The sequence below is a fragment of the Ovis aries genome, chromosome X (genome assembly GCF_016772045.2).
Source record: "Ovis aries strain OAR_USU_Benz2616 breed Rambouillet chromosome X, ARS-UI_Ramb_v3.0, whole genome shotgun sequence".
NCBI classification, from domain to species: Eukaryota; Metazoa; Chordata; class Mammalia; order Artiodactyla; family Bovidae; genus Ovis; species Ovis aries.
In genome coordinates, this window is record NC_056080.1 from 79,352,938 (window position 1) to 79,425,026 (window position 72,089).

The 72,089-nt window shown below is 44.3% G+C and overlaps 3 protein-coding genes across 3 annotated transcripts; 2 read left to right on the forward strand and 1 right to left on the reverse strand.

Moving 5' to 3' along the window:
- The first annotated feature begins 732 nt into the window (after nt 1-732).
- LOC101118592 (histone-lysine N-methyltransferase PRDM7-like) lies at nt 733-31,947 on the forward strand. Its single transcript, XM_042242333.1, is given in 9 exon segments — nt 733-813; nt 10,039-10,162; nt 10,469-10,576; nt 15,846-15,895; nt 28,060-28,216; nt 29,041-29,142; nt 29,356-29,627; nt 30,493-30,560; nt 31,683-31,947. Coding segments are annotated over 9 exon segments (1,227 nt in total).
- On the reverse strand, nt 13,107-14,025 carry LOC101107072 (large ribosomal subunit protein eL6-like). The gene has a single exon (XM_042241820.2). It carries the CDS (start codon nt 14,003-14,005, stop codon nt 13,142-13,144), a length of 864 nt encoding a protein of 287 aa, XP_042097754.1. The 5' UTR covers nt 14,006-14,025; the 3' UTR covers nt 13,107-13,141.
- A 28,459-nt stretch (nt 31,948-60,406) lies between the features above and the next one.
- On the forward strand, nt 60,407-61,533 carry LOC121818327 (EKC/KEOPS complex subunit LAGE3-like). The gene is made up of 3 exons (XM_042242253.2): nt 60,407-60,708; nt 61,038-61,166; nt 61,345-61,533. Exons 1-3 carry the CDS (start codon nt 60,440-60,442, stop codon nt 61,466-61,468), a joined length of 522 nt encoding a protein of 173 aa, XP_042098187.1. The 5' UTR covers nt 60,407-60,439; the 3' UTR covers nt 61,469-61,533.
- The last annotated feature ends 10,556 nt before the right edge of the window (nt 61,534-72,089 follow it).

Genomic DNA, 72,089 nt, shown 5'->3' on the forward strand with positions numbered 1-72,089 from the left:
AAGTCCTAGTGGGTCCTGAGGAGACCAGAGTCCTGTCAGTGGCTACCCACAGCCACTGGAAGTGCTCCAGCAGAGTGGGGAGTTCCCCTAGGGGTGAGGGGAGTGTCAGGGACACGGGCCGTGCATTATCATGGACAGGCATGATTAAGCAGGTATGCAGGGGGCAGGAAAAGGGCGAGGGAAAAAAGCTCCAGCTCTGGGTATTGTAGGCCCCCACTTTCTGAGACTGTGTGACCTAGGTGATACAGTCTTTGCAAGGAACAAGCTGAGTTACAGAGGCAGTAGGAGCAGGAGGTGATGTAAAATTTTAACATTTCCTCTTCAGGTTCAGGAATACGGAGGCCTTCCAGGTTCCCAGTTCCTTGGGCCCCAGTGACTGTCAGCTCCTCCTCCAGGGCGCATGGCCAACTCCAACACTAAGTCCGCTTTATACCCAAGGCCCTGGCCCAAGCCTAACCCCTCCATCAGGCCCTGATGAAGCTCCCTGCTCCCACAGTACATCTCATATCACACTGCAAAGTGGTCTTTTTGAAGTCTGAACAAGACCATGCCCCTCTACTCCCTGTGATTCACCTCACCTGATGAAGCCAGGCCTTCATACATTCCAGGGACTGCAAGGAACTCATTCTCTCCAGACTCCACCTGTGTGGCCGCTGTCTACGCCCATCTATATGGGCCTGTGGTGATCTCCTAAAATGAGGGTTATTTTATACAGAGAGAATGGAGTGAATGATGGTCAACAAAGATGTGTCCTCCCAGAACAAGGCCATATATGGGCAAAGGTTCTTTGTAGATGTAGTTAAGGATCTCAATGTAAGCTCATGTAGGGTGAGGATGACTTTCAATCCAACTGACAGAGTCCTTTGAAGAGATGAAAGAGGACACAGAGGGGAAGCCTCTTAAAGGCAGAGGCAGAGATGGGAGGGAGGGGGCCAGAAGCCCAGGGTTGCAGTGAAAAAGAAAAAAGAGAAATGATTTTCTTTCCTTTCCTGAGAGCAAAGAAGATAAAGAGAAGAGTGAGCAGGCCTGATCCCTCCTAGATTTTCCTTACTGCTCCTAATCTGTACTCTTTAACTAAGTTTGCTTTTCTGCCCCCTAACTCTACTTGACCTACACCTTGCACCTATTCTCCTTTAACCTCATGCTACTTACACCCTGGTGCTTGCCTTTCCCACCCTTGTAGTTTTCCAACCCTTGTAGACCGCCCCTTGTAGGTTTCTTTCTTTTTGCATTTCAGAAAGAAAGCAGCAGTGCAATGAACCAGAGACAAACAGACTTAGTTACTGGGCTACCTGATACCAGCTCTGCTTTTTGTGGAGTTTTATTGCTGTTGTTATTTCATAATTCTGTTTATTTATTTAATGTCTAATTTTGGCTGTACTGGGTCTTTGTTGCTGCACAGACTTTCCTCTAGTTGAGGAGACTGTGGGCTTCTCCTTTTTGCAGTGTGAGGGATTCTCATTCAACTATTGAGCTTGTGGTCGAAGCCTCGGAGCCACAACTGCTGAGCCTATGTGCTGCAACTACAGAAGCCCAGACACCCTGGAGCCTGTGCTCCACAAAGAGAGAAGACACCACCACAAGAAGCCCTCACACCACAAGGAAGAGTAGCCCCCCCTCTCTGAAAATAGAGAAAACCCGGGCACAGCAACAAAGACAGTGCAGCCAAAAATAGATAAATGAAATAAACAAGATAAATCAACACTTTAAAAAATGAAAGTAAAATAAATATTCAACAATGACCTACTGTATAGCACAGGCAACTACACAGAACACTTTGTAAAAACCTATAAGGGAAAAAATGTCAGGGTAGAAGGATGTGCACTCATCTTGTCCTGCGAGAACTCCAAAATTGCAACTTGATGGCTGCTAAACAACCATCAACAAGATAACGTTAGATCCCACCAAAAAAGATACCCCACATGCAAGGGCAAAGGAGAAGCCCCAACATGATGGTAGGAGGGGCAAAATCGCATTTATAATCAAACCCCATGCCCGCCAGATACACCTGGAAGACTCAAGCAAAACCTTGTGCACATCAGGACCCAGAGGCACCACAGAGACTGACCAGACCTGCCTTTGAATGTTTGAGTGAGATGGGTCTGCAGTGGCCTGTTGCACGGAAAGGGGCTCTGGCTGAAGCAGACCTGGGGCACTTAGCATGTGGCATAAGCTCTCTTGGAGGATGTTGCCATTAGCTCCACCACAGAGCCACCAAGCAGACGACCCACAAACTGCAGAACAATTATACCAAAGAAATTCTTGCACTGTTAAGAAAGTTCTAGGACCTACAACAGATTTCCCAACCTGGGGATCTAGCAAAGGGACTGAGAACCTCCAGGGAATTAGACTTTGGAAGCCAGAGGGATTAGATTACAGAACTTGCACAGGACTGGGGAAACAGACTCTTGGAGAGCACAAACAAAACCTTGTGTGCAGCAGGAGCCAGGAGAAAGGAGGAGTGTCCCCACATGAGACTCAGAATTCCCTATGAGAATCCAGGAGTCTCTGGTGGAAACGTGGGTCAACACTTTGGCCTCAGGCCAAACAATAGGGAGGGAACACAGCCTCCCCCATCTACAGAAAATTGGATTAAAGATTACTGAGGATGGCCCCACCAATCAGATCAAGGCTCAGTTTCCCCCACAGTTATTGTCTCCCATCAGGAAGCTTCCATAATTCTCCTATCCTTATTCATAAGAGGGCAGACAAAATGAAAATCACAATCATAGAAAACTAACCAAACTGATCCCATGGACTACAACCTTATCTAACTCAATGAAACTATGAGCCATGCCGTGTATGGCCATCCAAGATGAATGGGTCATGGTGGAGTGTTCTGACAAAACGTGGTCCACGGGAGAAGGGAATGGAAACCACTTCAGTATTCTTGCCTTGAGAACCCCATTAATGGTATGAAAAGGCAAAAAGATGTGACACTGAGAGATGAACTCCCCAGGTCGGTAGGTGCCCAATATGCTACTGGAGAATAGTGGAGAAATAACTCTGGAAAGAATGAAGAGACAGAGCAAAAGTGAAAACAGTGCCCAGTTATGGATGTGACTGGTGATGAAAGTAAAGTCTGATGCAAGAAAGAACAGTATTCCATAGCAACCTATAATGTTAGTTCTATGATCATGGTAAATTGGATGTGGTCAAATAGGAAATGGCAAGAGTGAACATTGACATTTTATGAATCAGTGAACTAAAATGGACTGGAATGGGCGAATTTAACTCAGATGATCATTGCATCTACTACTGTGAGCAAGAATCCCTTAGAAGAGATGCAGTAGCCCTCATAGTCAACAAGAGTAAAAAATGCAGTACTTGCATGCAATCTCAAGAAGGACAGAATGATTTCTGTTTGTCTCCAAGGCAAACCATTCAACATCACAGTAATCCAAGTCTATGCCCCAACCACTAATTCCAAAGAAGCTGAAGCTGAATGGTTCTATGAGGACCTACAAGAAATTCTAAAACTAATACCAAAAGAAATGTGCTTTTCATTATAGGGGACTGCAAAGCAAAAGTACGAAGTCAATCAGACTATACTACAAAGCTACAGTCATCAAGATAGTGTGGCACTGGCAAAAGGACAGAAATATAGATCAACAGAACAAAATAGAGAGCCCAGAGAAGAATCCCTGCACCTATGGACAACTTATCTGTGACAAAGGAGGCAAAAATAGACAATGGAGAAAAGACAATCTCTTTAACAAGTGGTGCTGAGAAAACTGGTCAACTGCCTGTAAATGAATGAAACCAGAACACTTTCTAAGACCACACACAAAAGTAAACTCAAAATGGAAGTGGGAGGGGGGTTCAGGATTGAGAACTCATGTACACCCGTGGCTGATTCATGTCAATGTATGGGAAAACCAATACAGTATTGTAAAGCAAAATAAAGTAAAAATAAAAATTAAAAAAAAAGAATTAAAGACATAATATCTTCTAAAAAAATAAATAAATAAAGATCTACATGTAAGACCAGAAACTGTAAAACTCCCAGAAGAAAACATAGGCAGAATACTCTCCGACATAAATCACAGCAAGATCCTCTATGGCCCACCTCCCAGAGTAATGGATATAAAAGTAAAAATTAACAAACAGGACCTAATTAAATGTAAAAGTTTTTGCACAACGAAGGAAACAATGAGCAAGGTGAAAAGACAGCCTTCATAATGGGAGAAAATAATAGCAACCAAAACAACTGACAAAGAATCAATCTCCGAAATATACAAGCAGCTCATGGAGCTCAATACCAGAAAAATAAATGACCCAATCAAAAAATGGGCCGAAGAACTAAACAGACATTTCTCCAAAGAAGACATACAGATGGCTAACAAACACATGAAAAGATGCTCAACATCACTCACTATCAGAGACATGCAAATCAAAACTACACTGAGGGATCATCTCACCCCAGTCAGAATGGCTCCCATCTGAAAGTCTACAAACAATAAATGCTAGAGATGGTATGGAGAAAAGGGAACCTTCTTACACTGTTGCTGGAAATGCAAACTAGTATAGCCATTATGGAGAATAGCATGGACGTTTCTTTAAAAAAAAACTGGAAATAGAACTGCCATAGAACCAAGAAATCCAGCTGCTGGGCAAACACACCAAGGAAACGAGAATTGAAAGAGATGCCCATACCACAGTGTTCATTGCAGCAATCCTTACAATAGCTAGGGCATGAAAGCAACCTAGATGTCCATAGACAGATGAATGGTTATGAAAGTTGTAGTACATATACACAGTGGAATATCACTCAGCTATTTAAAAGAACACATTTGAGCCAGTTCTAATGAGGTGAAAGAAACTGGAGCCTGCTATTCAGAGTGAAGTAAGTCAGAAAGAAAAACACCAATACAGTATATTAACACATATATATGGAATTTAGAAAGATGGTAACACCAACCCTAAACACAACAGCAAAAGAGACACAGATGTAAAGAACAGACTTTTGGACTCTGTGGGAGCAGGGGAGGGTGGGATGCTAGGACAGAATAGCACTGAAACATGTATATTATCATATTTGAAACAGACGACCAGAAAGGCAAAGGTGTTGTCTGAGGAGGCCTCACAAATAGCTGAGAAAAGAAGACAAGCTAAAGGCAAAAGAGAAAAGAAAAAAGATACACCCATCTGAATGTAGAGTGCCATACAACAGCAAGGAGATATAAGAAAGACCTTTTAGGTGAACAATGTAAAAAGATAGAGGAAAACAACAGAACGGGAAAGAATAGAGATCTGTTTAAGAAAATTAGAGATACCAAGGGAACATTTCATGCAAAGATGGGCACAGTAAAGGAAATAAATGCTATGGGCCATTTCTGAAGCAGTAGATACTAAGAAGAAGTGGCAAGAATACACAGAAGAACTATACAAAAGAGATCTTAATGACCCAGAGAACCACGATGGTGTTATTAGTCATCTAGAGCCAGACATTCAGGAAAGCGATGTCAAATGGTCCTTAGGAAGCATCACTATGAACAAAGCTAGTGGAGGTGATGGAATTCCAACTGAGCTATTTCAAGTCCTAAAAATAAGTGCTGCCCTCAATATGCCAGCAAATTTGGAAACCTCGGCAGTGGCCACAGGACTGGAAAAGGTCAGTTTTCATTCCATTCCCAAAGAAAGGAAATGCCAAAGAATGTTCAAACTATTGCACAATTGTCCTCATCTAACATGTTAGCAAACAAATGCTCAAAATTCTCCAAGTGAGGTTTCAACATATGTGAACCAAGAACTTCTAGATGTTCAAGCTGGATTTAGAAAAGGGAGAGAACCTTAAATCAAATTGCCAACATCCACTAGATCATAGAAAAAGTAAGAGAGTCCAGAAATACATCTACTTCTGATTTATTGACTAGGCCAAAGCCTTTGACTGTGTGGATCACAACAAACTGTTGGAAATTCCCAAAAGATGGGAATACCAGACCACCTTACCTGCCTCCTGAAAAATCTGTATGAAGGTCAAGAAGCAACAGTTAGGACCAGACATGGAAAAACGGACTGGTTCTAAATTAGGAAAAGCATATGTCAAGGTTGTATATTGTCACCATGTTTAATTAGGTGTGGAGTACACCATGCAAAATGCCAGACTGGATGAAGCACAAGCTAGAATCAAGATTGCCAAGAGAAATATCAATAAACTCAGATATGCAGATGACACCACCCTTATGACAGAAAGTGAAGCAGAACAAGAGCCTCTTGATTAAAGTGAGAGAGTCAAAAGGCTGACTTAAAACTCAACATTCAGAAAACAAAGATTATGGCATTCGTTTCCATCACTTCACGGCAAATAGACTGGGAAACAATGGAAACAGTGAGAGACTTTATTTTCTTGGGCTCCAGAATCCCTGGAAATGTGACTGCAGCCATAACATTCAAAGACGCTTGCTCCTTGGAAGAAAAGCTCTAAGCAACCTAGACAGCATATTAAAAAGCAGAGACATTACCTTGTCAACAAAGTTCCATCTAGTCAAAGCTATGGTTTTTCCAATAGTCATGTATGGAAGTAAGAGTTGGACTACAAAGAAAGCTAAGTGCCCAAGAATTGACACTTTGAACTGTGGTGTTGGAGAAGACTCTTGAGAGTCCCTTGGACTGCAAGGAGATCCAACTAGTCCATCCTAAAGGAAATCAGTCTTGAAGATTCATTGGAAGGACAGATATTGAAGCTGAAGCTCCAATACTTTGGCCACCTGATGCAAAGAACTGACTCACTGGCAAAGACCCCAATGCTGGGAGAAATTGAAGGTGGGAGGAGAAGGGGATGGCATAAGATGAGATGGTTGGATTGTATCACCATCTCTATGGACATGAGTTGAGCAAGCTCTGGTAGTTAGTGATGGACAGGGAGCCTGGTGTACTGCAGTCCTTGGGATCACAAAAAGTCACACATGACTGACTGAACTGAACTGATAAGGGAAAAGAATATTAAGAATAGATATCTATATCTACACCAGATTAGCTGGAACATAAATGAAATGAAGTCACTCAGTCATGTCCAACTCTTTGCGACCCTGTGGATTGTAGCCCACCAGGCTCCTCTGTCCATGGGATTCTCCAGGCAAGAATACTGGAGTGGGTTGCCATTTCCTTCTCCAGGGGATCTTCCCGACCCAGGGATCTAACCCAGGTCTCCTGCATTGCAGGCAGACACTTTAAACCTCTGAGCCACCAGGGAAGCTGGAACATAAGGGATGCTGAATGGTGACTGGTTCTGACTCTCAAGACTTCAATCAACTGAAGCTTGGAATCTCACACAGCCCAAGACCCTTAATGAACATGCCTGTAAAGGTAAAGTGTTAGTCACTCACTTGTGTCTGATTCTTTGCAACACCATGGACCACCAGGCTCCTCTGTCCATGGGATTCTCCAGGCAAGAATACTGGAGTGCATTGCCATGCCCTCCTATGGGGATCTTCCCCACCTAGGGACTGAACCTGGGTCTTCTGCTGTGGGCAGATTGTTTACTGTCTGAGCCACCATGGAAGCCTCAACATGCCTGTTCCCATAGATTAAAGCTTCCCACCTTTGCACTTTAGAGAGACAGTGCTTCAGAAAGCTGCGCGGCATTCTCCATAGTACTGCAAGTAATACACTTTTCCTTCCCGTGAGCTTTGGCTGGGTTGTATCTTCTGGCTCAACACCACCATGAGATGAACTCACTTTTCTGGTAACATTTCTCCATCCAGACTCCCAATCACCACTTGATACTAATTCTACAGTCAGTACTCTTGCTTCCAATACATGGAAATCACTTTTTTTTTTTTTCCTGTGAGCAATCTAGCTAAGGGCCAGAAACAGTGTCCCTATTTTATCTTGAGAAGCCAGTAGGTGTCAAGCAAACTCATCTCTGTGGATCCATTGTCCTCCACTTCAATGCCTCGTTTTACAGAAAACACCTGCAAGACTTTGAGTTTTTATTTATACCTGATTTTTGAAGGCTTTTGATACTTACATTAAATATACAGACTACTCGTGCCACTTCTACTTTGAGATTAAAAATCCTCCAAGTTTTTTTCTTTCTTATTCCATGTGTTGCATTTAAATGTTTGACCATATGTTGTTTATCTTGTGTCTCATCAGAATTTAGTTAATTACACAGTTTTCCCCTGAATAATGCAGTACTCACCACATAGAGTTCTTCCCCAAACTAGATTTGACCAGCTATGGCACAGGTGGGCCTAGGAGAAAATCCGGGAGAATGACTACAGTCTGGTGGAGTCGTGATTCCAGTTGAGGGCACTGGAAGGAAACATCCAGCCTGAGGACAATGCGCCCACTTGAGGATCCAGGCCTAAGAGGCCACCCTGAAAACAAGTGCGCCTGCGCACTGGAGGCTTTTTGACAGACACGCCCCTGAGCAGCCATTCCCCCAGCTTTTGGGCGGGGCCTCCTTCACTCTTTGCACCCTCCCGGTGCCTATTGGCTGGACTGCCTCGCTTGCAGCCCTGATTGGTCACTTGTGCCTGGAACCGTACAAGACGGCTGCGCCCCCTTCACTTTGCTTCAGCGCGGGAGGAGTAGCCACTGAGCTGTTATCCCGACAAGCGTTGGAGTCGGAAGTGCCGCAGAACAGCAAGGAGACTGAACGGAACGCACCCTGCGCAACCCTCATAAACCGTCAGAGTGACGGCTTCTAATTCCAGGGTGAGAGGCCCCAAATCCCATCAGCTTTGAGGAACCTGGGTCCTAACCTGAGGAGAGCTCGCAATTGGTCATCTTCAGGGACTCCAAGTCCCTTCACTGGCAGAAACACTGAATACCCTAGTGCTGCAACTCTCAAATACCTAGAGTAACCCCAGTTCCCGTCAGCCTGAGGCACCCTCAAAATACCACTTGCAGAGAGACCAAATTTCCTTAACCTCAGAGACCCTGAATACCTCAGCCTGGAAGCTCTTAAAACTCTTTGTCCTCAAGACCCCACTGTCCTCCCTGTCAGAGACTTAAAGCCCCTTAATAAGAAACCTCCGATTTCCTCAGCTTCAAAGATCCCAAGTTCTCTCACGCTGTGCATTTGACATCAGCTGAAAGATCCCCAGTCCCCTCTGTCTGAGGATCCCAGTTCCTTCAGCCCGTGTCCCAGATCTCCTCAAGCTGAACAACTTTTCCCTTAAACATAGAACCCATGTTGGCCCAGATTTTTCACAGTCCCCAGGGGCAGATCCTCAAAACCCTTCTTAGAGAAATATTCCCTCTCCTGCACTGGAACAGAGCCCTGATTTCAGCCTGAACCCAGGTCAGCAGTTAGGGACTTCCAGGTCTCCTCAAAATTCCCTCTGTCACCCACAGACACATCCCTCCCAGTGCCTTTCCTCAGAGGCGCTGAATTGTAGGGGAACCAAAGAAACCATATCTAGTTCACGTTAGGGTGGCCTGTCATAGCTGGTCAGAATCTGTCCACCCCACCAACACCCTCACTCTGACTTTCCCTACACCTTCCCGCCGTAGACACTCCACCCAAGGAAGACAGACCAGGCTCTGGACAGTGGTCTGGGCTATCTCAGCATCTTCTCCTTCCATAGGCACCTTGGTATTGAGGCATTCCCATGGCCATGAGCTGAAACAGGTCTCCACAGGAGAGAACTGAGGGAGATGCTGGGAGAACAGAGTGGAAGCTCATGGTGAGAGGCAGAGGTAGCAAAGCTGGGCTCTAAGCCAGCTCTATAGGAAGGACACAGCCCCAGTCCCTAAAGGACAACAGACTGCTTGACTGGGCAGTTGAGTGAACTTCTCTGTGAATGTACACAGGATGGGAATGCCTGATCCTGAGACGGTGGTGTGGAGCAGGACAAAACAGGACAGTAGCATCATCAACTGCTCTGTGTCCAGCGAGAGTTAGGAAAATGCTCAGTGCTTTTTCAGTTAAGTAGGACACAGGCAGGAAGGAAAGTCTTTGTCCCTGTCTCACAGAGACCATCCAGTAGCTTCAGGCTAGTCCCTGCACAAAAGGTGGATGAGAAGTCAGCTCTAAGGCCTGACTTATATTAGTAAGTCCCTGATGAAATCTATTATTTTCCTTAGGCCAATGGTGCTTTCAAAAACATTTCCATATACTTCTCCAAGGAAGAATGGGCAGAGATGGGAGAATGGGAAAAAATCTAATATGGGAATGTGAAAAGGAACTGTGAAGCGCTAATTGCTATAGGTAACGGGAAGTGCTACGTGCCTGTGAGCCTGGGAAACATGAAACAGGTCTTCAGCCTCAGTGTTTCCTTGGCTCTCTCTTAGGTGGCTTCATCTGCTCACAGTTCCCTTCTGTGTGGAGACTAACCTGCAGGAAATTTTTATTGTTTTACCAAAGTGGGATTGACCCTGGCAGTGCAGAGCTCACCTCTTGCCTTGTTCTACATGCTCCCAGCCCATCCTACTGATTTCCCTGACTTTGTGACACTTTCCATTGCTTCTGTGCTTTGTGCCTCCTTCTTACAACAAATATTTTGCTTCTTTCCAGGTTTCAGAGCCACTCGACCAGCTTTCATGCATCACCGCAGGCAGGTCATCAAACCCCAGGGAAATGATACTGAGGATTCTGATGAAGAATGGACACCATGGCAGCAAGGTGAGGGGCCAGGAGGATGTAGAGGTGTCTTCCCAAAACCAGCCTGGGCTAAGGTCTCAACTGCATCTCAGCCATTAGCAAAAAAAACATAATTTTCAGCATTCTGAAGTGGTTGTGGCTGAATATTGACATAAGCCTGAATGAAGATGAATGTATAGGTTTTCCAGTGTAATTCTCAAAAGCTTTTTGTTTAAAATTTATGATTCTTTTTTAAAAGAATTATTTTTGCTAAACATTCTTAATGAAAGGCAATTAAAGATACCTTAGGCTATAAATTCACCAAAGAGATTTCTAATATTAATCTCATAATAGTTCAGTTATTGGAGTAAATCTCTTAGAAGAGCAAATGATTAACATATTATGTCAAGATACATTATTTAAGTGTGTATAAAAAACTAACACCACATGATCTTCTTACCCTAAGGTGAAACAAATTCTTTGTTTTGAATCTGGGAAAGGGTTTGAGAGAACTCTATATTCTCCCTGATCTTTCCCACATTTCACTGACCAGAAACAGCCTCAGGTAAATAAAAAATTAAGTACACTCATTATAAAATAAAAGTGAGCAGCTCATTTTCTCTTCTGTTGCTCAGAGAGTTTAGAAGAGGTAATCTGCCTAGACTGGAGAAAACAATTTTGATAGTTCTAGGATTCTCCATCAATGGATTTCTGTTCTCCCATATTTTAAAAAATTATTTATTTAATTTTGGATGCACTGGGTCTTTGCTGCTGTGCAGGGGCTTTCTCTGGTTGCAGTGACTGGCTTCTCGTGGCAGAGCACATGTAGGCTCAGTAGTTTGTGACACACAGGCTTAGTTGCCCCACAGAAAATGGACTCTTCCTGGACCAGCTACTGAACCTGTGTCCTCTGCATGGGCAGGCAAATTCTCATCCACTCTGCCACCAGGGAAGACCATCTATTCCCTTAGGTTATGAAAACTAGTGTAAGAGAAATGAAAACCAAAGGTTTTGACGTGAAGAGAGATTCTTAATAGGGAATACATACCCCATGGTTCACCATACCTCTGCTGCTGCTGCTGCTAAGTCACTTCAGTCATGTCCGACTCTGTGCAACTCCATAGACAGCAGCCCACCAGGCTCCCCAGTCCCTGGGATTCTCCAGGCAAAAACGCTGGAGTGGGTTGCCATTTCCTTCTCCAGTGCATGAAAGTGAAAAGTGAAAGTGAAGTTGCTCAGTCTTGTCCGAATCTTAGTGACCATATGGACTGCAGCCTACCACACTCCTCCATCCTTGGGATTTTTCAGGCAAAAGTACTGGAGTGGGGTGCCATTGCCTTCTCCCACCATACCTCAACACATCTTTATTTACCTTCTCAATTTCTGAGTGTATGGTACACTATTGCTAACTATGTACACATTGCTCTACAGCAAATCTGTAGAACTTTTTCATCTTGCATAACTGAAGCCTTACACACACTGAGCAACAATTCTCCAATTCTTTCTCCTCATAGTTCTTGGCAACCACAATTGTATTTTCTGTTTCCATGGATTTGATTAATTTAGGTACCTCACAGAAGTGGAATCATGCAATATTTGTCTTTTTTTGATTGGTTCATTTCACTTAGCATAATATCATCAAGGCTCATCCCTGAGGTCACATATGCTAAAATTCTTTTTTAAGGCTTCACAACATTCCATTGTGTGCATGGGTATATAATATATATGATATATATAATTTTTATCTGTTTATCCACCAATGAACATTTAGATTGTTTCCACATCTTGCCAACTGGGAATAATGCTGCAATGACCATAGATGTGCACAAGATTTATTCAAGATCTTGCTTTCAAATTTTTATGGAAATACAGCAGTTCTAATTTTCTGAGGAAACTCCATACTGTTTTCTGTAAAGGTTGAAACATTTTACATTTCCAACAATAGTGTATAAGTGTTCCAATTTTTCCATATCCTTACGAAACTTGCTATTGTCCTCTTATTCATATTGGCCATCACAGAAGATATGAGATAATCTCCATTGTGGTTTAATTTGTATTTCCCTATTAGTAATATTGAGCATCTTTTCATATGTTTATTGGCATTTGTGGATGTTCTTTGGAGAAATGTCTATTCAATGCCTTCTCCCACCATGTTCGTCAGCTCAGGCTGCCATAATGAAACAGACTGCGTGGCTTAAACCACAGAAGTTTGTTTTCTTCCAATGCTGGAGCATGGAAGTGTGATATCAGGGTGCCATTGTGGTCAATCAGGTTCTCCTCCTGGCTTATAAGTAGCCTTCATATTGGTGTATGCTTATGAACCCCTTATCAGATACATATTTTACAATATTTTCTACCATCCTGTAGTTTGTCTTTCACTCCGTTCCTTTGTTTCACTCTATTCATCCATTTCACTTTGTGTCCTTTGTTGCACAGAGGTTTTAAGATTAACATAATCTCATTTGTCTATTTTTACCTTGTTACTAATACTTGTGCACTTGGTATCATATCTAAGAAATCATTCCTGATTCATGTCATGAAGCTTCACCCTTGTGTGTTTTTTTTTTTGAAATGACAAGTTATTTAATTAGGTTCTTTGCAAGAAGTTCAGAATACTACTTTGTGAGGATAAATTCCATTTGTGAGAGCAAACACAGAGCGGAGGTAGCCCTGGAGCTGAGGGACAGCTTTGATTCTTCGCAGAATTTGCGAGTCCACAGCTTTCTGGTCAACCTTGCGCTGCTCTGTGATCTTGTATTTCTCTCTCTCTGTGTCGAAGATCTCACCCTCCTGGTGTCTGGGTTTACGCAACTTCTTCTTCTTGAAGTAATTGTCAGTGAGATATTCTGGAATTTTCACACCACTGATATCAATTTTGATGGAGGTGGCAATGACAAATTTCTGGTGTGTTCTATGCAGAGGAACTCGATTGAGGGATAGAGGCCCAGTCACAAGTAGCAAGCCACTGCCCAGCTGCTTCAGGAAAACGACCCTCTTGCCTCTGTGGCGCCCAGTGAGGATGATCAGAATGGTCCCAGGAGTGATGCTGGCACGCAGCTTCCTCACATGCTTACTGAAGGGTTTTTTGCCATGACTCAACAGTTTCCGAGGCACATCTTCTGTAGGGTAATACCTAGGCATTTTGCGAAGTTTGACCACTCGGGTACCACCATTCTTGTCGCCACCAACTGGTTTTGTGACAGTAGCAAGAGCATGAACCTTCTTTTTCTTTTCGACCTTGGATTTAGGTGCTGAATATTTTCTCTTGTACAAGGCCTTTCTGGAGTACATGGCTGATCGGGAATATCTGCCAATTCCTCTGACCAGGACAGGATTTCGTCTGCAGTGGGGCTTCCCCTTCTTAACCTTCTGCACCTTTTCCACCTTTTTAGCCTTCTTGCCAGCATCAGCCTTCTTGGCTTCAGGTTTTTTCTCCTTAGTATCTGGCTTCTCAGCCTTTTCACCCGCCATCGTAAGCCCAAGAGAGAGAAATGAAGTGTCCGGGAGGCCTCTCAGAAGGTTCCGAGGGTGTCTGACCCCTGCAGATGTCGACTTGATACCCTCTCGGCTAGGATGGCGAAGGATTGGGATCTTGAAATCTCCACCCTTGTTTTCTTCTAAGAGTCTTATCAAGTCTTACATTTAGGTCTTTAATCCATTCTGAGTTGATTTTTCTTTGTGATGTAAGATCTTCATTATTTTGCATATGGATATTTTGTTTCTCCAGGGCCATTTGTTACAGGGATTAAACTTTCCCTGTTGTCTTGACACCCTTGATAAAGATCATTAGACCATGTATCCAAGAGTTTATTTCTGGCTGTCTATGCTGTTCCATTTATTGGTACATCTGTCTTTATGCCAGTGGGCTTCCTCAGTGGCTCAGCAGGTGAAGAATCTGCCTTCAGTGCAGGAGACGCAGGAGATATGGGTTCAATCCATGAGTTAAGAAGATCCCCTGGAGAAGGAAATGGCAATCCCCTCCAGTATTCTTGCCTGAGAAATCCCCTGGACAGAGGAGCCTTGTGGGCTACAGTCTAAAAGGTCCCAAAGAGTCAACATGACTGAATGACTAAGCATGCACTTTATGCCAAAACTACACTTTTTGGTTCCTGTACCTTTGTAATATGTTCTGAAATCAGAGGCCTCCAGCTTTTCTGTTCTTTCTAAGATTTTTTTTTGTCTATTTGGGGTCCTCTGAGATTCCATATTAACTGCAGAATGGACTTTCTATATCTGAAAAAAATTCCACTGGGATTTTAATAAGAATTACACTGAATCTTTAAATTGCTTTGGGTAGTATGAACAGCTTAATAATATTAAGTCTCCACATCCAGAAATGTGAGACACCTTTCTATTTACTCTTGTCAGATTCCGTTCAGCAATATTTTGTAATTTTCAATGTATAATTATTTCATCTCCTTAAGGTTACTCCCAATTATTTCATTCTTTTTGATACTATTATAAATAAGATTATTGGGACTTCTCTGGGGGTCCACTTGCTAAGACTCCACACTCCCAATGCAGAGAACTTGAGGTCAGTCCCACATCAGGGAACAAAATCCTACATGCCACAACAAAGACCTGGCACAAATAAATAAATAAAATTTTTTTTTAATTCAAATTAGCTCTTGACTACAGCTTTAAAAATATAAATAAGATTGTTTTCTTATTTTCCTATCTGGAATGTTGATTGTTCATGCATATATTTGAATGTTGATTCTGTACTGTGCAACTTTCTGTGCAGGTTTTTTTTTGTATGTGGAATTTTAAAGATTTTCTAAAATCATGTCCTCTGTGAACAGACATAATTTTACTTCTTTATTTCCAAATGGAAGCCTTTGGTTTCCTTTTCTAATCTAATGCCCTAAGACTTCTAATATTATGTTGAACAGAAATGTTGAGAATGGGCATCCTAGCCTTTTTTCCTTGATCTTAGAAGTTTTCAGCTTTTCACTGATGACTGTGATGTTAGAGATGGACTTTTCATATTTACCTTTATTATACTGCAGTCACTTCCTTCTATTTCTACTTTGTTGAATATTTTTGTCATTAAAGGCTAGTAAATTTATTATATACTTTATGGACCTCAGATGAAGCACAAATGAAGTTTCCTTTTTTTTTAATTTTAAGAAAATTATGTAATGCTCCCAGTGGAAGCATAGGAGTTGATGATACAGAAATCAGTTTCCATTCCTCCTTTGCTATTCCTTGTCCTTGTCACTCTCTGGCTCAGAATTCTGTGTCCTTAATTAAAATACCCAGAGACTGGAAATATTTACCCATCAAAACACTATTTCTCATCATTTTCTAGGTAAACCTTCTAGGAAGGCCTTCAGAGTGGAGCACAGAAAACACCAAAAGGTGAGTATTTCACAAATCCTATTGACAAAAAAATCCTCTTCATGGATCCAGTAACAGGTGAGAATAGGAGAAAACACAGAGATCCTGGAGACTGCTGCCTTCCTGTCCTGAAGCTTTAGCACAATGTCTGATATCATCACCATCTTTATAGTTAGTAAGAACAGCAACAATAGTAGGCTGTTCTATTTGTTATATTATTTTCACAATATTATAGACTTTAAGACTTTTATGTGAATAAATTTACTTAAACCTTAAAACAATCCTACAGTACCTATAAGTAGGTATATAGCTATCACCATTATAGATCAAGAAACTGAGGTAAAAAAAATGTTTGATTATGTATCAATGGTAGTGCAATCTAATCTAAAGCACCTTCTCTAAACCCCTTACAAACTGGTTAAAACTTTCATAAGTCAATAAAGTTTATTCATACATCTAATTCATACATCTTTATATCATTCATCTGAGAGATGTTTTAAAACTCAGTTCTTTTGTGCTGTGCTAGTCAGGGTGGACTCTGGGAGTTGGTGATGGACAGGGAGGCCTGGCATGCTGCAGTTCATGGGGTCACAGAGTCAGACACGACTGAGTGACTGAACTGAACTGAGTGAGGGCTATGCTAAGACATCTGACTAAGGGAAGCTTTAGGACATGTTGGGCAGTTTGTAGAGTGGATGGTCCAAGATGAAGAAGCTTAAGGATATGTTGGGCAGTTTGTAGAGTGGACAGTCCAAGATGAAGAAGGTGACATGATCCCTACCTCAGAGCCTCCCACTCTAATAAGAGGAAGCAACTCGCAGCCATGACAAACCTCAGGTTTATGACTCAAAAACAATAAATAAGAAAATAACTGTAGGATGCAGTCCTAAGATGGTGGAGGAATAGGATGGGGAGACCACTTTCTCCCCCACAAATACATCAAAAGAACATTTGAATGCTGAATAAATTCCACAAAACAACTTCTGAATGCAGGCACCCAGAAAGGCAGCCCATTGTCTTCGAAAGGGGGCAGGAAAAAATATAAAAGATAAAAAGAGAGACAAAAGAGGTAGGGACAGAGATCCATGCTGGGAAGGGAGTCTTAAAAAAGAGAGAAGTTTCCAAACACGAGGAAACACTCTCACTGGCTAGTCTGTGGTGAGCCTTGGAACCTCAGAGGGCAACATAACCGGGAGGAAAAATAAATAAATAGTTAAAACCCACAGATTACGTGCCTAACGGCAACTCTCAGCAGAGAAGCAGTGCAGACACTTGCATCCACCACTAGCAAGCAGGGGCTGGACAGGGAGGCATGGGCTTCATTGCTTAGGGTAAGGACCAGGCCTGAATGCTCCAAGGGCAATCTGAGGGAACTAACTTGTGAGATAGCAAACCAGACTGTGGGATAGCTATCCCGCGAAAAGCCCTAACCTAAGACACCACCAGGCCCGCTCCCAGAACAAAGGACTGAGCAAAGCTAGCTGGCTGCAGACCGGCCCATTCCCCATTGGAAACAGGCAGGCGGGGGCAGCCAGAGCCAGAAAGGGTCAATTGTGGCCCCAGAGAGGCATCCTCTACCAAACTGCAAGCAGGCTTCGTTGCTAACCAAGACTTCTTGGGATTCTGGACAGTCGCCATCTGCCGGGAGGGTCACAGCCAGACATCAGCTCCCCAGAAGAGACACACAGCACACCTGAGAAGGCGTGCCCATTGAACACCCAGAAAACCAAGCAGCTGGGACAGGGGAGATGATAAGTCACAGCCCTCACCTGGGGGCAACCGTGCCTACCAAGCACCTGGTCGCCTGAGCTGCCCAAACCTGGGAAGGGCACAAAACGCAGGCCCAACCAAGTCTGCGCCTCTGTGGAGTACCCAAGAACCTAAACCTGAGTGATTTAGGCCTGGGAAGTACATACATCTTAGAGCCTGCCTCATACAGTTCCGGCAAAGCAACCCAGAGCCTAAGCAGTGTATACAGGGAAAGCACACATGCCATGAGCATGGGCAAACCCAGTGTGGCCAAGCCACTGCAAGCACACACCAGTGATATTTGTTTGCAGTGTTCCTCCCTCCCCACAGCATGACTGAACAAGTGAGCCTTAAAAAGTGATCACCACCGCCCCCTTGTGTCAGGGCGGAAATTAGACACTGAAGAGGCCAGGAAACAGAAGCAGCTAAAACAAACAGAGGGAACCACCTTGGAAGTGACAGGTGCAATAGATTAAAACCCTGTAGTTAGCACCTACTACAAGAGATGGAAATACCAGACCACCTGACCTGCCTCTTAAGAAACCTATATACAGGTCAGGAAGCAACAGTTAACAACTGGACGTAGAACAACAGACTAGTTCCAAATAGGAAAAGGAGTACCTCAAGGCTGTATATTGTCACCCTGCTTATTTAACTTATATGCAGAGTACATCATGAAAAATGTTGGGATGGAAGAAACACAAGCTGGAATCAAGATTGCCGGGAGAAATATCAATAACCTCAGATATGCAGATGACACCACCATTATGGCAGAAAGTGAAGAGGAACTCAAAAGCCTCTTGATGAAAGTGAAAGAGGAGAGTGAAAAAGTTGGCTTAAAGCTCAACATTCAGAAAATGAAGATCATGGCATCTGGTCCCATCACTTCATAGCATATAGATGGGGAAACAGTGGAAACAGTGTCAGACTTTATTCTTGGGGGCTCCAAAATCACTGCAGATGGTGATTGCAGCCATGAAATTAAAAGACGCTTACTCCTTGGAAGGAAAGTTATGAGCAACCTAGATAGCATATTCAAAAGCAGAGACATTACTTTGCCAACAAAGGCCCGTGTAGTCAACACTATGGTTTTTCCAGTGGTCATGTTTGGATGTGAGAGCTGGACTGTGTAGAAAGCTGAGCGCCAAAGAATTTATGCTTTTGAACTGTGGTGTTGGAGAAGACTCTTGAGAGCCCCTTGGACTGCAAGGAGATCCAACCAGTCCATTCTAAAGGAGATCAGTCCTGGGATTTCTTTGGAAGGAATGATACTAAAGCTGAAACTCCAGTACTTTGGCCACCTCATGCAAAGAGTTGACTCATTGGAAAAGACTCTGATGCTGGGAGGGATTGGGGGCAGGAGGAAAAGGGGACGACAGAGGTTGAGATGGCTGGATGGCATCACTGACTCAATGGATGTGAGTCTGAGTGAACTCTGGGAGTTGGTGTTGGACAGGAAGGCCTGGCGTGCTGCAATTCATGGGGATCGCAAAGTCAGACACGACTGAGTGACTGAACTGAACTGAACATAGGAAGGCTCCTATAGATCTTGAGAAGTATAAGCCAGATCAAGGAACTATCTGAAAATGAACGGACCCCACACTGTCCACAACACCAGAGAAAATCCTAGATATATTTTTACTACTGTTTTTAAATTATTTTTTTCATTTTTAAGACCTCTATTGCTCCTTTAATTTTCATTTTTATAACCTACTATTACTTTGCAAAAAGAACTATTTTAAAGCAAATTTTAGATATATATAATTTTTGTGACTTTGTTTTTTTTCTTTAATATTGTATTTTTGAGAATCCAACCTCTACACTAGATTTTTAACCTTTGCTTTTTGGTATTTGTTATTAATTTTGTAACTAAAGAACACAATCTTCAGTACTTATTTTTACTTGGGAGCAAGATTACTGGCTTGACTGCTCTCTCCCCCTCTGGACTCTCCTTTTTCTCCACCAGGTCGCCTCTAATTCCTCCCTCCCCCTTCTCTTCTCTACCCAACTCTGTGAATCTCTGTGTGTATTCTGGGCTGTGGAGAACACTTCAGAAACTGATTACTGGCTAGATCTGTCTCTCTCCTTTTGATTCCCCCTTTTATCCTGCTGGCTACCTATGTCTCCTTCCTTCCTTTTCTCTTATCTGTGTAACACTGTGAACATCGCTGAGGGATCCAGACTGTGGAGAGCACATAAGGAAGAGATTACTGGCTAGTTTGCTCTCTCCCCTTTTGATTCTCCCTCTTCTCCTCCTGGTCACCTGCATCTCCCTCCTCCCTCTTCTCTTCTCCATGTAACTGTGTACCTCTCTGGGTATCCCTCACTGTAGAGAAACTTTTCATCTTTAACCTAGATGTTTTATCATCAGTGTAGTATATATGGAGAAGTATTGAGGCTACTGTAAGCATAAGACTGAAAACCAGAGACAGGAGGCTTAAGTCCAAAGCCTGAAAAAACCAGAGAACTCCTGACTTCAGGGAACATTAATCGATAGGAGCTCATCAAACGCCTCCATACCTACACTGAAACCAAGCACCACCCAAGGGTCAAGAAGTTCCAGAGCAAGACATACCACGCAAATTCTCCAGCAACACAGGAACATAGCCTCAAACGTCAATATACAGGCTGTCCGAAGTCACAACAAACCACTGACATCTCAAAACTCATTACTGGACACTTCATTGCACTCCAGAGAGACGAAATCCAGCTCCACCCACCAGAATACTGACACAAGCTTCCCTAGCCAGGAAACATTGACAAGGCAACCATTCAACCCCACCAACAGCAAGGAACCACCACAATAAAGAGAAATCACAAACTGCCAGAATAGGGAAAGGCCAGCCCAAACACAGCAATATAAACAAGATGAAAAGGCAGAGAAATGCCCAGCAGGTAAAGGAACAGGATACATGCTCACCAAACCAAACAAAAAAGGAAGAGATAGGGAATCTACCTGATAAAGAATTCCAAATAATGATAGTGAAAATGATCCAAAATCTTGAAAATAAAATGGAGTTACAGATAAATAGCCTGGAGGCAAGTTTTGAGAAGATGCAAGAAAGGTTTAACAAAGACCTAGAAGAAATAAAAAAGAGTCAATATATAATGTATAATGCAATAAATGAGACCAAAAACACTCTGGAGGGAACCAACAGTAGAATAACGGAGGAAGAAGATAGGATAAGTGAGGTAGAAGATAGAATGGTAGGAATAAGTGAATCAGAGAGGAAAAAAGAAAAATGAATTAAAAGAAATGAGGACAATCTCAGAGACCTCTGGGACAATGTTAAACGCTCCAGCATTTGAATCATAGACACTCCAGAAGAAGATAAAAAGAAACCTTGAGAAAATATTTGAGGAGATAATAGTTGAAAACTTCCCTAAAATGGGGAAGGAAATAGTAATCAAAGTCCAAGAAACCCAGAGAGTCCCAAACAGGATAAACCCAAGGCAAAACACTCCAAGACACACATTAATCAAATTAACAAAGATCAAACACAAAGAACAAATATTAAAAGCAGAAAGGGAAAAACAACAAATAACACACAAGGGGATTCCCATAAGGATGACAGCTGATCTTTTGATAGAAACTCTTCAGGCCAGGAGAGAATGGCAGGACATACTTAAAGTGATGAAACAAAATAACCTACAGCCCAGATTACTGTACCCAGCAAGGATCTCATTCAAATATGAAGGAGAAATCAAAAGCTTTACAGACAAGCAAAAGCTGAAAGAATTCAGCACCACCAAACCAGCTCTCCAACAAATGCTAAAGGATCTTCTCTAGACAGGAAACACAACAAGGGTGCATAAACTCGAACCCAAAACAATAAAGGAAATGGCAACGGGATCATACTTATCAATAATTACCTTAAATGTAAATGGGTTGAATGCCCCAACCAAAAGACAAAGACTGGCTGAATAGATACAAAAACAAGACCCCTATATACGTTGTCAGCAAGAGACCCATCTCGAAACAAGGGACACATACAGACTGAAAGTGAAGGGCTGGAATAATATATTCCATGCAAATAGAGACCAAAAGAAAGCAGGAGTGGCAATACTCATATCAGATAAAATAAACTTTAAAACAAAGGCTGTGAGAAGAGACAAAGAAGGACACTACATAATGATCAAAGGATCAATCCAAGAAGATATAACAATTATAAATATATATGCACCCAACGTAGGAGCACCACAGTATGTAAGACAAATGCTAACAAGTATGAAAGGGCGAATTAACAATAACAGTGGGAGACTTTAATACCCCACCCACACCTATGGATAGATCAACTAAACAGAAAATTAGCAAGGAAACACAAACTTTAAATGAGACAATGGACCAGTAGGACCTAATTGATATCTATAGTACATTCCACTCCCAAAAAATGAATTTTACCTTTTTCTCAAGTGCACATGGATACTTCTCCAAGATGGATCACATCCTGGGCCATAAATCTAGCCTTGGTAAATTCAAAAAAACTGAAATCATTCCAACCATCTTGTCTTACCACAGTGCAGTAAGATTAGATCTCAATTACAGGAGAAAAACAATTAAAAATTCCAACATATGGAGGCTGAACAACACCCTGCTGAAAAACCAACAAATCATAGAATAAATCAAAGCATGCATAGAAATGAATCAAAGTGAAAACATAACAACCCAAAACCTCTGGGACACTGTAAAAGCAGTGCTAAGGGGAAGGTTCATAGCAATACAGGCATACCTCAAGAAACAAGAAAAAAGTCAAATAAACAACCTAACTCTACACCTAAAGCAACTAGCAAATGAAGAAATGAAGAACCCCTGGGTTAGTAGAAGGAAAGAAATCTTAAAACTTAGGGCAGAAATAAATGCAAAAGAAACAAATGAGACCATAGCAAAAATCAACAAAGCCAGAAGCTGGTTCTTTGAGAAGATAAGTAAAATTGACAAACCATTAGCCAGACTCATCAAGAAACAAAGGGAGAAAAATAAAATCAATAAAATTAGAAATGAAAACGGAGAGATCACAACAAGCAACACAGAAATACAAAGGATCATAGGAGACTAATATCAGCAACTATATGCCAATAAAATGGACAACTTAGAAGAAATGGACAAATTCTTAGAAAAGTACAACTTTCCAAAACTGAACCAGGAAGAAATAGAAAATCTTAACAGACTCATCACAAGCACGAAAATTTAAACTGTAATCAGAAATCTTCCAGCAAACAAAAGCCCAGGACCAGACGGCTTCACAGCTGAATTCTACCAAAAATTCAGAGAAGAGCTAACATCTATCCTACTCAAACTCTTCCAGGAAATTGCAGAGGATGGTAAACTTCCAAACTCATTCTATGAGCCCACCATCACCCTAATACCCAAACCAGACAGAGATGCCATAAAAAAAAGAAAACTACAGGCCAATATCACTGATGAACATAGATGCAAAAATCCTTAACAAAATTCTACCAAACAGAACCCAACAATGCATTAAAAATATCATATACTATGACCAAGTGGGCTTTATCCCAGGGATGCAATGATTCTTCAATACCCGCAAATTAATCAAGGTAATATATCACATTAACAAATTGACAAATAAAAACCATATGATTATCTCAATAGATGCAGAGAAAGCCTTTGACAAAATTCAACATCCATTTATGATAAAAACCTTCCAGAAATCAGGAATAGAAGGAACATTCCTCAACATAATAAAAGCTATATATGACAAACCCACAGCAAACATTATCCTCAATGGTGAAAAATTGAAAGCATGTCCCCTAAAGTCAGGAACAAGACAAGGGTGCCCACTTTCACCACTACTATTCAACAGAGTTTTGGAAGTTTTGGCCACAACAATCAGAGCAGAAAAAGAAATGAATCCAGATTGGAAGAGAAGTCAAACTCACTGTTTGCAGATGACATGATCATCTACATAGAAAACCCTAAAAACTCCACCAGAAAATTAATAGAGCTAATCAATGAATATAGTAAAGTTGCAGAATATAAAATCAACACATAGAAGTCTCTAACCTTCGTATACACTAACAATGAGAAAATAGAAACAGAAATTAAGGAAACAATCCCATTCATCATTGCAATGAAAAGAATAAAATACTTTGGAATATATTTACCTAAAGAAACTAAAGACCTATATATAGAAAACTATAAAACACTAGTGAAACAAGTCAAAGAGTACACAAATAGATGGAGAAATATACCTTGTTCATGGATTGGAAGGATCAATATAGTGAAAATGAGGATACCACCCAAAGCAATCTATAGATTCAATGCAATCCCTATCAAGCTACCAACGGTATTTTTCACAGAGCTAGAACAAATAATTTCACAATTTGTATGGAAGTACAAAGAACCTCGAATAGCCAAAGCAATCTTGAGAAAAGGGAACTGGAGGAATCAACCTGCCTGACTTCAGGCTCTACTACAAAGCCACAGTCGTCAAGACAGTATGGTACTGGCACAAAGACAGAAATATAGATCAATGGAACAAAATAGAAAGCCCAGAGATAAATCCACGCACCTATGGACACCTGATCTTTGACAAAGGAGGCAAGAGTATACAATGGAGAAAAGACAATCTCTTTAACAAGTCGTACTAGGAAAACTGGTCAACCACTTGTAAAAAATGAAACTAGGTCACTTTCTAACACCATACACAAAAATAAACTCAAAATGCATTAAAGATCTAAACATAAGACCAGAAACTATAAAACTCCTAGAGGAGAACATAGGCAAAACACTCTCCGACATAAATCACAGCAGGATCCTCTATGATCCACCTCCCAGAATATGGGAAATAAAAGCAAAAATAAACAAATGGGATCTAATTATTTTATTATTTTTTTTTAGTTTTTTATTTTTTAAATTTTAAAATCTTTAATTCTTACATGCATCAATTATTAAAATTAAAAGCTTCTGCACAACAAAGGACACTATAAGCAAGGTGAAAAGACAGCCTCAGAATGGGAGAAAATAATAGCAAATTAAGCAACTGACAAACAACTAATCTCAAAAATATACAAGCAACTTATGCAGCTCAATTCCAGAAAAATAAACGACCCAATCAAAAAATGGGCCAAAGAACTAAAGAGACATTTCTCCAAAGAAGACATACAGATGGCTAACAAACACATGAAAAGATGCTCAACATCATTCATTATCAGAGAAATGCAAATCAAAACCACAGTGAGGTACCATTTCACACCAGTCAGTATGGCAGTGATCCAAAAGTCTACAAGCAATAAATGCTGGAGAGGGTGTGGAGAAAAGGGAACCCTCTTACACTGTTGGTGGGAATGCAAACTAGTACAGCCACTATGGAGAACAGTGTGGAGATTCCTTAAAAAACTGAAAATAGAACTACCTTATGACCCAGCAATCCCACTACTGGGCATACACACTGAGGAAACCAGAATTGAAAGAGACACATGTACCCCAGTGTTCATCGCAGCACTGTTTATAATAGCCAGGACATGGAAACAACCTAGATGTCCATCAGCAGATGAATGGATAAGAAAGCTGTGGTACATATACACAATGGATTATTACTCAGCCATTAAAAAGAATACATTTGAATCAGTTCTAATGAGGTGGATGAAACTGGAGCATATTATACAGAGTGAAGTAAGCCAGAACGAAAAACACCAATACAGTATACTAACGCATATATATGAAATTTAGAAAGATGGTAATGATAACCCTGTATGTGAGACAGCAAAAGAGACACAGATGTTTAGAATGGACTTTTGGACTCCGTGGGAGAGGTAGAGGGTGGGATGATTTGGGAGAATGGCATTGAAACGTGTATACTATCATGTAAGAAACGAATCACCAGTCTATGTTTAATACAGGATACAGGATGCTTGGGGCTGGTACACGGGGATGATCCAGAGAGATGATATGGGGTGGGAGGTGGGAGGGGGGTTCAGGATTGGGAACTCATGTACACCTATGGCTGATTCATGTCAATGTATGCCAAAACCAATACAGTATTGTAAAGCAAAATAAAGTAAAAATAAAAATTTTTTAAAAACCTAAAGAAAAAAGAATGAAACTAGAACACTTTCTAACACTATACACAAAAATAAACTCAAAATGCATTAAAGATCTAAACATAAGACCAGAAACTATAAAACTCCCAGAGGAGAACGTAGGCAAAACACTCTCCGACATAAATCACATGACCCACCTCTCAGAATATTGGAAATAAAAGCAAAAATAAACAAATGGGACCTAGTTAAGATTGAAAACTTCTGTTCAACAAAGGAAACTATAAGCAAGGTGAAAAGACAGCCTTCAGAATGGGAGAAAATAATAGCAAATGAAGCAACTGACAAAGAATTAATCTCACAAATATGCAAGCAACTCCTGCAGCTCAATTCCAGAAAAATAATCGACCCAATCAAAAAATGGGCCAAAGAACTAAACAGAAATTTCTCCAAAGAAGACATACAGATGGCTAACAAACACATGAAAAGATGCTCAACATCACTCATTATCAGAGAAATGCAAATCAAGACCACCTTGAGGTACCATTACTGCCAGTCAGAATGGCTGCTATCCAAAAGTCTACAAGCAATAAATGCTGGAGAGGGTGTGGAGAAAAGGGAACCCTCTTACACTGTTGGTGGGAATGCAAACTAGTACAGCCACTCTGGAGAACAGTGTGGAGATTCCTTAAAAACTAGAAACAGAACTGCTATATGACCCAGCTATCCCACTGCAGGGCATACACACCAAGGAAACCAGAATTGAAAAAGACACGTGTACCCGTGTTCATTGCAGCACTGTTTATAATAGACAGGACATGGAAGCAACCTAGATGTCCATCAGCAGACAAATGGACAAGAAAGCCGTGGTACATATACAAAATGGAATATTCCTCAGCCATTAAAAAGAATACATTTGAATCTGTTCTAATGAGGTGAATGAAACTGGAGCATATTATACAGAGTGAAGTAAGCCAGAATGAAAAACACCAATACAGTATAATGACACATATATATGGAATTTAGAAAGATGGTAACCATAACCCTGTATGCGAGACAGCAAAAGAGACACAGATGTATAGAACAGTCTTTTGGACTCTGTGGGAGAGGGTGAGGGTGAAAGAGTGGCATTGAAACATGTATATTATCATATGTGAAACGAATTGTCAATCCAGGTTTGATGCATGATACAGGGTGCCCGGGCTGGTGCACTGGTATGACCCAGAGAGATGTGATGGGGAGGGAGTTGGGAGGGGGGTTCAGGTTTAGGACCATATCTACACCCGTGGCAGATTCATGTCAATGTATGTCAAAACCAATACAATATTGTAAAGGAAAATAATAATAATGATAAATAAACTGCTAAGTTGCTGGCAAAAAAAAAGAAAAGAACTGAAGGACTTCACATAGGTTACTTGCTTTTGAGTAGAAACTCATCATCTGCACATGATTTCAAATGCTCATTCTTGTAGAAGGAAGTAAAAGCCCTTCCTCTGAGCTCTGATTAGGCAACTATCCTGTTTGGAATCATTTGTTTAGCCTGCCCCTGTGTTGTGAGCTTTGAGAGCCTAGCCCATACCCGTTAATTCTCAGAAGTCCAGGCTCTGCTCAAAGCCTCTGAGGGCCCCCTGAATGTTTTGTGAATGAGTGACTCCACATTTAAACATTCATCTAGGAATAAGAATTCAAGGAATGCTGAAGATAGTATTTGTGAGCTAGACTTCAATTATACAGGCAGTTGAGAGAATATATTGATGGCAAGGGTGTACGCTGACATGCATACTGTATTAAATAGCTCACACAACGATTTGTTGAATGTTATTAAATTTCATGTCCACTGTAACATTTAGAATTAGAATGTATACCTATTTATGGATCAGGAAATTGAGGAGAACCAGCTAGTCGTACAGCCCTCTTCAAGCAGAATTGATGAGGCCAGCTACTTTAATTTGAACATTGTTTCTAGGACATAGCAGCCTGCAACGTTCAGTTCATCTTCTTTATTGTCTAAATGTCCTTCTGCCGGTTGTCTTTTCTCTTCTCAATCTCACTGCTTTGTCACCATACTTTCCAGATGTGTTTTGTCCCCTCTGTAATTTTTCATACTTCCTCGACCATCAAACATCCACTAATTAAAAGAAAAACCCTGGATTTCCTTATGAGTCCTTACCCTCTTCTTTCCCTGACCTCCAACTATTCTCCCTGCCTTGCTCTTAACTGTTACACAGAATGTTGAAGGGGAAGAACCTTAAGATATGAATTCTAGTTTTGATTCAGTATCCACTTAGGTCCTTGTTTTACACTCCAGTGTTCAGACTTGCCCTCCATCAGGTATTTCCAATAATTTTAAAAGTATTAAAGTCATGCATGTGAAAACACTTCATACAGTCCTAAAGAACTAAAGAAATACATATTCTCTTTTACTCACATGTAAGGGAAAGTCCAGGGGACCATTAAGTAAGGCGTCCAGTTTGAAGAAATTGCCAGGAGCAGCAAAATTGCTGAAGAAAAGTGGCTCCAAGTGGGCTCAGGAACCAGTGAAACCTCCCCGAGAAACAAGGACCCCTGGACAGCACTCCAGACAAAAAGTCGGTAAGAGAAAATTTGGGGAGTTGCTCTAATTGGTTCCTCTAATTCCTGTAGAAAAGGTAACAAGTATGGCGTAGGTGTGTGGTGTGGACTTTAGGTAGGTGTGGGTTTAAGGTGGACGTATCTGAGACATGAAGTTAGCACTGGGACCTGAGGAAAATCTTATACATTTTCTGAGGTCCTGATTGTTCATCTGTAAAGTGAACATAAGGATACCTAACTCATACAGTGTTTGAAAGCATTACATTAAATGCAATACTGCTGACACATACAAGTAGATCAATAAATCCAGCTGTGATAATAGGGACCATGCTTTATTAGTGTTTATGCCCAGATCTCTGCTCAATGCCTTATGTGTCATGTGCCCTTAAACATTTATTTTCTGAATAGATGTGTCAGTGAACCATTTCCTAAGTAAGAAGGTTGGGAAGTAAAACCTACTAACAGGAAGTGCAGGACGCTAACACTAAACTGGGCATCTGTGGAATCTCGGTATCCTGAACCACTAGATAAAGGCAGAACAAAGTATAGAGAAGGGACTTTCTAGTGGTTAAGTGGTTAAGACTCCATGCTTCCACTGCAGAAGGTGTGGGTTCCATTCCTAGTCAGGGAACTAAGATCCTACAGTCCATGCAGCATGGCCAATAAATAAATAGTGTAACATGAAAACAATAAAATACAAAAGTAAAAGTTTGAAAATAAATGGAAAGAAAATGTTTTGACAAAGTGTATAGATGGACAAGTATGAGATCTCACAGTTTCTGATAAAACAGTGACTAGCTCTCCAGACCCCACCATCCTTGCTTAGCTTCTGTTCTCCATCTTAGAACTCGGAAGAAAGGAGACTGACATGAAGAGGTACAGTCTGCGAGAAAGAAAGGGCCATGTGTACCAAGAGGTCAGCGAGCCCCAGGATGATGACTACCTCTGTGAGTGACCCCACTGGCCCACTCATGAAGGGGTTATGAGGCCTTGATACAATAACTTCACTTCACCATTTGGTTCCCCTATCATCCCCTTCCTCTATGTCTTGGGGTACAGGATCGAGGCCAAATGCCATGAGTTCCCCAGTTCTTTCTGAAGGTCTTTACAACCACCAACATCACTATACCTCCCCTCATCCCTGTTGCTCTCACCTCCAGATTGTCAGGAGTGTCAGAACTTCTTCATTAACAGCTGTGATGCCCATGGGCCCCCAACCTTTGTAAAGGACTCTGCAGTGGAAAAGGGACATGCCAACCGCTCAGCCCTCACTCTGCCCCCTGGGTTAAGTATCAGACTGTCAGGCATCCCTGAGGCTGGGCTTGGAGTGTGGAACGAGGCGTCTCATCTGCCTCTGGGCCTGCACTTTGGCCCCTACGAGGGCCAAATCACAGATGATAAAGAGGCCGTCAACAGTGGATACTCCTGGCTGGTGAGAAATAACCCTCTTTCTCTGGCCTCTGGCCACTAATTGCTTGTGTGTGTTGGGAGGGGTACTTCATATCTACATACAAGGTTGCAGATGGTGATGATATGGTCGGCAGTGACACAGTCAGCCCTGTGTACTGTGTGCACTGTGCATGAACACAGATTCAGTTCAGTTCAATTGCTAGTTGTGTCCGACTCTTTGCGACCCCATGAACCACAGCACACCAGCCCTCCCTGTCCATCACCAACTGTCGAAGTCTACCCAAACCCATGTCCGTTGAGTCAGTGATGCAATCCAACAATCTCATCCTCTGTCGTCCCCTTCTCCTCCTGCCCTCAATCTTTCCCAGCATCAGGGTCTTTTCAAATGAGTCAGCTCTTCACATCAGGTGGCCAAAGTATTGGAGTTTCAGCTTCAACATCAGTCTTTCCAATGAACACCCAGCACTGATCACCTTTAGGATGAACTGATTGGATTTCCTTGCAGTCCAAGGGATTCTCAAGAGTCTTCTCCAACACCACAGTTCAAAATCATGGATTCTTCAGTACTCAGCTTTCTGGACAGTCCAACTCTCACATCCATACATGACTACTGGACTACATGAACACATGACTTCTATCTAAAGATCAGAAGAGAGATGAGAGACAGTGGTACAGGCATACAGAAGTGACTTCTTCCTTGTAGATCCCTTGCCTTCAATGTGCCAATAGACTCAGACTTAAAATTATGATTAAGGAGCTTACCATGTGGTCTGACTGGCAGCTGAATCCATGCAAGCTGAAGAGCAGAATGACAGCAGAGGGAAATTTTTCTTCTAGTACTTCCCCCAAAAAAAGATGAAAGCTTGTATCTCTTTTCTGACACTCAGATCACCAAAGGGAGAAAGAGCTATGAGTATGTGGATGGAAAGGACACTTCTTTAGCCAACTGGATGAGGTGAGTGCAGTGAGCCTGGAGTTTGTAGACATTGCTCCTCCCTCAAGCCCACACCCCTTTCCTTCTCAACCCGTCTCCCTCAATAGCTTTCACATATTTCCTCTTTTCCCTCCGTATCATGCTCTTTCATTTCAAAATACGTTAGAAAGAAAGGAAGAAAAATATAGCATGTGCCCTCAAAATATAAGCCTATATGCTCAACAAAACTGAGGTACTTGAAAACAACTTGAGGAGTTTAGATTCACCAGGGACACTTTAACTCACTTAATTAACATTTACCAAGCACCTTATGTCCCAGTTTAGACAGTGAACTTCATTACTGAAGCAGATCACACAACCCATGTCCTTTTGGAGAACATACTGAAGACAGGCATGAACCAGTTGATTTTAGGAATAGTATCATTAATTTTTCTATTTTTGAATGACTGCACAGCACCAGGATAACCTAAAATGGGAGACCTTGAGTCCATGTGGGCCATAACCTCCCTAGGCTCGGTTCCAGTGAGAAGTGGGCCCTGAGGCCTGGGGAGGAATGTGGGGCAGAATGGCCATGAGTATGCCCCTTCTCTGAGGGCCTCTCCTTTCATCAGTGCAGACAGAAAGTGAATAAACTATTACTGTTGTCTGTCTCAAGCTATGTCAGAGCACTCTACAAGTTTCCATGGGAGGGGGTGGGCAAGTGAATAGGACCCTGGATACACATGGGGAGATTGGAGAAAAGCCTCAGGAGAAAAGGCAGGTTGGGGTGAGTGCTGAGGGATGCATGCTAGCCTAAGAACACCCAGTCCTATGAAATGAAAGAGAACTTAATTCAGAGTTTAGAGGAGCTGGAGGTCACCAGTCTTACAGACAGTCCAGGTGGAAACAAGTCTGGAACTGGGCTCTGTACAATGGCTAATTAGGCAAGGAGAGGAAAGCATTCCATCCAGGAAGAGGATGAGAAATAGGATTTGGAAATAGGAATTCACATGCCATGGTCAAAGGTGTGAACAGACGGTCCCCATGAGGGGCAGTGGGAGCCATGGCGGCCTCAGACCCTGAATGCAAGGAGGTGGGCATGGTCTGACAGTGGAGGGGACTCATCACCTGTGGTTTCTTTCCCTTTCCTGGCCTCAACCCCAGGTATGTGAACTGTGCCAGACACTATGAGGAGCAGAACCTGGTGGCCTTCCAGTATCATGGGCAGATCTTCTACAGAACCTGCCAGGTGGTCAGGCCTGGCTGTGAGCTGCTGGTCTGGTACGGGGACGAGTATGGCGAGAAACTTGGCATCAGGTGTGAAAGCAGGGGGAAGAGCATGCTCGCGGCTGGGAGAGAAGAGTGTCACCCCTCTTCCAGCATCCCATCCCATCCTGGGGAGCTTCCCAGGTCCGATTCTGAAGCATAGTACAATCCAGTGTAAAGTCACTCAAGTCACAATTAAAATGCCTCAGAATTTGATTCATTTCATATGACTGTTGTGAAAAATATTTATATTAAAATGTTCTAATTTTCAATATTTCATGCAAAAAATCTGTAACATCACCTTCTGCTGAAAGTCTTAGAAGCTAAAAGTAAGTTTTCTAGCACCTACCAGCACTCTCACCTTTACCTGTTTCTCCCTCATTTACTCCACATTTCTAAGTGACATGCATACAGTGATTTGCATTCAGTTACTGTTTCAGCTTGTTGTCATGTGAGTTCATACTCTGTGCCAGACAGGGCCCCATGCACTGAAACATACAGAACCACTGCCTTGGGGCAGCATTGGCTTCATACCAGACAGGGGCTGGTGCTCTGAGCAAACCGGTGCAGGAAAAGTGCCTCGGATTAGCGTGAGCAGAGGGTGGGGTGTGTCGCAGGATGGTGAAGCAGGATCTCTGTAGAGATAACACCTCTGGGAAAGGATTTCACGCAGGGGAGCAGCCAGTGCTGCAGCCCCAGAGACGAGAAAGGCGATGCCAGTGGTCGTGGGAGGAAACACAGAGGGAGAGGAAGGAGGCTGGGCAGAACACCAAATCCTCAGCACCTGTGTCCATGTGCAGGTCCCAGGGGTCTTCCTGGATGACACAGAACAACCATGCGGCATTCGACTGCAAGCAGTATATTCTTTGTACCAAGATGATGATTCGGTTCATTTTGGGGAAGAGACAGCAGTGGGGAGTCCCCTCAGAGGTCAGTTCATTGCCAGACATGAGGGGAGAGTGGGCTGGCTGAAGATGCATGGGAGTGAGGGTGTGAGGAGTCTGGCTGAAGATGTATTTTTAACCAGGGATTCCTAGTGCATGTTAAATGGACTAAGACTGAATGAAATAAATGAGCCTGCATTCACCCAGCACATGGCCTCTGAGAGGTCTATGACACACCAAAACTACCATTATTCTGCATTCACCCAATGGACAGCCTGTGAGAGATCTTTGACAGACCAGAGTAACCACAAGCCTGCATTCCCGCAGCAGACAGCCTCTGAGAGGTCTATGACACACCAAAGCGACCATTATTCTGCACTCACCCAGTGGATGGCCTCTGAGAGGTCTGTGACAGGTAAGAGTGACCACAAGGCTGCAGTCACCCATCTTCTTAATGTCCCTGCCTTAAGAAGAGTGTTTGCCCAGCGGTTAGTGGTATAAAGAGGCATGTAAAGCTTTTTAGAGCACATGATCCACCAGGGGATAATTAAAGTAAGCAGAACACACCTCGGTGATTGGTGTCCTCAAGACAATATCCATCAAAGAAAGACCTCGTGGAAAGAGCCACCCTTTGAAGCCAAGTGGATCAAAGTCACTGAGTCTCCACCCTCAGGAGTGCGGGTCCAGGTGAGTAGGTGACAGACACTACCCAGCTCAGCTGGATGGTAGCCAGTGGTGTCCCTACTGTCCAGAAGAAGTTTGGCCTGAGTCTAAGAACTTCTCAGGGGGCTACCCAGCCACTTCATGTGTGGGACCTCAGGTAATGTCCCTGATTTATGCCTGCGAAGGTTGAAGAGGGGATGCACTCAGAGTTCCTGGTCCCCTTGGGCATTTGTTACTCAGGCCCACCATCCCTACCTTCCTGGGGATCACCCTTTCTGCCATGTCTGTCGCCATCTATTCCATTCCCCCTTCCGAGAAAAGCTGAGATCTGGGTAACAGTGCTGGCAGGACCCATGCAGGCAGGATCTCTGTCCCCCTACTCTTTTTGAAAGAGCACATTTCACAAGGTGGTGGTAAACCTTTCAAGAGCAGAGCATGTTACATGCTGAGAGCCTGGTCTGACTCAGGAAGAAAGCTCAGAGGGACCCCTTGTCCCCAACACAGTCAAGACAAAGTGCTTGGAGCTGAGAGGAAAGGGGAGCGAGGTCCGGGCTCCAGGAGAACTCAGGGGCTGGGCCCCAGCCCCCCTGCTTCTCTGGGGTTCAGCCCTCCCGACAATCAAATGTGGGTTATGGAAGTTCTCCCGAGAGGCACATGCACCCAGTTCATGGCCCTAATTTTGTGTCAGGACATATGGGGGTTCTCAGAGCACCAGGGAGGGCCTGATGGGCAGGGAAGCCCGGGAGATTTGGTCACCAGAGAGCGAGGGCCCATGACGGCACTGCCCTAACCTGGGGCTCCAAGACCCAGGGCTCTTGTCTGAGTCACACTTGTGTGGTGTCTGCTGTCTGCAGGCCACAATGCATCTGTGTCCCCACAGGCCAAGCTCTAACAGAGCTATGGGCTTGGCCAGAGAGCTGGGGACGCTCGGTATAGGACAGATGATACCAAAGTCAAAGCACGGCACAGGAAGTCTTTGTGAGTGGTTGAGTAAAGCCAGAGCCCCACCTGCCCCTGCTTGGAGGATGTGGATGTTCACCTGAGAGACCAGAAAGATCCCCACGCCTCCGACAATGGCCCCAGAGGACAGGCTAGCAGCATGCTGCCAGAACAAGGGTCACCCAGGACACCAGGCAGGATGTGCACTGAACAGTGGCAGCAGAGACTCCAGGCCACACGCAGGCCCAGTGACCCTGGGTGGGCATAAACGGCCTCAGACTGTGTCAGCACCCTGACTTCAAGATCAGGGGGCTCCTGGGTTAGGGAGGTGTGGCGTCATCCAGCACCTTGCAGACCTGGGCCAGCTTGTACTACAGAGCCTTTATGGTGCTGTTCTTCAATTCCAGAATGACTGAGGAGAGGAAGGTGTCAGGGAAGTGTGGCCTGACTCCACCGCGGGGACATCCACATAGAGACTGCCATGGGAAGGCTTCGGAGCGAGGCCCTGGTGTGTGTCCACCCTCAGACCCTGAGGGGACCTAGCCTTGGGGCTGGCTGCCTCAGGTCACCCCACTGGCCAGGACCCCAGAGCCAGGCCTGACCACACAGAGTCCCCTGTCCACATCACCCACTCTTTCTGTGACATCTCCCAGGTCAGAGGGCAGAGAAGCAAGGCCCAGCTCCAGGCAGGGTGTCTGCCAGGTGTTGTCTGGCCTTCCGGCTCCTGGGCACCAAGGCCTCGTCTGTCCCTTCCTGGCAGTGCCCAGTGACGGGGACAGCCCAGCCCCGGGGAATGCCACACACCACCATGGAAACACCAGGGAACAGACGCTCAGCCTGTGCCAAAAAGTGCCTCCCAGGGAAGCCTTCCCAGCATCCACCACACAGGCCACCACGGACCTTCCTCTCCTGCTGTGGCCTCTTCCAGTTCATCTTAGTGTCCAGGCAGATGGCAGCTATGGCCTTGGCTAAGAGGCCAAGCTGCAACAGGGAGTGGACTCGGGCTAGGATGACTGGAAGGCCAGGAAGGGGCTGGGGAGACCTTGAAGACACTGGAGCCAGGAGACCACAGAGCACGCTGGCCTGGGTGCTCTGGCCAGGAAACCACGATGGGCCCTCCCCGAGGCTAACTGAAGGTCTGCACTGCAGGGACGGAGCCCCACCTGCAGCCCTCAAAGCCTACCTCCAACTTGCGGGATATGAGTGTCAGGACTGAGGGGTCCAGGTTGGAGGCTGCCAGCACCTCACTGAACTGCACCTCCTCCTTCAAAAGGGTGGTGGCCTGCACCTACATCTTGAGCTCCAGGACGAGATCCTGAGGCCTCCATTCTGTTGAACCTCCAGGATGCCCATGGTGAATTTCCAGGGACCCTTTCTTCCTTCCTTCTACATAAACACAGAAATCTGTATCTCTAACCCAGAAATGTGTAACTCTAGGTGAGCATCCACAGAAATAATCTTTCACTGTATACACAAAATCTGAATCTCACATACATAATCCAGAAGGACCTGATACTCAGCCATCTGTTTGACCTAGGGAAAAAAAAAATCTGGGAAAGGGTATAGATCTCCCATAGATTCATCATACCTGAATCAGGTGGCTGTATGCTGACAACAGTCACAGCATTGCAAATCGACCATACTGAAACATAGCACAGGCATGATATTAAAGAGAAGGAAAGAAAACCAGTGCCTACTTTATTCCCCCAGGCCTCCTGGACTGGGGCTGTTACCCCATCCCTGGAGCGTAACCAGGCTTGGGTCCCACTGCCCAACTAGGGTGGGTTTGAGAGAGCCTGGCAGGGTGCCCCACATTGAGCCCTTTTAAACGTTTACTGTCTGCTTTGTTCCGGCTTGGACCAGCCTCCCCAGTGGGATCCAGGCATCCAGGGACTTGGGAACAAATACTACTAAGCCACCACGTGCCCTGGTGCTGGGCATTCCAGCTCAAGCCTCCTTCCCAGCAAATTGTCAGCCCTCATTTTTGTGAAAATGAAAAATACCTTCCATGAGGTTGTGATGCTGTGTGTTGGAAATATAACTGAAAGTTCTGTGATAAATGTGCTGATTATGGAACACATTTAATCCAGCTTTCTATGAAACACCAGTGACAACAATTCCTTACATTTGTTTCACACTTCAGTTTATATCAGGTTTCTGTTTGTAGTCTTTTCAGTGCTGCTTCCTAATAATCAATTTCAGAGGTTTTTCAAGAAATCCTCTGGGCTCCTTCTTCAGCAGCTCTGGTCTGGCCTCTGGCCCTGGGAGCAATATAGGCCCTTCAGCTCCTTGGAGCCAGATTAACCCCTGCATTTCAGTCCCAATTTTCAGAGTTGTAACCAGTTTTGGCAACCCACTCCAGTATTCTTGCCTGGAGAATCCCATGGATGGAGGAGCCCAGTGAGCTACAGTCCATGGGGTCGCAAAGAGTCGGACATGACTGAGCGGCTTCACTTTCACTTTCAACCAGTCTTAAAGAGCACTCCACCCCTCCCACACACTGGCAAGCAGATAGCTATGTCTAGAGTTCAGCAAGTACCACAGTCTAGACCCCAGCACTCTTGGCAAATGTGGGGCAGGGCAGACAGATGGCAGGAAGAAGGGGTGCTGGGAAGTGTCCATGGCCAGGCCTGGGAGCTGTGGTTCCTGCCCAGACCTCTTGTAAACCTGAAGCTTTCTGACCCTCATCCCATCCTGGTGGGCCTTTCCATCCCTCTGTCCTCAGAGGTCTCTGCCCATGTGTTCTTTCCCCAAACCTGGCTTCTTTTTGGAGGGGAGGCTTGGAAATCTCATGGATAGAGGAGCCTGGTGGGCCACAGTCCATAGGTTCACAATGAGGCTGACATGACCTAGCCACTACTCAACAACAACGAGTAGATGAGAAAGTGAAGGAAGGTTAAAGAGAGAGAGAGAGAGCAATGCAAAATCCTGTCACTGTCTTTAGTAGGTAATTGAGGACCTGTCATCAACTGCAGAAACTTTCAGATAAACACACAGTTGGAAAGTGTACTGTGTTCCTACATCCTACCATACACATTCCTGCTATAATCTGACAGCAAAGACTTGTGAAATAAGAACAATAATCGTCATGATAATCAATCCCTACTATTCATAACTATACTCTTCATTTTTAACAAGTATTTGTTGAATATTTAATCTGTGTTAGGCATTCTCTAGGGGCTTCCCCGGGGGCTCAGACAGTAAAGAATTTGCCTGCAATGCAAGGGACCTGACTTCAATCCCTTGGTGGGGAAGATCCCCTGGAGAAGGAAATGGCTGAAGGCTAATGACTCTAGGTCTTCCAGTCACTAGAAAACTTCCGGCCCCACAGAACATTAATAGGCGAGTGCCCTCCCAAAGGCCTCCATCTCAACACTAAGACTAAGCCACACCCAAAAGCCAGCAAGCTGTAGTGCTAAACACCCTTCTCCTATCCTTCAGCCAAATAGGGGCACAACCTTGCACGTCAGCAGACAGGCTGCCCAAAGCCATACTGAACCCATAGACACCGCAAACCACACTGCTGGACCCAGGCACTGCCCTTCAGAAAGACAAGATCTAGCTCCACCCACCAGAACACAAATAAAAATCCTCCCAACCAGGAAACCTTCACAAGGTATTGGTCCAACCCCACTCAGGTCACCACTAAGACCACACCAGCTCCATCCATGTCAGGTCAGCACACCAACACCTGATTTTCACAGCCTCAAGGCATCCTTTTAATCTATTCTCAGCAGCTAGCAGAAAAGTATAAAATGCTCTGCTTAAACTAGCAAAACCAGGTACTCTTTCTACCCCCTTCTGATGTCTATGTCAGAAGCTTTTTCAATCAATATCACTTTAATAAAATTCCTACTACACAAATCTCTGAGTGACTGAAATTGTGTCTCTTGGTCTCAGAATTAAATATTTCCCTTTGGAGACTAGGAATCCGGCAGCACCATTCACCGTACACATTAAGTTATCATCTATCATCTCGGGGGCTGACTACTGCTATCACTATCATCTGCATCTTAGTTTCTTTCCATCACATTCTGTCCTTTTCAATTCCTGTCCCAATCACACATTCACTCTGTCACACTCACTCAAAACCATTTCCCTGTCACAGTGGTAAACTAAGAACTTCATTCTATCATACACTGTCTTTCCTTCATACTTCTGTCGCTCTCTTGTCACACGTATTATTTCTCATTGTCATTATTTTCTTTTGGAGATCTCACAATTCAGACGCAACTTAAGTCCCATGCCTGAGAGAGCACTGTTTTCATCATAGTTTTGTGAAATACAGAAACCAAAATGTTCAAGGCTTTTAGCCACTGGTGTTGGGGAGAGAGTTGTTGTGTGTGGTTTGTTTGGAGGACATCTGCATTATGGGAGACAGGACACCGATATGGCAATACTGTCTGAACACTGATGTGATGGATGAATACATGGAAATCACCTAAAAGAGTGAATGACCATAGCAAGTTTTAGTTATCATTACGGATGAAGGGCACAGGTATAGATGTGGAGTGGGAAGAGGGAGGACCCTGGTAGGTCAAGTGGCTTGGCCATTAACCCTCTAGTCCATTGTATTCTCATGAGCCCCCTTATGCAGCACAACTATTCTTTCAAATGTCCCCCCAACCTGACAGTGAGCCCCTGAGGGAGAGATGTGTCCAGGCTCCCTTCTGGGGTCCTCTAGGCCACAGAGCAGGGGACAGACACAGGCATTAGACTGGGTCTACCCATACTCTAAAACTGACTCAGAGACAGAATCAAGAGAAACTAGGTGGGTGAGAAGGTGGGACAGGGATGCCCCACCCACAGGGAAGGGTCAGCCATTACTGGTGCCTCTCCCCCACTAGGAGGGTGGGCGAAGGCTGCTGGCCTTGGATTTGGAGGGCCGAGAGGACTTTCCAGCCAGGGGGTGGTGATCAGGGGCCAGACTGAAGTACAACCCCGATGCAGTCACCTCCTTTGGCAGCAGTGGTCCCTGGTAGATGCACCCCACTACCAGGCAGTGCTGCCCCAGCCCTGTCGTCACTCCCAGCTGTACATTGCCTGTTGACTTGACCCCCTTCCAGACACAGAAGTAGACCCAGCACCCAGCAGGCCAGCAGACACAGGGTCACCCCCAGTTGAGGTTCCCCGGCAACATCAGCCATCCAGAGAGCCTCAAGACTTTATTCCTGGGGAGGGAAAAGCCAAGAGAGTTGTTTCAGCAGAGGGCAAGAGACTGGGCAGCATCCAGGGGAACATTGCCCTTCTCCAAACCCTTGAGTTTAGCTGGTTCCTCTGGTGCTTCTGAGGGGACCGGGGCATGCCCACAGCTTGGAGTCCCTGCAGTCTATGTGCCCAGACCCCCAGACACCCCTACCCCATGCCATCCCCAGTGGGCCCAACAGTAGTCCCCTCTTCCTTCCCCAGGTGAGCAGAAACAGCCCACTCCACATCCCTTGTCTCAGGACTCCAGGGCCAGCCCTGGCGCACCCCCATGTATATGCATGCACATGCTCACATGTCCATATTGCTTTTTGAGTTACAGCGGAATTTTGATGAAAACTTGAGCTGCACTAATTTTGTGTTGCAGGATGGAGAAGTCGAGGGGTACTGGGGAAATGAACACATTTTCAATAGGTTTCCCATATTTTTCTACATTTGCTTCTTTTTGTCCCCCTTCTGTACAAGGATGGTGTTTTTTAAAAAGTAATGCACATTTAATTTTCTTAAAACGCAGACTTGAGCTACATGCAGGAAACGAATGGGACAGACCTGGCTTGGCCCTGGTGCTTGACTCCCTTCCAGAAGCTGAAGTCAGTAGGCTGGTCTCACGTGAACATGGCAGCAGAGGTGTAAGGGGAAGAGGCTCACTTGGTGTTTCCACGTTTGGCAGGAAACAGTCACATGCTCATAACCACCTAGGAGGGCCATCCAGGGCCTGACTGCATAGGCACTCTTGGCACCCGCCCAGGGGCATGGTTTCCTTTGGGTGCCTCAGCCCCTCAGACAGTCCGGCTGGCCTTGGTGGGCTGAACTGCAGCGTGAGTGGTTCTGGAGGCCGCAGACCCAGGTGCCAGTGGAGGTGGTGTGGCAGGAGGTGCTGAAGGCCAGGGAGGCGTGAATGAACCTGGTGACCCAGATGGCCTTGAATGGCACCAGGGCCTCGGAGGCATGGGAGAGGCAGGTGCAGCCACAGCTAGAGCCCCAGAGCCGGCATGTGTACCTCACACTCCAGGACCTGGCAGAGACGCCTTGCCCAGCTTGGGCAGACAGGACTTGGCAGGGCCTGGTAGACATGCCATGCCTTGGCCAGGTGGACAATTCATGCCAGGGCTGGGTGGGACCACTGTCCCAGGACCAGGTGGACGTGTGGCGCCAGGGCCTGGTGGTACACTGCCCCAGGGTCAGAAGGACACATTGGACCATGACCTGGTGGACATGCTGCATAGGGACTTGGTGGCCATGTGCTGCCCGTGGCCAGAAGACCAAGAAGCCACCTTTTCAATTTGAAGAGAGGCAAGGGGTTGGACCGGGGAGGAATGGGCCTATTGTAGACACTGGAATGGAGAGAAAGTGGTCAGCCTAGGGATAGGAAAGGCTGTGGGGAGCAAGACCAAGAAGATGGCTGGGGGTTCTGGCCTCAGGGCTATGGGTCAGTGGTGGCAAGGAGAGATGGAGGGGGGAGATGGCCTGAGGGACTGGAAGGGCTGGGAGCAGACTTGGAGTGAGAATGGAGACAAGTGAGAACAGCCAGAAAGAAACAGGCCTCCAAATGAACAGTAGGCCTGAGGCACAGGCAAGGTTGGTATGAGATGGTCCCTTAACCTCACTGCCACCACCTCCAACATAGTGCTCTTCCTGTCACCCATGGAGGCAGAGATGGCCCACCAGTCCCTGAGCCCTACCGCAGGGCAGTAAGAAAGGAGCTCACAATGAATGGCAATATCCTGGCAATGGTAGTTTGCAAAAGGGCCTGGGTGGGTGGCAGGTGTCTGGGGTCATTCTAACAGTCAACTGGAGACCCCCACCCTCAAAGGTGAAGTCTAAGGATGTAGATATATGCAGTGAGCCTGTCACCAGCTGAGGGGGCAGAGAGAATTAGAGGAACAATTCCCATATTTAATTTGATTTTCTTTTTCCCTCCTTTTTAGCTAGCTGAAGGCTAAAAATGGTGGCCACCTCCGAATTTCTATCATCTCCTGTCTCAAGCAGCTTTTCCTGTTGGTTGGGATCAACCAACCAATTACAGGGTACTTTGTGACCCTGGCTATCCCTAATCCTAGGCCAAGAAAGAGTGCCTAAGATTACCCTAGGCAGTGCATCCTTCCCCAGGGCATTGATTCCTACACTGGCTGCTGATTTATTGTGGGGGCCTAACTGTTTGCTTATATTGGCCTTTGGGCACTCTTGGCCCTGTTGTTTTCCTCTGGCTAGAGGAGGAGGGTGTTTCAATATTTCTTGTAGCATAAAATAAAGCTGAACTATCATTCTGTGTCTGAATATATTTTCAAATACTGCACCTCCACAGTTTCTTGCCTTTGTCCTCGGTTTCAAGGGAAGGTTCTGGGCTTCAGATAGTCTAGTAGTACAGTGTAATTGAAGACAACTTAAGAAATGGACAAAATTAATATGTATTATGTCTTGTTATTCAGCATTAACTGCTGCCTGTATTTTGGAATATTTTCTTAGTTTTATAGTGGCATTTACATGGCTCAGCTGGAAAAGAATCTGCTTGCACTGTGGGAGACCTGTGTTCGATCCCTGGGTTGGGAAGATCCCCTGATTAGGGAAAGGCTATGCACTCCAGTATTCTGGACTGGAGAATTCTATGGATTGTATAGTTCATGGGGTCACAGTGTCAGACACAACTGAGAGACTGCCACTGATATATAACAATAATGTAATTGTTGCATGTTCAGGATTAATTTTTCCTCGAATTATGTTTATTTAACATTAAGCATTTTTTTCTTGCTAAAATTTCTTCAAAAACATGTACTTGGATGCACAAAAGAAGTACTATAATGTAAGTGTTAAGCATTTAATACGTTTCCATTTTTCCCTATTAATGATTCAGCAGAAATCTTCTGTATAAGTCTTTGCCTGACTGGTAATTTCCTCAAGATAGATTCCAAAGGGTAGAAGTACGGACTTAAAAATTCACATTTCTACTTATTTTTAAGGCTATTGGTCTACAGTAGGTGGCTGCTACTCAAAAGTGTGCCCTCCCACCAGAATTCTAGTTTGCCCAACACCTGTTATCAGTAGGTCTGATTCTTCCCAAAGTAAAAAGCTTAGCTTGCAGAGGATCAAACAACTTGCAAACTCTAGATCTGTAACTTTATGGCCTGCTGACCTTGTTTTAGAGCAATGTAGAAAAAAGTCTTTGAGGAAGGAGTTCATTTCAGTTCAGTCACTCAGTCGTATCCGACTTTTTGCGACCCCATGAATCACAGCACGCCAGGCCTCCCTGTCCATCACCAACTCCCAGAGTTCACTCAGATTCATGTCCATTGAGTCAGTGATGCCATCCAGCCATCTTATCCTCTGTCGTCCCCTTCTCCTCCTGCCCCCAATCCCTCCCAGCATCAAAGACTTTTCCAATGAATCAACTCTTCGCATGAAGTGGCCAAAGTACTGGAGTACTTTGGAGTACTGTGCCAGGTGGCACAGTGTTAAAATTGAAAGAAAGTAAATGTGCATCTTCACTGAGTAAAGATTCAGTAAACCAGAGTAAGCCCATCTCTTGGTGGCTCAGTGATAAAGAACCCACGTGCCAATGCAAGAGACTTGGATTCCATCCATGATTCAGGAAGATCCCTGGGAGTAGGGGTGCCAGAGAATTGATGCTTTTGAACTGTGGTGTTGGAGAAGACTCTTGAGAGTCCCTTGGACTGCAAGGAGGTCCAAACAGTCCATCCTAAAAGGAGATCAGTCCTGGGTGTTCGTTGGAAGGACTGATGTTGAAGCTGAAACTCCAATACTTTGGCCACCTGATGCGAAGAGCTGACTCATTTGAAAAGACCCTGATGCTGGGAAAGATTGCAGGCAGGAGAAGGGGACAAAAGAGGAAGAGATTGTTGGATGGCATCACCGACTCAATGGACATGGGTTTGAGTACACTCCAGGAGTTGGTGATGGACAGGGAGGCCTGGCTTGCTGCAGTCCATGGAGTTGCAAAGAGTTGCACACGCCTGAGCAACTGAAATGAACTGAACTGAACTCCCTGCCCACAACACAACTGAACAAGTAAACCTAAATAAGTCACCACCTTCATCCCATTCTGTAAAGGTGAAAATTAGACACTGAAGACACTTGCAAACAGAGAAAGCCAAAATAAACAATGAATAGGGAACTGCTCTGGAAAAGACACGTGCAACAGATTAAAACCCTGTAGTTAGCATGGACTAAGCATTGGAAGGGGCCTATAGACCTTGAGAAGTACTATATGCTGGAACAAGTAACTATCTAAAACTGTACTGACCCAACACTGCCCTCAAGAGTTCCAGAGAAATTCCTAGATATATTTTTACTATTATCAGTTTTTAAATTTTTTACAATTTTTTTTATTATTAACTTCTTTATTACTCCTGTAATTTTCATTTTTATAACCTACTATTAACTTGCAAAAAAGGCCCCATTTTAATGCAAATTTCATATATATAATTTTATTTTTGTGATTGATGTTATTTCATATTTTTAATATTGTATTTTTGAGAGTCTAACCTCTACTCTAGGACTTTAATTTTTCTTTTTGATATTTGTTATCAAAATTGTACCTTTATGAATCTAATCTTCAGTACTCATTTTTACTTAGGGATGTGATTACTGGCTTGATTGCTCTCTCCCCTTTGTACTCTCCCTTTTATCCCCCAGGTCACCTCTATCTCCTCCCTCCCCCTTCTCTTCTCTGTGTAACTCTGTGAACCTCTGTGGGTATTCCAGACTGTGGAGAGCACATAGGAAATTGTTTACTGGCTAGATTGCTCTCTCTCCTTTTGACCCCCCCCCTCCTCTCCTCCTGGTCACCTCTATCTTTCTCCTCCCTCTTCTCTGCTCCATGTAACTCTGTGACACTCTTTGGGTGCCATTCACTGTGGAGAATCATTCCACCATTAACCCAGATGTTCTATCATCAGTGCTGTATGGATGGAGAAGTCTTGAGGCTCTTGTAAAAATAAGACTGAAAGCCAGAGGCAGGAGGCTTAAATTCAAAACTTGAGAACACCAGAAAACTCCTGACTCCAGGGAACATGAATCAACAAGAGCTCATCCAAAAGCTTCCATACCTACCTACACTGAAACCAAGCTCCACCCAACAGTCAAGAGCAAGATAAACCATGCTTATTCTCCAGCAACGCAGGAAAATGGCCTTGAGCATTAAAATACTGGCTGCGCAAAGCCACACCAGACCCACTGACACCACAAAACTCATTTCTGGACACTTTATTGCCCTCCAGAGAGAGAAGATCCAGCTCCACCCACCAGAACACAGACGCAAGCTTCCCTAACCAGGAAACCTTGACAAGCCACTCTCCAACCCCACCCACAGGGAGCAAGCTCCACAATAAAGAAGAACCACAACTTCCAGCCTACAGAAAGGCCTCCCCAAACACAGCAATCTAAAGAAAATGAAAAGGCAGAGAAATAGTCAGCAGGTAAAGGAACATGATAAATGCACACCAAACCAAACTAAAGACGAGGAGATAGGGAGTCAACCTGAAAAAGAATTCAGAATAATGATAGTAAAGATGACCCAAAATCTTTAAAACAAAGTGGAGTTACAGATAAATAGACTAGAGACATGGATGGCAAAGATGCAAGAAATGTTAAACAAGGACCTAGCAAAAATAAAAAAGGGTCAATCAATAATGAATAATGCAATAACTGAGATAAAAAGCATCTGGAGGGAACCAACAGTAGAATAACTGGGCAGAGGATAGGATAAGTGAGGTGGAAGAGAGAAGGGTGGAATAAATGAAGCAAAGAGGAAAAAATAATTAAAAGAAATGAGGACAACCTCAGAGACCTCTGGGACAATGTTAAACACCCCAACATTCGAATCATAGAAGTCCCAGAAGAAGAAGACAAAAAGAAAAGGGCATGAGAAAATACTTGAAGAGAAAAAATGTTGAAAACTTCCCTAAAATGGGAAGGAAATAGCCACCCAAGTCCAAGAAACCCAGAGAGTCCCAAACAGGATAAACCCAAGGTGAAACACCCCAAGGCACATATGAATCAAATTAATGAAGATAAACACAAAGAGCAAGTATTAAAAGCAGCAAGGGAAAAACAACAAATAACACACAAGGGGATCCCCATAAGGATAACATCTGACCTTTCAATGGAAACTCTTCAGGCTACAAGGGAATGACAAGATATACTTAAAGTGATGAAAGAGAAAAACCTACAACCCAGATTATTATACTCAGCAAGGATCTCATTCAAATATGAAGGAGACATCAAAGCTTTACAGACAAGCAAAAGCTGAGAGAATTCAGCACCACCAAACCAGCTCTCCAACAAATGCTAAAGGGTCTTCTCTAGACAGGAAACACAGAAAAGGTTTATAAATTCAAACCCAAAACATCAAAGTAAATGGCAAAGGGATCATACTTATCAATAATTCCCTTAAATGTAAATGGGTTGAATGCCCCAACCAAAAGACAAAGACTGGCTGAATGGATATGAAAACAAGACCCCTATATATGCTGTCTACAAGAGACCCACCTCAAACCATGGGACACATACAGACTGAGAGTGAAGGGCGAGAAAAAGTCATTTCAGGAAAATGGAGATCAAAAGAAAGCAGGAGTAGCAATACTCATATCAGAAAAAATAGACTTTGAAATAAAAGCTATGAAAAGAGACAAAGAAGGACACTACATAATGATCAAAGGATCAATCCAAGAAGAAGATATAACAATTAAGATTATATATGCACCCAACATAAGACCACCACAATATGTAAGGCAAATGCTAACAAGTATGAAAGGGGAAATTAACAGTAACACAATAATAGTGGATGATGTTAATACCCCACTCACACCTATGGATAGATGAACCATCTATCCATATCTAGCAAGGAAACACAAGCTTTAAATGATACAATTGACTAGTTACACCTAATTGATATCTATAGGACATTTCACCCCAAAACAATGAATTTCACCTTTTCTCAAGTGCACACGGAACCTTCTCCAGGATAGATCACATCCTGGGTCATAAATCTAGCCTTGGTAAATACAAAAAAATTGAAATCATTTCAAGCATCTTTTCTGATCACAATACAGTAAGATTAGATGTCAACTACAGGAAAAAAATACTATTAAACATACAAACATATGAAGGCTAGACAACATGCTTCTGAATAACCAACAAATTACAGAAGACATCAAAATATGCATAGGAACAAATGAAAATGAAAACATGACAACCCAAAACCTATGGGAATCAGTAAAAGCAGTGCTAAGGGGACGGGTCATAGCAATAGAAGCTTACCTCAAGAAACAAGAGAAAAATCAAATAAATCACCTAACTTTACACTTAAAGCAACTAGAAAAAGAAGAAATTAAGAACTCCAGGGTTAGTAGAAGGAAAGAAATCATAAATATTAGGGCAGAAATAAATGAAAAAGAAACAAAGGAGACTATAGCAAAACTCAACAAAACTAAGTGCTGGTTCTTTCAGAAGATAAGTAAAACAGACAAACCATTAGCCAGACTCATCAAGAAAAAAAGGAGAAGAATGAAATCAAAAAATTAGAAATGAAAATGGAGAAATCACGACAGACAGCACAGAAATATAAAGGATCATAATAGACTATTAATAGCAACTATATGGCAATAAAATGGATAACTTGGAAGAAATGGATAAATTCTTAGAAAACTATAATCTTCCAAAACTGAAAGAGAAATAGAAAATCTTAACAAACCTATCAGAAACGTGGAAATAAAAATTGGAATAAAAATTCTTCCAACAAACAAAAGCCACAGGTGAATTCTACCAAAAATTTAGAGAAGAGCTAATACCTATCCTACTCAAACTCTTCCAGAAGTTTGCAGAGGAATGTAAACTGCCAAATTCATTCTATAATGCCACCATCACCCTAATACCAAAGCCACACAAAGATGCCACAAAAAAGAGAACAACAGGCTAATATCACTGATGAACATAGATGCAAAAATCCTCAACAAAATTCTAACAAACAAAATCCAGCAACATATTAAAACGATGATACAGGCTGACCTAAGATGGCAGAGGAATAGGACGGGGAGACCACTTTCTTCCCCACAAACTCATCAAAAGAACATTTGAACACTGAGTAAATTCTACAAAACAACTTCTGAATGCCGGCAGATGACATCAGGCACCCAGGAAAGCAGCCCATTGTCTTCAAAAGGAGGTAGGAAAAAATATAGAAGATAAAAAGAGAGACAAAAGAGGTTGGAATGGAGATCCGTCCTGGGAAGGGGGTCTTAAAAAAGAGAGACGTTTCCAAACACCAGGAAACACTCTCATTGGCGAGTCTGTGGTGAGCCTTGGAACCTCAGAGGGCAACATAACCGGGAGGAAAAACAAATATTAATATAAAATATTGATAATAAATATTAATAATTAAAACCCACAGATTATGTGCCCAATGGTAACTCCTGGTGGAGAAGCAGCGCAGATCCCTGCATCCACCACTAGCAAACGGGGGCTGGGCAGGGAGGCACCGGCTGCTTTGCTTAGAGTAAGAACTGGGCCTGAATGCCCCAAGGGCAATCTGAGGGAACTAACTTGTGATAGCAAACCAGACTGTGGGATAGCTACCCCGTGAATAGCCCTAACCTAAGACACCGCCAGGCCCACTCACAGAACAAAGGACTGACTAGAGCTAGCCGGCTGTGGACCAGCCCATCCCCCACCAGAGACAGGAGAGGGCAGCCAGAGTCGGAAAGGGGCAATTGCGGCCACAGGGAGGCATCATCTACCAAACTGCAAGCAGACTTGATTGCTAACCAAGACTTCTTGGGATTCTGGATGGTCGACATCCGCCTGAGAAGGTGAACCGGTTGTACACCCAGAAAACTGAGTGGCAGGGACGGGGGAGGTGATAACTCGCAGGGACCACGCTCATCAAACACTTGGTCGGTCACCTGAGCTGCTTGGACCTGGGAAGGGCACAAAACGCAGGCCCAACCGAGTCTGCACCTTTGTGGAGTACCCGAGCACACAACCCAAGGCCGGCCTCAGACAGTTCCCGGCAGAGCAACCTAGAATCTAAGCAGTATAGACAGGGAAAACACACACGCCGTGAGTGAGGGAAAACCCAGTGTGGCCGAGACACTGCAAGCACACGCCAGCGATATTTGTTCACAGCGTTCTTCTCGCCCCAGCGCACAATTGAACAAGTGAGCCTACAAAAGTGTCCACCACCACCTCCTTGTGTCAGGGTGGAAATTAGACACTGAAGACACCAGCAAACAGAAGAAGCTAAAACAGAGGGAACTGCCTTGAAAGTGACAGATGGAGAAGTCTTGAGGCTACTGTAAGAACAAGACTGAAAACCAGAGGCAGGAGGAATAACTCCAAATCCTGAGAACACCAGAGAACTCCTGACTCCAGGGAACATTAATCAATAGGAGCTCATAAAACGCCTCCATCAGTTCAGTTCAGTCGCTCAATCATGTGCGACTCTTTGCGATCCCATGAATCGCAGCATGCCAGGCCTCCCTGTCCATCACCAACTCACGGAGTTCACTCAGACTCATGTCCATTGAGTCAGTGATGCCATCAAGCCATCTCATCCTCTGTCATCCCCTTCTCCTCCCAGCATCAATCCCTGCCCCCAATCCCTCCCAGCATCAGAGTCTTTTCCAATGAGTCAACTCTTCGCATGAGGTGGCCAAAGTACTGGAGTTTCAGCTTCAGCATTATTCCTTCCAAAGAAATCCCAGGGCTAATCTCCTTCAGAATGGATTGGTTGGATCTCCTTGCAGTCCAAGGGACTCTCAAGAGTCTTCTCCAACACCACAGTTCAAAAGCATCAATTCTTCGGCATTCAGCTTTCTTCACAATCCAACACTCACATCCATACATTACCACTGGAAAAACCACAGTCAGCAAAGTAATGGACCTTAGTCGGCAAAGTAATGTCTAGATGGACCTTAGTCAGCAAAGCAATGTCTCTGCTTTTGAATATGCTATCTAGGTTGCTCATAACTTTCCTTCCAAGGAGTAAGTGTCTTTTAATTTCATGGCTGCAGTCACCATCTGCAGTGATTTTGGAGCCCCAAAAAATAAAGTCTGACACTGTTTCTACTGTTTCCCCATCTATTTTCCATGAAGGGATGAGACCAGATGCCATGATCTTCATTTTCTGAATGTTGAGCTTTAAGCCAACTTTTTCACTCTCTTCTTTTACTTTCATCAAGAGGCTTTTCAGTTCCTCTTTCTGCCCTAAGGGTGGTGTCATCTGCATATCTGAGGTTACTGATATTTCTCTCGGCAATCTTGATTCCAGCTTGTGCTTCTTCCAGCCCAGCGTTTCTCATGATGTACTCTGCATAGAAGTTAAATAAGCAGGGTGACAAAATACAGCCTTGATGTACTCCTTTTCCTATTTGGAATCAGTCTGTTGTTCCATGTCCAGTTCAAACTGTTGCTTCCTGACCTGCATACAGATTTCTCAAGAGGCAGGTCAGGTGGTCTGGCATTCCCACCTCTTTCAGAGTTTTCCACAGTTTATTGTGATCCACACAGTCAAAGGCTTTGGCATAGTCAATAAAGCAGCAACAGATGTTCTTCTGGAACTCTCTTGCTTTTTCCATGATCCAGCAGAGGTTGGTAATTTGATCTCTGGTTCCTCTGCCTTTTCTACAACCAGCTTGAACATCTGGAAGTTCACGGTTCACGTATTGCTGAAGCCTGGCTTGGAGAATTTTGAGCATTACTTTACTAGCATGTGAGATGAGTGCAATTGTGTGGTAGTTTGAGCATTCTTTGGCATTGCCTTTCTTTGGGACTGGAATGAAAATGACCTTTTCCAGTCCTGTGGCCACTGCTGAGTTTTCCAACTTCGCTGGCACATTGAGTGCAGCACTTTCACAGCATCATCTTTCAGGATTTAAAATAGCTCAACTGGAATTCCATCACCTCCACTAGCTTTGTTCATAGTGATGCTTTCTAAGGCCCACTCTACTTCACATTCCAGGATATCTAACTCTAGGTGAGTGATCACACCATCGTGATTATGTTGGTCTTGAAGATCTTTTTTGTACCTACACTGAAACTAAGCACCACCCAAGGGCCAATAAATTCCAGAGCAAGACATACCATGCAAATTCTCCAGCAACACAGGAACATAGCCCTGAACTTCAATATATAGGCTGCCCAAAGTCATTCGAAACCCACTGACATCTCATAACTCATTACTGGACACTTGATTGCACTCCAAAGAGAAGAAATCCAGCTCCACCCACCAAAACACTGACACAAGCTTCCCTAGCCAGGAAACCTTGACAAGCCATCCATCCAATCCCACCCACAACAAGGAAACTCCACAATAAAGAGAACTCCACAATCTGCCAGAATACGGAGAGGCCACCCCAAACACAGCAATACAAACAGGATGAAGAGGCAGAGAAATACCCAGCAAGTAAAGGAACAGGATAAATGCTCACCAAACCAAACAAAAGAGGAAGAGATAGGGAATCTACCTGAGAAAGAATCCCAAATAGTGATAGTGAAAATGATCCAAAATCTTGAAAACAAAATGGAGTTACAAATAAATAGCCTGGAGACAAGGATTGAGAAGATGCAAGAACGGCTTAACAAGGACCTAAAAGAAATAAAAAAGGGTCATTATATAATGAATAATGCAATAAATGAGATCAGAAACACTTTGGAGGGAACAAATAATAGAATAACGGAGACAGAAGACAGGATAAGTGAGGTAGAAGATAGAATGGTAAAAATACATGAAACAGAGAGGAAAAAAGAAAAATGAATTAAAATAAATGAGGACAATCTCAGAGACCTCTGGGACAATGTTAAATGCCCCAAAATTCGAATCATAGGAGTCCCAGACGAAGACAAAAAGAAAGACCATAAGAAAATACTTGAAGAGATAATAGTTGAAACTTCCCTAAAATGGGGAAGGAAATAATCACCCAAGTCCAAGAAACACAGAGAGTCCCAAAAAGGATAAACCCAAGGTGAAACACCCCAAGACACATATTAATCAAATTAACAAAGATCAAACACAAAGGGCAAATACTAAAAGCAACAAGGGAAAAACAACAAATAACACACAATGGAATTCCCATAAGGATAACAGCTGATCTGTCAATAGAAACTCTTCAGGCCAGGAGGGAATGGCAGGAGATACTTAAAATGATGAAAGATAATAACCTACAGCCCAGATTACTGTACCCAGCAAGGATCTCATTCAAATATGAAGGAGAAATCAAAAGCTTTACAGACAAGCAAAAGCTGAGAGAATTCAGCACCACCAAACCAGCTCTCCAACAAATGCTAAAGGATCTTCTCTAGACAGGAAACACAACAAGGGTGTATAAACTCGAACCCAAAACAATAAAGTAAATGGCAACGGGATCATACTTATCAATAATTCCCTTAAACATAAATGGGTTGAATGCCCCAACCAAAAGACAAAGACTGGCTGAATGGATACAAAAACAAGACCCCTGTATATGTTGTCTACAGGAGACCCACCTTGAAACAAGGGACGCATACAGACTGAAAGTGAAGGGCTGGAAAAAGATATTCCCTGAAAATAGAGACCAAAAGAAAGCAGGAGTAGCAATACTCATATCAGATAAAATAAACTTTAAAACAAAGGCTGTAAAAGAGACAAAGGACACTACATAATGATCAAAGGATCAATCCAAAGAGAAGATATAACAATTATAAATATATATGCACCCAACATAGGAGCACCACAATATGTAAGACAAATGCTAACAAGTATGAAAGGAGAAGTTAATAATAACACAATAATAGTGGGAGACTTTAATACCCCACTCACACCTATGGATAGACCAACTAAACAGAAAATTAACAAGGAAACACAAACTAAATGATGCAATAGACCACCTAGACTTAATTGACATCTATAGGACATTTCACCCCAAAACAATGAATTTCACCTTTTTCTCAAGCATACACAGAACCTTCTCCAGAATAGATCACATCCTGGGCCATAAATCTAGCCTTGGTAAATTCAAAAAAACTGAAATCATTCCAACCATCTTTTCTGACCACCATGCAGCAAGATTAGACAGGAGAAAAACGATTAAAAATTCCAACATATGGAGGCTGAACAACACCCTGCTGAAAAACCAACAAATCATAGAATAAATCAAAGCATGCATAGAAATGAATCAAAGTGAAAACATAACAACCCAAAACCTCTGGGACACTGTAAAAGCAGTGCTAAGGGGAAGGTTCATAGCAATACAGGCATACCTCAAGAAACGAGAAAAAAGTCAAATAAACAACCTAACTCTACACCTAAAGCAACTAGCAAATGAAGAAATGAAGAACCCCTGGGTTAGTAGAAGGAAAGAAATCTTAAAACTTAGGGCAGAAATAAATGCAAAAGAAACAAATGAGACCATAGCAAAAATCAACAAAGCCAGAAGCTGGTTCTTTGAGAAGATAAGTAAAATTGACAAACCATTAGCCAGACTCATCAAGAAACAAAGGGAGAAAAATAAAATCAATAAAATTAGAAATGAAAACGGAGAGATCACAACAAGCAACACAGAAATACAAAGGATCATAGGAGACTAATATCAGCAACTATATGCCAATAAAATGGACAACTTAGAAGAAATGGACAAATTCTTAGAAAAGTACAACTTTCCAAAACTGAACCAGGAAGAAATAGAAAATCTTAACGGACTCATCACAAGCACGAAAATTTAAACTGTAATCAGAAATCTTCCAGCAAACAAAAGACCAGGACCAGACGGCTTCACAGCTGAATTCTACCAAAAATTCAGAGAAAAGCTAACATCTATCCTACTCAAACTCTTCCAGGAAATTGCAGAGGATGGTAAACTTCCAAACTCATTCTATGAGCCCACCATCACCCTAATACCCAAACCAGACAGAGATGCCATAAAAAAAGAAAACTACAGGCCAATATCACTGATGAACATAGATGCAAAAATCCTTAACAAAATTCTACCAAACAGAACCCAACAATACATTAAAAATATCATATACTATGACCAAGTGGGCTTTATCCCAGGGATGCAATGATTCTTCAATACCCACAAATTAATCAAGGTAATATATCACATTAACAAATTGACAAATAAAAACCATATGATTATCTCAATAGATGCAGAGAAAGCCTTTGACAAAATTCAACATCCATTTATGATGAAAACCTTCCAGAAATCAGGAATAGAAGGAACATTCCTCAACATAATAAAAGCTATATATGACAAACCCACAGCAAACATTATCCTCAATGGTGAAAAATTGAAAGCATGTCCCCTAAAGTCAGGAACAAGACAAGGGTGCCCACTTTCACCACTACTATTCAACAGAGTTTTGGAAGTTTTGGCCACAACAATCAGAGCAGAAAAAGAAATGAATCCAGATTGGAAGAGAAGTCAAACTCACTGTTTGCAGATGACATGATCATCTACATAGAAAACCCTAAAAACTCCACCAGAAAATTAATAGAGCTAATCAATGAATATAGTAAAGTTGCAGAATATAAAATCAACACATAGAAGTCTCTAACCTTCGTATACACTAACAATGAGAAAATAGAAACAGAAATTAAGGAAACAATTCCATTCACCATTGCAATGAAAAGAATAAAATACTTTGGAATATATTTACCTAAAGAAACTAAAGACCTATATATAGAAAACTATAAAACACTAGTGAAACAAGTCAAAGAGTACACAAATAGATGGAGAAATATACCTTGTTCATGGATTGGAAGGATCAATATAGTGAAAATGAGGATACCACCCAAAGCAATCTATAGATTCAATGCAATCCCTATCAAGCTACCAACGGTATTTTTCACAGAGCTAGAACAAATAATTTCACAATTTGTATGGAAATACAAAGAATCTCAAACAGCCAAAGCAATCTTGAGAAAAGGGAACTGGAGGAATCAACCTGCCTGACTTCAGGCTCTACTACAAAACCACAGTCATCAAGACAGCATGGTACTGGCACAAAGACAGAAATATAGATCAATGGAACAAAATAGAAAGCACAGAGATAAATCCACGCACCTATGGACACCTGATCTTTGACAAAGGAGGCAAGAATATACAATGGAGAAAAGACAATCTCTTTCACAAGTGGTGCTGGGAAAGCTGGTCAACCACTTGTAAAAGAATGAAACTAGAACACTTTCCTACACTATACACAAAAATAAACTCAAAATGCATTAAAGATCTAAATGTAAGACCAAAAACTATAAAACTCCTAGAGGAAAACATAGGCAGAACACTCTCTGAAATAAACCACAGCAGGATCCTCTATAACCCACTCCCCAGAGTAATGGAAATGAAAGCAAAAATAAACAAAATGGGACCTAATTACACTGAAAAGCTTATGCACAACCAAAGAAACTATAAGCAAGGTGAAAAGACAGCCTTCAGAATGGGAAAAATAATAGCAAAAAAAAGCAACTGACAAAGAATTAATCTCAAAAATATACAAACAGTTCATTCAGCTCAATCCCAGAAGAATAAATGACCCAATCAAAAAAATGGGCCAAAGAACTAAACAGACATTTTTCCAAAGAAGATAAAGAGATGGCTAGAAACACATGTAAAGATGCTCAACATCACTCATTGTCAGAGAAATGCAAATCAAAACCATAATGAGGTACCATCTCATGCCAGTCAGAATGGCTGCTATCAAAACAGCTTCAGACAATAAGTGCTTGAGAGGGTGCAGAGAAAAGGGAACCCTCCTACACTGTTGGTGGGAATACAAACTAATACAGCCACTATGTAGAATGGTGAGGAGATTCCTTAAAAAACTGGAAATAGAACTGCCATATGACCCAGCAATCCTACTGCTGGGCATACACATTTGAGGAAACCAAAATTGAATGAGACATGTGTACCCCAATGTTCATCACAGCACTGTTTACAATGGCCAGGACATGCAAGCAACCTGGATATCGGTCGGCAGATGAATGGATAAGAAAGCTGTGGTACATATACACAATGGAATATGACTCACCTATTAAAAAGAATGCATCTGAATCAGTTCTAATGAGGTGAATGAAACTGGAGCCTATTATACAGAGTGAAGTAAGTCAAAAAGAAAAACAGTAATACAGTCTATTAATGCATATATATGGAATTTATAAAGATGGGAATGATGACCCTGTATGTGAGACAGCAAAAGAGACCCAGAGATAAAGAACAGACTTTTGGACTCTGTGGGAGAAGGTGAGGGTGGAATGATTTAAGAGAATAGCATTGAAACATGTATATTACCACATGTGAAATATATCACTAGTCCAGGTTCAATGCATGAGACAGGGCGCTCAGGGCCAGTGCACTGGGATGACGCTGAAAGATGGGATGGGGAGGGAAGTGGGAGGGGGATTCAGGATGGGGGACACATGTACACCCATGGCTGATTCATGTCAATCAATGTATGGCAGAAAGCACTACAATGTTGTAAAGTAATTAGCTTTCAATTAAAATAAATAATTTTTTTAAAAAAAAGAAAAGCAAGAAAATAATTTGCCAATTTAGATGAAATTAAGAAATTCCTTGAATGACACAAATTCTCAAAACCAACTCAAGAAGAAAATGAAAACCCTAAATATCCCTAAATCTATCAAAGATATGGAATAAATCTGTCAAAGATATGGAACAGAAAACTCCAGTCCCATGTGACTTAACTAGTGAATGCTATGAAATAGGTAAAGGAGAAATATCACCAAACCCATACAAATTCTTTCAGAAAGCAGAGGACAGAAAACACTTCTCAAATCATTTTATGAGGTCAGCCTTACAAAATACCAAAACCAATGAAGACACTGCAAGAAAAGAAAACCATAGACCAATATTCTTCATTAAGTTAAGCACAAACAATGAAATGTTAGCAAATTTAATCCAGCAATATATAAATTATTATGACCAAATAAGACTTATTTCAAGAATGAAAGATTGGTTATGCATTAAAAGATCATCAACCAGTGTTATTCATCATATTAAGAAAACACAGGAGAAAAACCATATGATCATGTCCATAGATGCCATAAAAGCATTCGACAATATTCAACAACCGCTATGATAAAAACTGTCAGAAAACTAGGACTACAAACAGACTTTCTTAATCTGATCAAGGTAAACTAAAAAACTCCTGCAGCTAACATGATAATGAAGGAAATCTAATTCCTCCACTGGGGGGTGGGGGAAGGCTGCTGGCCTTGGATTCAGACAGCCATGGAGAGGCCTATCCAGCCAGAGGGTGGGGATCAAGGGGCCTGATTGAAGTACCTGTCCCCTCCTCGGGCAGTGGCCCTGATCCAGTCACCTCCCGTGGCACCAGTGGTTCCACCTCCCATGCAGTGTTGTCCCAGCCCAGTCATCAACCCTGGGTGTACTGTGTGGGTTTATTTGACCCCTTTCCAGATCCAAAAGTAAACCAGCACCCAGCAGGCCAGCAGACACAGGGTCACCTCCCAGTTGAGGGCCCCGGCACCTCCAGCCCTCCAGAGAGCCACAAGACTTTGATCCTGGAGAGGGAAAGCCCATGAGTTTCATGCCAGAAGAGGCCAAGGGACTGGGAGTGTGATGGGGGACATTGCCTTTCCGGCAACCCTTGAGTGCAGCTGGTCCAGCCAGTGCTTCTGGGGGGCCTGTCGTAAGTTCCCAGCCTGGAGCCTCTGTAGTCTGTGTGCCTGGAGCCCCAGGTGGCCCTGCCCCATGCCGTCCCCAGTGAGTTCAACAGCAGTCCCAGCTTCCCTCCCCAGGCAGGCAAGCACAACACACTCCACATTCCCATTCTCTAGACTCCAGGACCGGGTCCCCATGCACCACCATGCGAAGGCACCTGCACATGAACACAAGCACACACAGATGCCAATATCCATGTGCATGCACCTGACCACATGCTCTCTCACACACACACACACATGCGAACGCCCATTTGCAAGCACCTCCACGAACACACATGCACATACCTATGTGCATGCACCTCTGCACACCCATTTTCTCACACGCACATGGACTAGCACCTGTGCACAAGCACTCTCTCTCTCGGGCACACACAGACACAGACATGCACATCAGATGCCCATGTGCATGCACCTGCCCACGCGCACATGGACACACACGCACACACACGCACACACACATGAGCTACGTGCAGGACACCAGAAGGACAGACCAGGTCTGACCCAGGGATGCCCAACTCCCTTCCAGAAGTCGATGACAAGGACCTGCGCTCAGCAGGATGCTCACCTGTGAGTGTGGCCAGGTTGGCAGCAGTGCAGTCTTGGAGGTGCACAGCGGACGAGGCTCACTTGGGGTTTGCAGGCTTGGACTGGAAACAGGCATATGCCCTGAGGAGAGGGGGGCAGGGTCTGTTTGAGCATGCACACTGAGCAGCTGCAGACACACTAAAGGGTGGAGCGCCACCCAGAGGCCTCCTGGCTAAGCCATCTACCAGGTGTCCGGGCCTGAGGCAGGGCTGACTTAGAGGGACCAGACCACGTGAGTGTGTCTGTGCAGGCTCATTGGGGTGACATACCATGCAAATGCGTAAAGCTTCTGCAGGGAGCGCCTATTGCCCGAGAGCCTGCAGCCACCGTGGAAGCCAATGGTTGGCGGAAACCAATCATGAGGCAGGACCAGAGTGTGCAGGCGCTCTGCCGATGCTGAGCTGCAGGTCGCACTACAGGGCTGGGTTCTATAGGGAGGGTTCAGTCTTTCCTGATGCACAGGGAGGGGGAGGGGCACACGGTGGAGGAACCATGAGGGCAGCCAATGAAGACGCAGGTGCCATGGCCTTTGTAGCGGGCATGGCACATGTCAGCCAAGGTGTGCCCGGTGGTGATGGTGGCGGCGATGGCACTGGCAACCCAGCTGGCCCTGGTGACACCGTCAGTCCTACAGTCCCTGATGACCCTGGCAACCTGGGTGATCCCAGAGGCCCCAGCACTGCAGGAAAGTTCAGATCCTGGGGTCACTCCATGCACCAGGGTGTGGAAGAGACACTGCACCTGGAGCCAGAGTTCTGAGTAACCGACCCCTTCAGTTGTGTCCTATTCCAGGAGCCTCAGTCACAGGGTGAGCTAGGTGTGGCCTAGGTGTAGGCTAGGAGTGGTTTGAGGGATTGCAGGCAGCGGGGCCTAAAGTGTAGGAGGGGGGTTCTCTGAGGGGCTGGAGGGTATGGGTCAGGGTTGGTCTGGCTGCCGGGGGATGGTGGTGAAGAAAAGCAACCTGAAGGGATCCAGAGGGTCAGGATGGTGATATCCAAGGTGTCTCGCGGCGGCCGTTTGGGAGATGGTGGGTCACCATGAGCAGGGAGCCTGACGGACAGGCAAAATGAGAAATGTGGATGGTGCTTTAACCATATTTCCACCAGCAGGCTCACCATATCTTTCACATCGCTTACTCAGGCAAAACTCTCCCACAACTTACTGTCTCAAAGTACTCAACTGTGAGCATCAGTTCAGAAGGAGCTCAATGTTAATGGCCGCCTGTTGGTTCTGTCAGTTCTAAAGGGGGCTGGGGCCCGGGCTGGGAAGAGGGTGGTAGGCAGTGGCCAGGGCCAGTCTCGGCCCAGGAGGAGCCATAATGGAGGGTTAAGCCTAAAGGAGAAGTGTGGTGCTCTGGGCTTGTCAGTGTGTGGGAACGGAGGATGGACATGCCTGACTGAATTTCATTTTCCCTCCCTTTTAACCGATTGAGTGCTGAAGACCATGTCATGCTCCAGATGTCCATTGCCCTCTGTCTGCAGAAGATTTCCCTGGTGATCTGGACCTTGCAGCACTATATGCCCCCCCCCTTTTACTAAGCCTCTGCATGAAAGTCAGGGTTAAATCTAGCATATGTGCCCTAGCCTCAAGTGTCCTTCCCAAAGGCATTGATTTCTGCAGTAGATGGATTGGGCTTCATCTTGTGCTCGTGCTTCTGCTTCTGCTTGGGAGGCTCAAGGTCCATCCACATCGTTTGTTTGGTGATTGTTAACCTGCAGAAAATAAAACTGAGCTACTGTCCTGTCTCTGACTTTAGTTTTAGCTTCTGCACTTCCTAATACTGTATTTGGCTTCTGGTTGGAGGGGAGGTTTTGAGATCCAGATATTCAAGGAGTACAACATTAGTGAAGACAATGTAAGAAGCGGGACAATAAGACAGTAGTGTACAACCGTTCAGTATTACTTTTGGAGTATTTTCTCATTTTATGAAGTGAAGTAAAGTGAAAGTCGATCAGTTGTGTCTGACTCTTTGTGACCGCATGGACTATACAGTCCATGGAATTCTCTAGGCCAGAATACTGGAGTGGGTAGCCTTTCCCTTCTTGAGCGGATCTTCCCAACTCAGGGATCAAAGCGAGGTCTCCCGCATTGCAGGCAGATTCTTTACCAGCTGAGCCACAAAGGAGGCCTGGGCCACGGTAATACTGTCTGAAAACTGACGTGATGGACGAACACATGAAAGCACCTGAAATAACACAAAGACCATAGGAAGTGCTAGCTATCACTACAGTCAAAGAGCACACGTATGATGTGGAGTGGGCAGAGATGGGATGCTGGTGGGTCGTGTGGCTTGGGCCCTTGCCCTCGACTCCCATCTTACTCCAGTGAGACCCTTCTGTGGCATACATTGGAGAAATCAAAGTTGCATTGTGGAACTAGCTTTAGGCCTTGAGACTGGAAAGTCGGCATTCATGTCTCTGTGGACACTTGGCGGGGTCCATTCCATGCCATCTGAGCCAGCACTGGTGGGGCCCGTGTGCGCAGGCGCATCAGGGGGCACCTGAAAGGAGCGTGGCATTGTGAGGGAGGTGAGTTCCGCCAGCCTCATGGGGTCTCCATAGCAGCCCGTGGGTGGCTGGGGTGTATGCGCAGGCGCAATTTTCGCGTCCTTGCGCAGAAGGGGAGGGACTTCGTGAGGGGCCCAGTCTCTCCGCCCCTTATTTGCGGTCTGAGGGAGACGCGCGGCAGCCATGCAGGCGTCGGGTGGTGGCGCCGGTGGTGCAGAGGGCCGAGATGGCCAGCAGAGCTCCAGAACACCCGCTTGCCAGAGTGGTTCAGGCAGCGCTGAAGGTGAGGATGTTCACCGGGCCCCAGAAGGCCGGGGTGTGTCTGGCAGAGGAAGAGCGGTGATGGAAGCTGCTGTAGCTCGTCCCCGGGGTGAGCGGGCACCAGATGGCCTAGGATCTGCTGGAGATGTAGCACCCTTGGCTGTAAGGCCTAGACGTGGAGAGGTGGTGCTGTATCCTTTTCATGGAGCCTCCCTGGGCACGGGCAGTGGTATGGTGGTGGGAAACATGCCGGCAGCCTGAGGAAGGGATAGAAGGGAGCACGGGGGCGATCCGGGGCAGCAGGACTGTGCAGCCTGGCCGGAAAGGGGGTCGTCAAGGCCTGAGGAGCCTGGAGGGCGGGGAAGATGGACTGAAGGGTTACGGAGGCAGCTGAAGGTGGTCTCAGGTTGTGGTCGGGAGCATGGGCATCCTGGGGTAAAAACGGGCCTCTGAGGTGTGAGGAAGCCCGAGATCCCAGCAAATTCTGTAATGGATGGTGCCTTAACCGTGTCTCTCCCAGCACACTCAGAGTGCCTTTCCAATCAGCCCTGGAGGCAGACATGGCTCGCAGATCTCTGCTCCCAGATGCCCAACGCCACCAAGGATTGATTCGGAAGGAATTTGCAGTGAATGGCAGTGACCTGCTTGTGTCAGTTCCAGACGAGCTTGCCTTGGGGAGTGGGGGGTGGCAGGTGCTGTGGTCTGAGCTCCCCCTTAAGCATGCTATGATGGAGACACTGAGGGGCTTGGTATAAGGAGGAGGGCTGGTACTCTGGACCTACAGGAGCAATCTTCCCTTTAACCTGATTTTTTTTCCCTGCTTTTAGTAGATGGACTGCTGAAGACCTTGCTTTCATCCGACTTTCCCTGAACCCATTCCTCGATCAGCTTTCCCTGGTGATTCGGAACATTCGGAGCCTTGGGATCCCACCTCGCCAAAGCCTAAGCTGAGGAAAGGGGCTGAGGCCTAACCTTGTGTCCCCTACTCGGCAGGGCATAGGGAATTCAACCTAAGAGTCATTGCTACTTTGTTATTTGAGTCTAGGTTTTGGCCTGTACTGGCCTTTGGTCTCTCTTGGTTCACTTGCTTTGTTTCCCTGCTGCTTGAGGAGTGGGATGCTTCCGTGTTTATTACAGCAGAAAATAAAACTAAGTCACTTTTTGTGCCCCAGTTTCCTTTCAGCTAATGCACTTCTGGATTTTATGGGGATGACCCAGAAAGATGTTATGGGGAGGGAGGTGGGAGGGGGTTCATGTTTGGGAATGCATGTAAGAATTAAAGATTTTAAAATTTAAAAAATAAAAACTAAAAAAACAAAAAACAAAAAAAACACTTTTTATCTTTGTTCTTGTGTTAGAGGGAAGGTTCTGAAATTCAGATATTTGAATTCAGTTACAAGGGAATTGAAAACAATTTCAGACAATGAAAACCGAGCCCTATGTTCAGCACTAATTACTGTCGACATTAAATATTTTCTGGTGGTACTTGTACATTAAATGTATAACAGCATGTGATGTAGAACTTACCAAGTTTAAGTTTTTTCCTGAATATTTTTTCATTTAATATACTAGCTTTTCCACTTTCTAAAATCTCTTAAGAATTCTGTTATTGAATAGATATAAGATGCATCATAATGTAATTATTGGGACTTCCCAGGCAGTCCAGTGGATGAGACTCTGCACTTCCAGTGTAAGGGCAGCAGGTTCAATTCCTGGCAGCAGAACTAAGATCCCACATGTCATGTGGCGTGGCCAAAAAATTAAGATTGGGTCTTTAAATAAAAAATAATAATGTAATTATGGAACATTTAAGTTGTTTCCACTTTTTATAGTACTATGGTTAATGATTAGTGGAATGTATAAATCTTTCCATTAATGGTTATTTCCTTAGAGTATTAATATATTCCAAGAATTAGAAATACTGACCTAAATGTTTACTTCTTTTTAAAAATTAATTTATCTTTTTATTTTTAATATAAATTTATTTATTTATGTTACTTTACAATATTGTATTGGTTTTGCCATACATTGACATGTCCACGTTCCCTGCTGGGGTCCTCTTGGCCCCAGAGCAGGGGACAGACACAAGCAGTAGACCAGGTCTTTGCACACCCTAAAACTGACTGGGAGCCAGAATCAACAGAAACTGGGAGGGTAGGAAGCTGAGACAGGGATGCCCCACACACAGGAAATGGTCAGCCACTGCTGGTGCCTCTTCCCCTCCAGTGGGGGTGGGGGAAGGCTGCTGGCCTTGGATTTGGAGGGCTGAGAGGACTCTCCAGCCAGGGGGTGGGGCTCAGGGGCTGAATTGAAGTACAATCCCTGATGCAGTCACCTCCCGTGGCCCCAGTGGTCTGGCAGATGCACCCCACGCCCAGGCAGTGCTGCCCCAGCCCCAGGGTCTCCCCCGGCTGTACCTTGCCTGTTGACTTGACCCTTTTCCATACATAGAAGTAAACCAGCACCCAGCAGGCCAGCAGACACAGGGTCACCTCCCAGTTGAGGTCCCCAGGTACCTCCAGCCCTCTGGAGAGCCTCAAGTCTGTTCCTAGAGAGGGAAAGCCCATGAGCATTGTGCAAGCAGAGGGCAAGAGACTGGGCAGTGCCCAGAGGAACATGGCCCTTCCCTCAGCCCTTGAGTCTAGCCAGTTCCTCTGGTGCTTCTGAGGGGCCCAGGGCATGCCCACACCCTGCAGTTCCTATAGTCTGTGTGCCCGGACACCCAGGTGGCCCTGCCCCATGCCTTCCCCAGTGGGCCCAACAATAGTCCCCACTTCCCTCTCCAGGCGGGCAGGAACAGCCCACTCTGCATTCCTGGTCTCAGGACTCCAGGGATGGGTCCTGGCGCACACCCATATGCATGCACCTGCACATGCCCACATGCACAGACAAGGATGCAGACTTGAGCTTCATGTGGAAGATGAATGGGACAGACCTCACCTGGCCCTGGTGCTTGACTCCCTTCCAGAAGCTGAAGTCAGTAGGCTGGTCTCATGTGAACATGGCAGCAGAGGTGTAAGGAGAAGGGGCTCACTTGGTGTTTCCACGTTTGGCGGGAAACAGTCACGTGCTCATAACCACCTAGGAGGGCCATCCAGGGACTGCTGTCAGGGCCTGATTGCATAGGCGTTCTCGGCACCCGTAGTAACGTCACCCGCCCAGGGGCATGGTTTCCTTTGGGTGTCTCAGCCCCTCAGACTGCCCGGCTGGCCTTGGTGGGCTAAACTGCAGCGTGAGAGGTTCTGGAGGCTGCAGACCCAGGTGCCAGCGGAGGTGGCGTGACGGGAGGTGCTGAAGGCCAGGGAGGCGTGGATGAACCTGGTGACCCAGATGGCCTTGAAGGGCACCAGGGCCTCAGAAGCATGGGAGAGGCAGGCGCAGCCACGGCTGGAGCCCCAGAGCTGGCACAGGCACCTCACCCTCAGGGACCTAGCAGAGACACCTTGCCACAATTGGGCGGACAGCCCTTGGTGGGGCCCGGTGGCCACGATGTGCTGGGGACCAGGTGGACATGCAGTGCTAGGGCCTGGTTGCCATGCCGGTCAGGGGACAGGAGGACATGCTGGGCCGTGGCCTGGTGTAAATGTTGCATCAGGACTTGATAGGCATGTGCCGCACATGGCTGGAGGACCAAGAAGTCAACTTCACAATTTGTATCCTATTTGAAGAGAGGCAAGGGGCTGGGCCTGGAGTGGGGAGGAACGGGCCTCCTGTAGACAGTGGAATGGAGAGAAGGTGATCAGCCTGGGGATCGGAAGGGGTGTAGGGAGGGAGAACAAGAAGATGGCTGGAGGGCCTGGCCTTGCGGGTATGGGTCAGTGGTGGCATGGAGAGATGGAGTGGGGAGATGGCCTGAGGGACTAGAAGGGCATGAAGCAGACTTGGGGTGGGGATGAAGATAAGTGAGAACGGCCAGAAGGAAACAGGCCTCCAAGTGAAGAGTAGGTCTGAGGCACAGGCAAGGTTGATGTGAGATGGTCCCTTAACCTCACTGCTACCAGCTCCATCATACTGCAGATCCCATCACCCATGGAGGCAGAGATGGCTGGCCATTCCCTGACCCCACACGTCTAGCCCTACCACAGGGCAGTAGGAAAGGCGCTCACAGTGAACAGCAGCAACCTAGCAATGTTAGTTTGCAAAGGGACCTGGGAGGGTGGCAGGTGTCTGGGTTTATTCTAATAGTCAATTGGTGACCCCCCAAAGGTGAAGTCTAAGGATATAGACATGTACACTGAGCCTGTCAGCAGCTGAGGGGGTAGAGAGGATTAGGGGAACAGTTAACATATTTAATTATTCTTTTTCCCCTCCCTTTTAGACAACTGACTGTTGAAGATGGTGGCCAGCTCCGAATTTCCATTATCTCCTGTCTTAAGCAGCTTTTCTAGTTGCTTAGGATCAACCAACCAATGACAGGGTACTTTGTGACCCTGGTTATCCCTAAGCCTAGGCCAAAAAGAGCACCTAAAATTAACCTAGGCAGTGCATCCTTCCCCAGGGCATTGATTCCTACACTGGCTGCTGATTTATTGTGGGGGCCTAACTGTTTGCTTATATCGGCCTTTGGGCACTCTTGGCCCTGTTGTTTCCCTCTGGCTGGAGGAGGAGGGTGTTTCAATATTTCTTGTAGCATAAAATAAAGCTGAACTATCATTCTGTGTCTGAATATATTTTCAAATACTGCACCTCCACAGTTTCTTGCCTTTGTCCTTGGTTTCAAGGGAAGGTTCTGGGCTTCAGATAGTCTAGTAGTACAGTGTAATTGAAGACAACTTAGGAAATGAAAAAAAATTAAAATGTATTATGTCTTGTCATTCAGCGTTAACTGCTGTCAGTATTTTAGAATATTTTCTTAGTTTTATAGTGACAATATTTGGCTCAGCTGGTAAAGAATCCGCCTGTAATGTGGGAGACCTGGGTTCCATCCCTGGGTTGGGAAAATACCCTGAGAAGGGGAAGGCAACCCCACTCCAGTATTGTGTCCTGGAGAATTCCATGGATTGTATAGTCCATGGGGTTGCCGTGTTGGACAATGGAGGAGTGACTGTCACTTAATATATAACAATAATGTAATTGTTGAAAGTTCAGGATTGATTTTTCTTGAAATTAATTTAACATATAAGCTTTTTCTCCTTCTAAAATTTCTTCAAAAACATGTATTTGGATGCATAAAAGAAGTACTGTAATGTCAGTGTTAAACATTTAATGTTTCCATTTGTCCCTAATAGTGATTCAGTGCAATTCTTCTGTATAAGTCTTTGCCTGACTGGTTATTTCCTCAAGATAGATTCCAAAGGGTACAAGTACTTAGTTAAAAATTCACTTTTCTATTGATTTTTTAAGGCTATTCATCTACAGTAGGTGGTTGCTACTCAAAAGTGTGCCTTCCCACCAGAATTCTAGTTTGCCTACCACCATTTATCAGTAGGTCTGATTCCTCCCAAAGTAACAAGCTTAGCTTGCAGAAGATCAAACAACTCAGAAACGTTAGAACTGTAACTTTATGGCCTACTGACCTTGTTTCAGTTCAATGTAGAAGTTTGGGGACAATTAATTAAGTTTTGGGGGGAGGAGTTAGCTCCCTCCAATGTCTAGTATTTCCTGCAACCTAACCAAATTTGCTGATAGTTTTAGTAGTTCTGTGAATTACAACATATTTTCTTCATGTATGATCAGGTTATCTGCAGATAAGGTGTGCTCAGTAACTCAGTTGTGTTCAACTCTTTGCAACCCCATGGATTATAACCTGCCAAGCTCCTCTGTCCATGGAATTTTCCAGGCAAGAATACTCGAGTAGGTTGCCATTTCTACCTCCAGGGGATCTTCCTGACCTAGGGATCAAAATGACATCTCCTATACTGGCAGGAAGATTCTTTACCAGTGTGCCACCTGGAAGTGACACAGTGTTAAAACTGAAAAAAAGTAAATGTGCATCTTCACTGAATAAAGATTCAGTAAATCAGAGTAAGCCCATCCCTTGGTGGCTCAGTGGTAAAGAATCCACCTGCCAATGCAGGAGACTTGGGTTTCATCCATGATTCAGGAAGATCCCCTGGAGTAGGGAAGGACAACCCATCCAGTATTCTTGCCTGGGAAATCCCATAGAGAGAGGATCCTGGTGGGCTACAATCCATAGGGTTGAAGAGTAGAACACAACTAAGCAACTAAACAAAGAAAAAAGAAAGAAAGAAATCAGAAGAAGTTGGGAATCTGTAAGGATATGATATGTTCTTATTCTTAACAGTATGCTCCCACCATGTGACTGTAGGTATTACTTTTGATATTTTTTAAATTTGTGCGGGTCTCAGTTGGAGCATGCAGGATCTTCAATGCAGCATGCAAGCTCTTATTAATAGTTGCAGTGCATGGAATCTAGTTGGCTCACCAGGAATTGAACCTGGGCCCCCTGCATTGGGAGTGTGGAGGCTTAGCCACTGGACCATCAGGGAAGTCCCTGACATAAGTATTTTCTTTATTTGGGAAACTAATTGTCTGCTCTATTATATTAATGGGCTTCCCAAATGGCACAGTGGTAAAGAATCTGCCTGCTAATGCAGGAGATGCAAGAGATGCAGCTTCAAAGCCTGGATTGAGAAGATCCCTTGTAGAAGGAAATGGCAACCCACTCTAGTGTTCTTGCCTGGAAAATTCCAGGGACAGAGGAGCCTGGTGGTCTACAGTCTATGGGGTTGTAAAAAGTTGAACATGACTGAGCGACTGAGCATGCATGCTCTTTTAGATTAAGAAATAACCGTTCCCAGTCTTGTTCCTTTAAAACATTGGAACTTGATTTTGAATTTGATGAAAAGTCTATACCACTGTCAAAGATATATATGGATTTTGTAACCCAGCATCCATTTTCCTTCTCTTGGTACTGGTATAATGTCACCCTGGAAAATTGCACCTTTGCTTTTCTCTAGGCCATTGTGATTGTAATAGAGTTGACTTCACCTTTGATTCCGGGGGTAGGTATGTGGCTCAGGCCTGGCCATTGGAGGACCACTTTCCTCCTGCTGTGGTGATATCATCCAACCAGTGACACTTCAGGTCTCTAGGGGAGGCAGGCTGGCAAAGGACAGAGCATGAACTGGAGCAAGAAGATAAATCTCATGGAACAAAATGCTGGATCCAGCCATGCCTGAAGACAGAAGCTATCTCTGTACCTTGTAGTTGCAAAGACCAAGAAATTATCCCTTTGGCATAAAAACCAATGGGATATTTTGGGTCATTTTTCTTTCACTTGTTTTTCACTTGCAGTAGTAAAGTCTTGACTATCAGTGAATTGAATGTTCACAAATTTATTTCTTACTTAACTAATGTGGCCTGAAGACTTGGCCCTTCTTTATTACTTCAAGGTAGAAATAGGCCTATTTTGTTGCTAATGGATTAGCTCCTTGCTGATCAACTCATATCATGGTGGAAAAGGAGCCCAACGAGTCAAAGGAGGGGAGGGACACTGCAAGGGGCAACTAGAGGAAGGAGACAAGGAGGAGGACCATCCCTTTCCAGACAGGGCACCAAGAATTGACCCAAAAGTGGGCCATAGAGTGGATACAGCTAGGCCTGCACCATCCACAGTACTTTTAAGAGTTATATAATATTTTTCAAAATGTATAATCCATAGTTATTTGAACCAATCTCTTGTATATAGGCCTTTAGGCTGTTTGCAATTTTTCAGTATTACAAACAATGCTGAAATGAATATTCTGGTACATTTGTTTTTGTGTAACTCATTATGTGGAGAAGGATATGGCAACCCACTTCAGCATTCTGGCCTGGGAAATCCCATGGAGAGAGGAGCCTGGTGGGCTACAGTCTATGAGGTCCCACAAGTTGGACATGACTGAGTGACTAAACCACTACCACCAACGCATTATGTACAATAGTTCTAATTTAAGAAGGAGGATTGTTGGGTCAAAAAGCAATCTCTTTTTAAAATGTTTTATACATGTTACCAAATTGCCCTCCAAAAAGTTTGCATTGATTCAACTCCAGACATTTGGGTATGAAAGTATTCAGTCTCTTACTCCCAACCCTGAATTTGTCAGCTTGTTGTTTAGTCACTAAGTTGTGCCCAATTCTTTTGCAACACCATGAACTGTAGTCCACCAGGCTCCTCTGTGTATGTCCATAGGGTTTTCCAGGCAAGGATAATGGAGTGGGTTGCCACTTCCTTCTTTAGAGGTGCTTCACAACATAGGGATCAAACTCATGTCTCCTGCTTGGCAGGCAGATTCTTTATTTTAACACTGAGCGATCTGGGAAGCCCATTTGTCAGGTTCGCCTGGCATATAAAATAATAATAACATACCACAGACCAGGTGGTGTAAGGGCTTCCCTGGTAGCTCAGCTGGTAAAGAATCCTCCTGCAATGTAGGAGACCCCAGTTCGATTTCTTGCTTGGGAAGGTCCCCTTGAGAAGGGATAGCCTACCCACACCAGTATTCTTGGGCTTCCCTGGCAGCTAAGACAGCAAATAATTTGCCTGCAATGCAAGAAACCTGGGTTCAATCCCTGGGTTCGGAAGATCCCCAGGTGGAGGGCATGGGAACCCACCCACTCTAGTATTCTTGCCTGGAGAGTCGCTGTGGACAGTGGAACCTGGCGGGCTACAGTCCATAGTGTCACAAAGAGTTGGACACGACTGAGCGACTAAGCACAGCACATCAGGAACAATGTTTGTGAATAAAATTGCCAATTTAGGGGCGCTCCTCAGATGGCAAAGGAATAGGACCGGGAGACCACTTTCTCCCCAACAAATTCATCAAAAGATCGTTTGAATGCTGAGCAACTGACACAAAAGAGCTTCTGAACACCAGCGGAGGACACAGGCACCCAGAAAGGCAGCCCATTCTCTTCCAAAGGAGGTAGGACAAAATATAAAAGACAAAAAGGGAGACAAAAGAGTTAGGGATGGAGACACGTCCTTGGGAGGGAGTCGTGAAGGAGGAGAAGTTTCCAAACATCAGGAAACACTCTCACCAGCAGGTTTGTTGGGAGTTTTGGAATCTCAGAGGGCAACATAACTGAAAGGGAAAAAAAAAAAAAACAGCAGAGAATACACACTTAACTGCAACTGCCAGTGGAGAAGTACCCCAGATGCTCACATCTGCCACCAGTGAGTAGGGGCTGGACAGGGAGTCACGGGCTTCATGCTTAGGGTAAGGATGAAAAAATGGCAATAACTTTCCCAGGAAGAGCTCTGACTTAACGAGCAGCCTGGCCTTCTCATAGAACAAAGGACTGAGTGAATACCACAGCTAGCAGCTGTGGACCAGCCCCTCTCACACTGAAGGTGGCCAACAGCCAGAGCGGGAAGGTGAGGGGCAATCTCTGTCCCAGAGATGGCATCCTCCACCAAAGTGTGAGTAGGCTCCCTGTTGGTAACCATGTCTTCCTGGGATCCTGGATGGCTGACATCTGCCAGGAAGGTCAGAGCCTGAGATCAGCTCCCCAGAGGAGACACATGGCATACCTGAGATGGTGTTCTGTGGCGCACCCAGGAAACTGAGCGGCCAGTACCAGGGAGGTGATTAAGATGCACAGCCCACCTGGGACACTGCACGCACCAAGCTCCTGGTCGCCTGAGCTGTTCAGACCTGGGAAGGGCACAAAACGCATCACAAGTGAGTCTGTGCCCTTGCAGAATACCCAAGAACCTGAACCTGAGAAGTTCACACCTGGGACATGAACGAAACACAGAGACTACTTTGGAGAGATCCCCTGCAGAGCAACTTGGAGCCTCAGCACTGTAGACTGGGAAAGCATAGGCCATCATGATCCAGGGCAAACCCTGTGTGCTACATACACTGTGAGCACTCTAGGCATGCCAGTGATATTTGTTTGCAGTGTTCTTAAAGAGACAGGAATAACAGGCAACCTGATCTGCATCTTCAGATCTGTATGTAGATCAGGAAGCAACAGTTAGAACTGGACATGGAATAACAGACTGGTTCCAAATAGGAAAAGGAGTACCTCAAGGCTTATATTATCACCCTACTTATTTAACTTATATGCAGAGTACATTATGAGAAACACTGGGTTGGATGAAGCACAAGCTGGAATCAATATTGCCAGGAGAAATATCAATAACCTAAGATATGCAGATGACAACACCTTTATGGCAGAATGTGAAGAAGCTTTTTGATGAAAGTGAAGAGGAAGAGTGAAAATGTTGGCTTAAAACACAAAATTCAGAAAACTAAGATCGTAGCCTTGGGCCCCATCACTTCATGGAAATAGATGGGGAAACAGTGGAAAAAGTGAAAGGTTTACTTTGGGGGGCTCCAGTTCAGTTCGGTTTAGTCACTCAGTCATGCTCGACTCTTTGCAACCCCATGAACCGCAGCAGGCAAGGCCTCCCTGTCCATCACCAACTCCCAAAGTCCACCTGAACCCATGTCCATTGAGTCAGTGATGCCATCCAACCATCTCATCCTCTGTTGTCCTCTTCTCCTGCCCTCAATCTTTCCCAGCATCAGGGTCTTTTCAAATGAGTCAGCTCTTCACATCAGGTGGCCAAAGTGTTGGAGCTTTCACTTTAACAGAAATCAGTTAAAATGCATCAATTGGAAAGAAAGAAAGAAATGTGCATTTATTTACAGACAAAATGATTGTCTATGTATGAAGTCCAATGGGATCTATAAAAGAGCTATTACAGTTAATTAGTGAGTTTAGCAAGGTTTCAGTATACAAGGATACTCTTGAGAGGACTTGGACTGCAAGAAGAACAGACCAGTCAATCCTAAAGGACAACAACCCTGAATATTCATTGGACGGACTCATGCTGATCCTGAAGCTCCTATACTTTGGCTACCTGATGTGAAGGGCCAACTAACTGGAAGAGACCCTGATGCTGAGAAAGACTGAAGGCAACAGGAGAAGGGGGAGACAGAGGATGAGATGGTCAGATAGCATAACCCACTAAATGGACATGTATTTGAGCAAATTCCAGGAGATAGTGGAGGACAGACAAGTCTGTTGTGCTACAGTCCATGAGGGCACAAATAGTCAGACATGAATTATAGACTAAAAAACAACATCATTCAGGTGTTATATGAAAAGTGAAAAGTGCAATTGTTCTGTGGAGTCTGACTCCTTGAAACCCCATAAATTGTAGTCTACAAGCTGCACTGTCCAAGATTTCTCCAGGCAAAAATACTGAAGTGGATTGCCATTACCTTCTCCAGAGGATATTCCCAACCCAGAGATTGAACCCGGTCTACCACACTGCAGGCAGATTCTTTACCATCTGAGCCACCAGAGAAGGCCTCTGATAATTTATATTAATATTTAATATAACTATAAAATGAGAAAATATTCCAAAATTAATACTGAATGACAGTATACAACTTTCTTATTCTCCCACTTCTAACATTGTTTTCAATTACATTGTACTCCTTGAATATCTGGATCTCAGAACCTCCCCTCCAACTGAAAGACAAATGCAGTATGAGAAAGTGCAGAAGCTAAAAATAAAGTCAGAAACAGCACAGTAGCTCAGTTTTATTTTCTGCAGTTAACAATCACCAAACTATGAAGCCACTGAGCCCTCAAGCAGCAGCACAGACAC

Bases quoted from the DNA above. Each gene is read 5' to 3' on its own strand.
- LOC101107072 (XM_042241820.2), bottom strand. From the start codon at position 14,005: ATGGCGGGTGAAAAGGCTGAGAAGCCAGATACTAAGGAGAAAAAACCT.
- LOC121818327 (XM_042242253.2), top strand. From the start codon at position 60,440: ATGCAGGCGTCGGGTGGTGGCGCCGGTGGTGCAGAGGGCCGAGATGGC. The intron at 60,709-61,037 runs GTATCCTTTTCA...TGTCTCTCCCAG, and splicing joins AGACGTGGAGAGGTGGTGCT to CACACTCAGAGTGCCTTTCC. The intron at 61,167-61,344 runs GTCAGTTCCAGA...CCCTGCTTTTAG, and splicing joins AATGGCAGTGACCTGCTTGT to TAGATGGACTGCTGAAGACC.